A 72,089-nucleotide genomic window follows, 5' to 3' on the forward strand; every position below is an offset into this window, starting at 1 on the left:
AGTCTAGCCACTGTCAGAAATAGCAGAACAAAGTAACACTAGAGATAATCTGATGGCAAGAGGCAAGCGCAGGAGCCCAAGCAATAGAAACCAAGACTACGTGGCATCATTGGAGCCCAATTCTCCCACCAAACCAAACACTGAATATCCAAACACACCAGAAAAGCAAGACCTAGATTTAAAATCATATTTGATCATGATGCTGGAGGACTTCAAGAAAGACGTGAAGAACTCCCTTAGAGAAACACAGGAAAACATTAATAAACAAGTAGAAGCCTACAGAGAGGAATCGCAAGAATCCCTGAAAGAATTCAAGGAAAACATAAATAAACAAATAGAAGCCCATAGAGAGGAGTCACAAAGATCCCTGAAAGAATTCCAGGAAAACACAATCAAACAGTTGAAGGAATTAAAAATGGAAATAGAAGCAATCAAGAAAGAACACATGGAAACAACCCTGGATATAGAAAACCAAAAGAAGAGACAAGGAGCTGTAGATACAAGCTTCACCAACAGAATACAAGAGATGAAAGAGAGAATCTCAGGAGCAGAAGATTCCATAGAAATCATTGACTCAACTGTCAAAGATAATGTAAAGCAGAAAAAGCTACTGGTCCAAAACATACAGGAAATCCAGGACTCAATGAGAAGATCAAACCTAAGGATAATAGGTATAGAAGAGAGTGAAGACTCCCAGCTCAAAGGACTAGTAAATATCTTCAACAAATCATAGAAGGAAACTTCACTAACCTAAAAGAAGAGATACCCATAGCCATACAAGAAGCCTACAGAACTCCAAATAGAATGGACCAGAAAAGAAACACCTCCCGTCACATAATAGTCAAAACACAAAATGCACAAAATAAAGAAAGAATATTAAAAGCAGTAAGGGAAAAAGGTCAAGTAACATATAAAGGCAGACCTATCAGAATCACACCAGACTTTTCGCCAGAAACTATGAAAGCCAGAAGATCCTGGACAGATGTCATACAGACCCTAAGAGAACACAAATGCCAGCCCAGGTTACTCTATCCTGCAAAAATCTCAATTAACATAGATGGAGAAACCAAGATATTCCATGACAAAACCAAATTTATACAATATCTTTCTACAAATCCAGCACTACAAAGGATAATGGTAAAGCCCAACATAAGGAGGCAAGCTACACCCTAGAAAAAGCATGAAACTAATCATCTTGGCAACAAAACAAAGAGAAGAAAAGCACACAAACACAACCTCATATCCAAATATGAATATAACAGGAAGCAATAATCACTATTCCTTAATATCTTTCAATATCAATGGCCTCAACTCCCCAATAAAAAGACACAGATTAACAAACTGGATACGCAACGAGGACCCTGCATTCTGCTGCCTACAGGAAACACACCTCAGAGACAAAGACAGACACTACCTCAGAGTGAAAGGCTGGAAAACAACTTTCCAAGCAAATGGTCGGAAGAAGCAAGCTAGAGTGGCCATTCTGATATCAAATAAAATCAATTTTCAACTAAAAGTCATCAAAAATGATAAGGAAGGACACTTCATATTCATCAAAGGAAAAATCCACCAAGATGAACTCTCAATCCTCAATATCTATGCTCCAAATACAAGGGCACCTACATACGTAAAAGAAACCTTACTAAATCTCAAAACACACATTGCACCTCACACAATAATAGTAGGAGATTTCAACACCCCACTCTCATCAATGGAAGATCAAGGAAACAGAAACTAAACAGAGACGTACACAGACTAAGAGAAGTCATGAGCCAAATGGACTTAACAGATATTTATAGAACATTTTATCCTAAAGCAAAAGGATATACCTTCTTCTCAGCTCCTCATGCTCCTCAAAAAATGGGCCTCAACAGGTACAGAAAGATAGAAATAATCCCATACGTGCTATCGGACCACCACGGCCTAAAACTGGTCTTCAATAACAATAAGGGAGTAATGCCCACATATACGTGGAAATTGAACAATGCTCTACTCAATGATAACCTGGTCAAGGAAGAAATAAAGAAAGACATTAAAGACTTTTTAGAATTTAATGAAAATGAAGGTAAAACATACCCAAACTTATGGGACACAATGAAAGCTGTGCTAAGAGGAAAACTCATAGCGCCGAGTGCCTGCAGAAAGAAACAGCAAAGAACATATGTCAGCAGCACACCTAAAAGCTCTGGAACAAAAAGAAGCAAATACACCCAGGAGGAGTAGAAGTCAGGAAATAATCAAACTCAGAGCTGAAATCAACGAAGTAGAAACAAAAAGGACCATAGAAAGAATCAACAGAACCAAAAGTTGGTTCTTTGAGAACATCAAGAAGATAGATAAACCCTTAGCCAGACTAACGAGAGGACACAGAGAGTGCGTCCAAATTAACAAAATCAGAACTGAAAAGGGAGACATAACTACAGATTCAGAGGAAATTCAAAAAAAATCATCAGATCTTACTATAAGGGCCTATATTCAACAAAACTTGAAAATCTGCAGGAAATGGACAATTTCTAGACAGATACCAGTTACCGAAGTTAAATCAGGAACAGATAAACCAGTTAAAAAACCCCATAACTCCTAAGGCAATAGTAGCAGTCATTAAAGGTCTCCCAACCCAAAAGGGCCCAGGTCCAGACGGGTTTAGTGCACAATTCTATCAGACCTTCATAGAAGACCTCATACCAATATTATCCAAACTATTCCACAAAATTGAAACTGATGGAGCACTATCAAATTCTTTCTATGAAGCCACAATTACTCTTATACCTAAACCACACAAAGACCCAACAAAGAAAGAGAACTTCAGACCAATTTCCTTTATGAATATCGACGCAAAAATACTCAATAAAATTCTGGCAAACCGAATCCAAGAGCACATCAAAACAATCATCCACCATGATCAAGTAGGCTTCATCCCAGGCATGCAGGGATGGTTTAATATAAGGAAAACCATCAACGTGATCCATTATGTAAACAAACTGAAAAAACAAAACCACATGATCATTTCATTAGATGCTGAGAAAGCATTTGACAAAATTCAACACTCCTTCATGATAAGAGTCCTGGAAGGAATAGGAATTCAAGGCCCATACCTAAACATAGTAAAAGCCATATACAGCAAACCAGTTGCTAACATTAAACTAAATGGAGAGAAACTTGAAGCCACCCCACTAAAATCAGGGACTAGACAAGGCTGCCCACTCTCTCCCTACTTATTCAGTATAGTTCTTGAAGTTCTAGCCAGAGCAATCAGACAACAAAAGGAGGTCAAGGGGATAGAGATTGGAAAAGAAGAAGTCAAAATATCACTATTTGCAGATGATATGATAGTATATTTAAGTGATCCCAAAATTTCCACCAGAGAACTACTAAAGCTGATAAACAACTTCAGCAAAGTGGCTGGGTATAAAATTAACTCAAATAAATCAGTACCCTTCCTCTACACAAAAGAGAAACAAGCCGAGAAAGAAATTAGGGAAATGACACCCTTCATAATAGACCCTAATAATATAAAGTACCTCGGTGCGACTTTAACCAAGCATGTAAAAGATCTGTACAATAAGAACTTCAAGACTCTGAAGAAAGAAATTGTAGAGGACCTCAGAAGATGGAAAGATCTCCCATGCTCATGGATTGGCAGGATTAATATAGGAAAAATGGCCATTTTACCAAAAGCGATCTACAGATTCAATGCAATCCCCATCAAAATACCAATCCAATTCTTCAAAGAGTTAGACAGAACAATTTGCAAATTCATCTGGAATAACAAAAAACCCAGGATAGCTAAAACTATCCTCAACAATAAAAGGACTTCAGGGGGAATCACTATCCATGAATTCAAGTAGTATTACAGAGCAATAGTGATAAAAACTGCATGGTATTGGTACAGAGACAGACAGATAGACCAATGGGATAGAATTGAAGACCCAGAAATGAACCCACACACCTATGGTCACTTGATTTTTGACAAAGGAGCCAAAACCATCAAATGGAAAAAAGATAGCATTTTCAGCAAATGGTGCTGGTTCAACTGGAGGTCAACATGTAGAAGAATGCAGATCGATCCATGCTTATCACCCTGTACAAAGCTTAAGTCCAAGTGGATCAAGGTCCTCAACATCAAACCAGATACACTCAAACTAATAGAAGAAAAACTAGGGCAGCATCTCGAACACATGGGCACTGGAGAAAATTTCCTGAACAAAACACCAATGGCTTATGCTCTAAGATCAAGTATCGACAAATGGGATCTCCTAAAACTGCAAAGCTTCTGTATGGCAAAGGATACTGTGGTTAGGATAAAACGGCAACCAACAGATTGGGAAAAGATCTTTACCAATCGTACAACAGATAGAGGCCTTATATCCAAAATATACAAAGAACTCAAGAAGTTAGACCGCAGGGAAACAAATAACCCTATTAAAAAAATGAGGTTCAGAGCTAAACAAAGAATTCACAGCTGAGGAATGCTGAATGGCTGAGAAACACCTAAAGAAATGTTCAACAACTTTAGTCATAAGGGAAATGCAAACCAAAACAATCCTGAGATTTCACTTCTCACCAGTGAGAATGGCTAAGATCAAAAACTCAGGTGACAGCAGATGCTGGCGAGGATGTCGAGAAAGAGGAACACTCCTCCATTGTTGGTGGGATTGCAGACTGGTACAACCATTCTGGAAATTAGTCTGGAGGTTCCTCAGAAAATTGGACATTGAACTGCCTGAGAATCCAGCTATACCTCTCTTGGGTATATGCCCAAAAGATGCCCCCACATATAAAAAAGACTCGTGCTCCACTATGTTCATCGCAGCCTTATTTATAATAGCCAGAACCTGGAAAGAACCCAGATGCCCTTCAACCGAGGAATGGATACAGAAAATGTGGTACATCTACACAATGGAATATTACTCAGCTATCAAAACCAATGACTTCATGAAATTCGTAGGCAAATGGTTGGAACTGGAAAATATCATCCTGAGTGAGGTAACCCAATCACAGAAAAGCACACATGGTATGCACTCATTGATAAGTGGCTATTAGCCCAAATGCTTGAATTACCCTAGATGCATAGAACAAATGAAACTCAAGATGGATGATCAAAATGTGAATGCTTCACTCCTTCTTTAAAAGGGGAACAAGAATACCCTTGGCAGGGAATAGAGAGGAAAAGATTAAAACAGACACAGAAGGAACACCCATTCAGAGCCTGCCCCACATGTTGCCCATACATATACAGCCATCCAATTAGACAAGATGCATGAATCAAAGAAGTGCAGACCGACAGGTGCCGGATGTAGATCACTCCTGAGAGACACAGCCAGAATACACAAATACAGAGGCGAATGCCAGCAGCAAACCACTGAACTGAGAATAGGACCCCCGTTGAAGGAATCAGAGAAAGAACTGGAAGAGCTTGAAGGGGCTCGAGACCCCTTATGAACAACAATGCCAAGCAACTAGAGCTTCCAGGGACTACGCCACTACCTAAAGACTATACATGGACTGACCCTGGACTCTGACCTCATAGGTAGCAATGAATATCCTAGTAAGAGCACCAGTGGAAGGGGAAGCCCTGGGTCCTGCTAAGACTGAACCCCCAGTGAACTAGATTGTTGGGGGGAGGGTGGCAATGGGGGGAGGATGGGGAGGGGAACACCAATAAGAAAGGGGAGGGGTGTGGGGGATGTTTGCCCCGAAACCGGGAATGGGAATAACACTCAAAATGTATATAAGAAATTCTCAAGTTAATAAAAAAAAAGAAATGTTTTTCACAAAGGCAGTATACTTGTAGCAGGCCATGCCTCGGTAAATAAACAGATAAAATTGAGCTGAGATGTTCCCAATGCCCATTTGTCCTGTGTATCTTTCATTGTGTTCTTGCCAACATCTAGGGTGGGGTAATGGAATAGTCAATGAGAAGGTCACCAGCAGCCCAAGCACGAACTCTGGTGTTCAATCTAGACAATGACAGACAGGAACAACTAGAGTTGCATAACCTTGAGGAGAGGTGGGTTTAGTCTCAAAAGTCCTGCTGGAGTGTTCAGTGAAGCAGACACTGATTAGACCAGGACCATGGAACCTAGTGTCCTACTTCTCCTTGCTGTCCTCCTCAGCTTCTTGCTACTCCTGGTCAGGGGCCATGCAAAGATCCATGGTCGTCTTCCACCAGGACCCTGCCCTGTACCCCTTTTGGGAAATCTCTTGCAGATGGACAGAAGAGGCCTCCTCAAGTCTTTTATTCAGTTGAGACCTATATGGGGTCTTAGTGTGCGCTTCTCTGTGCTTTTATCTTTGGAGGTCACTCAGTGGAAAAGCAAGGGACTCCTTCCAGGCTGTAGGTTCATGTTGGAAGGTTGCTGGGGGGAGAGTGAGATGCTGACTGGTGCTATATGCTGACTCTTGTTCAAATCAATGTGTGAGTCTTGTTTTATTGGAATTTTTTGGGGCACTTTGCTTGGAGGTGTAGAGCTATTGAGGTGTAGATGTGTAAGCACGTATAATTTCACTTGTTGGAGTTTGTCCATTCTAGAAGAGAAAACACTATCAGAGGCATCAACATTAAGTTTGGTTTTGCCAGCAAAAGAGATTAGACTGAGGTTTTCCAGGACAAATGGAGGAGAAGCAGGGCAGGAGATGATGTTGGTAGGTAGGTAGGTGGGTATGGCTAATCTGTTATAAACTCTGTGTAATATCCTGGCACCATCTTTACCAGTCTTTACAAGTTGAACCACATGTTTAATTACCACTTGTTCATTAACAATCAATTAACATCCACTGCCCTAGTTCCCATTAAGATAATTTATATAGAGTCAACCATCCCATCTTGTTTTTTTGTAGTTACTTTATTTATTTTATTTATTTCTTCTCTTTATTTTCTCTTTTTTATTTGCTCAATTATTTACTTTACATCCCAATATCAACCCCCTTCTCCTGCCAGTATCCCTTCACACAAATTCTCTCCCACTCCTCCCTTCCCTTATCCTTTGAGAAGTGGGAACCCCCTCTAAGTATCGCCACCTACTGACACATTATGTTACTGTAAGAGTAGGCACATACTCTCCAACTGAGGCAAGACAATGCAGTCCAGTTAGGGTAACAAGATCTACATGCAGGCAACTAGGCAGGCAGGCAGGCAGGCAGGCAACAGATATAGGGAAAGCCCCCACTCCTTGTATTGGGAACCAAAATTCTCATTCGCTTCATATGTGCAAGGGGCCTAATTCCAGCCCATGTTTGCTCTTTGGTTAGTAATTCAGTCTCTGGGAGCCACAGAGGGTCCAGTTTCATTTAATGCATTGGTCTGCCTGTTGAATACATGTCCTCTTTGGGTCCCTCAGTCCTTCTCCCGATTCTTCAATAAGACTTCCAGAGCTCCATTTAATGTTTGGCTGTGGTTCTCTGTATCTCTTTCCATGGACTGTTGGGTAGAGCCGCTCAGAGGCAGGTTATGCTAGCTTTTTTTTTTGAAAGCATAACAGGGTATCACTAATAGTGGTGGTGATTGGTTTTTGCTCATGGGATGGGTCTCAATTTGGGGTAGTTGTTGGCCATTTCTTCCATCTCTGTTCTTGCATATTTTGTAGGCAGAACACATTTTTGGTCAGAGGTTTTGAGGGTAGGTTGCTTTTCTAATCTCTCTATTGGCTGTCCTTACTTGCTAATGAAAGTGGCCAATTCTAGGAGTTTCAGCTAGAGTGGACACCATAGAGCCTCTGCGGACACCCCTCATGCCAGGTTTCTGGCAAGTCCCAAAGTTTGCTCCCCACCACTGCCGATTTACCTTCTCTCTTCCTTGCTCTCACCACCATACTCCTCCCAATCTCCTCAATGACTCAGATCCATCCTTCCATCAAACTATAATATTTATTTTGTTTCCACTTCTGAGAAAGATCCAAGCATTCTTTCTTGGGCCCTCCTTGTTTTTTTTTTTTTTTTTTTTTTTTTTTTTTTTTTTTTTTTTTTTTTGGCTTCTTTGTATCTGTTGATTATAGCATGGTTATCCTGTGCTTTATTAACAATATACACTTATAAGTGAGTACATACCTTGCATATAATTTTTGGTCTGGATTACTTCACTGATATTGTTTAGTTCTATCCATTTGCCTGATAAATTCAAAATGTCCTTGACTTAATGTCAGAGCAATATTTTTGTAATGAACCACATTTTCCTTATCCATTCTTTAGTTGAGTGACAACTGGGTTGTTTCCAGTTTCTGGGTAATGCTGCTATGAATATCGTTGAGCAATTGTCCATTTTGGGTGGGGGACATCATTTGTGTAAATGTCCAAGAGTGGTTATAACTGTGTCTTAAAATAGGACTATTCCAATTTTTCTGAGAAACTGCCAATTTATTTCCGGAGTGGCTGTTGAAATTTGCACTCCAATCAGAAGTGGAGGAGTGTTCCCCTTGCTCTACAACCTATTTAGCATGTGACCTCTCTTGAATTTTTGACCTTAGCCATTCTGATGGGTGTAAGATTGAATCTCATGTTTGTTTTGAATTGCATTTCCCTGATGACAAAGAATTTTGAACATTTCTTTTGGGGCTTTACATCTATTCAAGATTCCTCTGTTGAGAATTCTCTGTTTAGCCTTGTACCCCACATTTCAAATAGGTTATTTTCTTTGTTGGTGCCTAACTTTCTGAGTTCTTCATATATTTTGGATTTTAGTCCTCTGTCAGATATGGGATTGGTTAAACTCTTTTCCCCATCTATAGACTGTTATTCTGTCCTTATGATGGTGTCCTTGGACTTACAAAAGTTGTTCAGTTTCATGAGATCCCATGTATTAATTTTTGACCTTAGTGCCTGAGCCATTGGTGTTCTGTACAGGAAGTTGTCTCCTGCACCAATGAGTTCAGGGCTATTCCCCATTTTCTGTTTTAGCAGATTTAGTGAATCTGGTTGAGTTGAGGACTTTGATCATTTTGACTTGAGTTTTGTGCATGCTGATAAATATGGATCTCTTTGCATTCTTCTACATACAGACATCCAGTTAGACCACCACCACTTGTTGAAGATACTCTTCCTTTTCCAATGTATGATTTTGTCTTCTTTGTCAAAAAAGAAGTGTCTGTAGGTATGAGGGTATATTTCTGGGTCTTAGATTTCATCTCATTGATCAACTTCTCTGTTTCAATAATAATACCATGCAGTTTATAATACTATTGCTCTGTGATACAGCTTGTAGTTATGCATAGTGATACCTACAGAAGTTCTTTTATGGTTCAGGATTGTTCTAAATATCTTGGATGTTTTGTTTTTCTATATGAAGTTGAGACTTCTTCCAGGTTCTATAAAGAATTGTGCTGGGATTTTGATGGGAAGTGCATTAAATAGGTAGATTACTTTTGGCAATAGAGTCATTTTCCCTATGTTAATCCTACAGACTTATGAACACGGGAGATCTGTTTAATCTTATGATATGTCTCTCAATTTCATTCTTCAGAGACTTGATGTTTTTGTCATACAGGTCTTTCTTTTGTTTTGTTAGAGTTACATCAGGGTATTTATAGTATTTGTGGCTACTGTGAGGGGTATTGTCTTCCTAACTTTTTCTCACCTGCTTATCACTTGTATAAAGGAAGGCTATTGATTTCTTGAGGTACTGAGTTACTTTTGTATCCAGTCAGCTGTATGAATTCTCTTTTAGGTTTTTGATGTGTGATACTTTGTCTTCTTTTTCAATTCAGGTCCTCTTGATTTCCTTTAGTTGTCTTATTGCCCTTTCTACAACTTTAAGTACTATATTGAAGAAATAGTGAGAAAGTGGACAGCCTTGTTGTTTCCTTGATTTAGTAGAATTGCTTTAAGTGTCTTCATTTAATTTGATGCTGGCTATTGGCTTGCTGTATATTGCTTTTATTGTGTTTAGTTATATACATTTTATCCATATGTTTCTAAGAATTTTAATGTAAATGAGCATTGAATTTTGTCAAAGGCATTTTTAGTATCTAAGGAGATGATCACTTAGTTTCTTTCATACTGTTTATATAGTGGATTATATTGATGAAATTTTGTATACTGAACCACTCCTGCATGCCTGGGATGAAGCCTACTTGATCAGAATAGATGATGTCTTTGTTGTGTTTTTGGATTTGATTTTCAAGCATTATATTGAGTATTTTTGCATCTATTTTCATAAGAGAAATTGGTCTGGACTTCTCATTGTTGAATCTTTGTGTGGTTTATGTATCAGGATGATTGTGGCCTCATAGAATGACCAATATTCCTTATATTGCCATTTTGTAGAATAGTTTGATGAGTATTGGCATTAGCTCTTCTTTGAAAGTCTGTGCAAAGTCCATCTGGTCTGGGACTTGTTTTGTTTTGTTTTGTTTTGTTTTGTTTTGTTTTGTTTTGTTGGGGGAATTTAATGGCTGCTTTTATTACCTTAGTGGTTTATAGGTGTGTTCAGATAATTTACCTGCTCTTGATTTGGCTTTGTTAATTTATGTCTGTTTAGAAACTCATTCATTTTATTCAGATTTTCCAATATTGTGCAGTACAATCTTTTGAAGTATGACCTAATGTTTTTTGAATTTCCTTAGTGCTGCTGTTATCTCTCCCTTTTCATTTCTGATTTTTAAAATTTTGGTGCTGTCTCTTTGCCTTTTAGTTTGTATAAAGTTTTTTTCTATCCTCTCTCAAAGATGTCATCATTTCTCAGAGAAGCAGTTCTTGGTTTCATTGATTCGTTGTATTGTTCTCTTTGTTTCTAATTGACTGATTTCAGCTTCTGAATGTGTTTGCTTCTTTTTTTCTAGAGCCTTCAGATGTACTTTAAATTCATTAGCTTGTGAACTCCCCACTTTCTTTCTGGGGTCACTTAGTGCTATAAACTTTCCTCCTATCACTGGTTTCATAGTGCCCTATAAGTTTGGGTATGTTGTGCCCTCATTTTCACTGAAAATAAGAGAGATTTACTTTCCTTATTTACTCCCTGACTCAGTGACCATTGAGTAGAGAGCTGTTTAGTTTCCATGTGTACACAAATAGTCAGTTTGTCCTGTTGTTTTTAAAGCCTATCTTTAATACTTGGAGATATGATAAGATATATGGGATTATTTCAATCTTTTAGTGTATGTTGAGGATTGATTTGTGACTGATTATATGGTCAATTTTGGAGGAAGTTCTGTGATATGCTGAGAAGAAGGCATGTTGTTTTCTGTTTGGGTGAAATGTGCCGATATCTGTTAGGTCCATTTGAATCATAAACTCTGTTTGTTTCATTATTCTCTGCTTATTTTCTGCCTCAATGACCTGTGCATTGGCGAGAGTGAGGTGTTAAAGTCTTCCACTATTCATGTGTGTGGTTTGATGTGTGATTTAAGTCTTAGTAATGTTTCTTTTACAAATGTGTGTGCCAATTTGGAGCATAGTTGTTCAGAACTGAGATCTCTTTTTTTCCTTTGATGTGTATGAAGTATCCTTCCTCATGTCTTTTGGTTACTTTCTATTGAAAGTTTATTTTTATTTGATATTAGAATGGCTACTCCAGCTTGTTTCTTGTGTCCATTTGCTAGAAATTTTTTTATTGCTGATATATATTTGTTTCTTGGAGCAGCAGGAGGACTGATGGGGTTAGATCAGGTAGTACTGTGCAGACCATGGTGGACTTTGATTTTATTTTTATAAACATTGGTATACAACAGAGCTTAGGGAAGGTTAGCTGTACTAAGTAATATAGGTTTCAATGAATGCTCTGACTAGGCTCGCAATGAAACTTTTCTTGACAGTGTTAGAACAGATGTAGGGCAAAGAAGAAAGGATCTTTGAGAGGAAAGTGCCTACCATTTTAAGGTAACCTTAACTATAACTTTTAAAACATGCTTATTTATGAGTATTATGTATGTATATGTGTATACATTTCTGTGTGAATGTGATTCAGATTGGGTGCCCACACATGTTCATGAGGCAGAGGCCAGAGGAGTGCATCATGTATCCTCTTCTATCATACTACTTTGTCCTCTGAAGCAGCGTCTTGCCCTGATTCTGGGTCTGGAAGTCAGCAAGTCCCAGAAATCTTCCATCTTAACCCTCCAATACTATAATCTGGGGTAACAGGCACATAAGAATCCCCTGGCTTGTTACCTAGGTACTGGGATCCAAACCCTGGTCATCATGGTTTTGCAGCAAGTACTCTTAACTGCTGATCCTCAACTCTAATGTTCAAAAATAATATGATCTATCTATCTATCTATCTATCTATCTATCTATCTATCTATCTATCATCTATCTATCATCTATCTATCATCATCTATCTCATATATCACCTATCATTTATCTATGTGTCAAATATATATCTATCACCTATCAACCATCTATCATCTTTTAATTATCTCTATATTTCTCTCTCTTTTTCTATCATTTATGTGTTTATACACCCATTCATATGTCACCTCTATATGTATGTATGTATGTATCTTCATATCCATAAAGTATTTCAATTCTTCTGCCTATCATCTGTGTATTTATCCATCCACTTATCTGTCATCTCTCCCTCCCTCCCCATTCTCTCATATATCATCAAAATTGTGTGTGTATGTTTGTGTGTGTATAAGTGCATAAATACATACCTGGTTTCTGTACAAGCCAAAAGAGAACCTCAAATCTCATGAAGCTGCCATTACAGGCAGTCACTAACTACGTAACATGGGAGGCAGACTAATTCAGGTTCCCTGCAATACCAGAAGTGCCCCAAGCCATTGAATCACTTCACCAGCCCCAATTATAAGTTTTGAGGGAAGACATTGTTGAAGTGGGTCATCATCACCCAAAAAATTACAGCTCAGTGAATCTTCAGAATGAACACAATCTTATCATCCATGTGTGGATCAGTTATCATCAAGACCAGTTCATGTCTTATACTCTTGTAGCTACTACCTTCCCACCATTTCAATAAGTGCAGCAACTAACTATCCTGTGTTTGAAAGTCACTGTGATGCAGCAGATCTAAACAAAGACTGCTTCTGTGTTAACATTTAGTCATCAAGCTTCTTTCATATCATTGATCCAAGCTGTGAATTATTAGTACTGTTGCATAAAATTTGATGGAGTGACCACATCTGAAACCATAAATACATTTAAACACAACACGTATAGAGTTTGTTTTGCTCTTTCATAGAATTAGTCCCTAAACAACACAGATGCTGATGAATTCTTTAGCATCTAATTTTTATTAGCTGCCTGGAAATCTAGACTGAACTAAAGGTTACAAGATGAGGGTGGGTTATTTGTAACATGCTCCATTCTATTCAAGGGCTTTCAGCACTGGAAGGTTTGGATATTCCTGGACCAATTCCCTGGAGACGCCCAGAGATGTTTGTCCTACTAGGTAGTTTCCAAATAGTCTGTACTGTAGACATGTTTGACCATCAAGACCACCACCAGAGGTCATCCATCCCCCTCCGCCCAAGTAACCAAGTGGATGGGTCAGGTTCATTTTGCCTACATGTTGTCAGTGGCATTGATCAGATTGAATGTGGGTTACATGAAGGATGGTTCTTGGATGAGATACCAGGATATATATATATATATATATATATATATATATATATATATATATATATATATATATATATATGTGTGTGTGTGTGTGTGTGTGTGTGTGTGTGTGTGTGTGTGTATGCATATTCATATCTATATCTATTTTGAGATAGGGCCTTAAGTACACCAGGCTGGTCTCTAATTGGACATGTAGCCAAGGATGATTACTGATTCTCTGGTTTCTACCTCCCCAGTGCCAGGATTATACTCCCATGTTGTCCTTGCTCCCGTGCTCTACAGTACTGATATACTGGTATACTGGTATAGGACATCATATAAATCAATACAGACTCAGAGGTTAAATAACCTTTCACCTCTTATACCCTCAGAAGGAGAAATGTAGCCAGGGGAGGAGGTTGCTATTTACTAATCTGTTATTAAGTGTTTAAATAGTTTAACAAATTTTTTCCTGGGTATAACAACCCTGTTACCATTATGCTTGGCAGCTTCAAGAAAAATATGGAGATGTGTTCACAGTGCACTTAGGACTGAGGCCAGTGGTCGTGTTATGTGGGACACAGACCATAAGAGAGGCTCTGGTGGACCATGCTGAGGCTTTCTCTGGCCGGGGGACAATTGCTGGGCTTGAGCCAGTTTTCCAGGACTATGGTGAGATAATGGACATGGTGGAGCGAAGCACATGACCCAGGAAATTGAACCTGACAGGTGAAACCTAAGCAGTGGGGGAGGACTTGGGATTCTTTAACTTCCCATGTACCTGCCTACACATGCTTTCTCTACCTTCTTAGGTATATTCTTTTCCAGTGGAGAACAGTGGAAGACCCTTCGACGATTCTCTATGGCCACCATGAGAGACTTTGGGATGAGAAAGAAGAGTGTGGAGGAGAGAATAAAGGAAGAATCCCAATGTTTGGTGGAGGAACTGAAGAAATACCAGGGTGAGTCTTAGAGAAAGGGCCCAATTCTGTTTGGCAGGCAAAAACTCTCCAAGAACTAGGGTCTTTGACTGAATCTGAAATGCAAATGCAGCAGGCAGCATGTCCTTATGGCCTCTGGAACACCAGAGCTTAGAAGTCTGAGAAGGGGTGGAGGAGACTGGCAGAGTGGAGTGGAGTGTTCAGAGCTTGTGAATTCACACAGGTAAACCTTGAATCTTTCTCTGTTATTTCTTGCCTCTTAGAATTATTTATCAACTCAGAGTCAGAATAGTAATGAGGGAGGAGATGCAAGATGGAGAATAACTACACACACTCTACCTCTGAGTCCCAGGATCCTCATCCCAGTTGGGATTAGTATAATTCCATTAGTGGATTTAGCATCCCTTACTGTGTATATGACTACTATCACATCTTCTGTACAGCACTGATAGAAGTTAAACAAAATGGTACATCATATGTGCCAAATGTGGTAGCAGATGTTTCCATTCTTTTGTAGTGAAAGGGGCAGCCTCACAGAGATGTGGCGATGCCAAATGTTCCCCAGGTCCTTGTCCTCATGTCTTCTATCCTGCCTCCTCATCCTCCAGGAGCCCCCCTGGATCCCACCTTCCTTTTCCAGTGCATCACATCCAACATCATCTGCTCCATTGTCTTTGGAGAGTGCTTTGACTACACAGATCACCAATTCCTGCACCTGCTGGATCTGATGTATCAGACGTTTTCACTCTTAAGCTCAATCTTCAGTCAGGTCAGTGCATGGGGAGAGAGGAGCATCCAGGGCAGAGTTAAGAAGCTGATTTGTGGGTGGAAGAGGGAGTGTCTTAGGGCTGGCAGAAAGGCAGAGACAAAATGGGGAGAAAGGAGGCTGAGACCTGAGGCAGGGCGGGTGTGATGGTCAGCAAGTTTGAGAGACCTGAATGTAGAAATACAGAGCCATACACTACATACAAAGTGACAAAGTGGATGATGTGAGTATAGCTAGACAGTGGAAGACTTGGTTTTCATGCAGGAGTCCCAGCTTTTTATATCCTGGGTGAAGTGGTACACAACATGGCCAATTACAGCACACGGAGGCAGAGAGATGGGAAATTCAGAGTGATCCTTGACTATCTATTAAGTTGGAGGTCAGTCTTGCTTACATGAGAAACCCTGTGCCCATAAACCAAAAACCCAGAAATTAAAACACACAAAGACAATTCAGCAAAGAAGATTGTGTGTGTGTTGTGTGTGTGTGTGTGTGTGTGTGTGTGTGTGAGAGAGAGAGAGAGAGAGAGAGAGAGAGAGAGAGAGAACAAAGGAAAGGAAAATGGAGATAGAGAAGGCATGAAAAAGATTAGAGATGGATTCAGAATTTCAAAAGCATGCATGCATATAGTGTACATATATGGAGAGAGAGAGAGAGAGAGAGAGAGAGAGAGAGAGAGAGAGAGAGAGAGAGAGAGAGAGAGAAGTGCTTTGTGTATTTTTTCATCAAATTTGGAGACCTAGTATAAGAGAGGATGGTTGCTTGGAGTTAGTACAGAACATACTCAGACTCCAAGCTCATGGCTCAAATAAGATTTATTCCCCTGGAGAAACAAGTAAGAAGAAAGGCTTCAAAGGCAGAAAAGCAACAGTAGCAGCAACAGAAAGGAGATGCTTCTGTAGGAGTGGGGTTTTAAGGGGAAAGAGGGAGTCTGTCTAGGGTGAATTCTTGTCTTGACTGCACATTAACCAAATAATGAATGTTAATGGTTTGACACTGATGTTCTGTCTCAGGGATGAGTCAGTGGCCAAATGGAATGGACCTAGTGAACAGTCTTTAGAAATACAATCTAATGGTTTAGCAAGGGGAGAAGGGTCAAAGGCAAAACTTGCTGACACCATGTTTGCCATGTTGGTCATGCTCGATCCTGTCAGAGCCCTTCATTCTCACCTCTTTATTTTCTTTCTTTTTAAATTTTATTCATTTATTTTTATTTATTCACTTTACATCTCATCCTCCCACACCCACAATACTTCTTCCCTACCTCTCTTCCCTTCTGCACTGAGTGGGTAGGCCCCTCTGGGTATCTCCCCACCTTGGCATTTCATATCTCTGTGAGGTTAGACTTAACCTCTCACACTGAGAACAGAAAAGATAGCCTAGCTAGAAGAACATCCCACATACAGGCAGCAGCTTTTAGGATAGACCCCATACAAGTTGTTGGAAACACACATGAAGACCAAGCTGCACATCTGCTATCTGCAAGCATGGAGGCCTAGGTCCAGTCCATGTATGTTCTTTGTTGGGTGGTTCAGACTCTGAGAACCCCAAGGATCCAGGTTAGTTGACTCTGGTGGTCTTCCTGTGGTGTTTTTATCCCCTTTGGTCCCCACAATCTTTACTTCTGTTTTTCCATAAGAATCCCCAAGCTCCATCCACTGTTTGGCTGTGGGTATCTGTATCTGTTTGAGTCAGGTGCTGGGTGGAGTTTCTCAGAAGACAACATGCTTCTGACTGCAAGCATAAGAGAGTATCATTAGTAGTGTTAGAGACTTGCCCATGGGATGGGTCTCAAATTGGGCTGGTTATTGTTTGACCATTCCCTAGGTCTCTGCTCCATCCCCCATGCTGGAAAGGGGAAGGGGTCCCACTCTGAGGAATAGACAGGTGTGTTCTTCTTTGGAGGAAGTGTGTTGCTGGGTGTTCTTTGAGGTTTCTGAAGTCCATGCAAGGCCCAATGTTCCTTCTTGTGCTTCCTACCTGCCTATGTATTAGGTTGTTAGCTCTCAGCCCCATGTCTGCCTGTGTGCTTGTGTGCATCCTACAATGACATTAATGAACTTACCTGAAACCATAGGCAAATGCCCAATCAAAGCTCTCTTTTGTAAGAGTTGCCTTGGTCATGGTGTCTTTCATAGCATTAGAACAGTGAATACAATAGAGCATGGTCCACTTCTTGGGACCTGATGACTTCAGGTGACCTCTTGAGCCATTCTTTCTTGTAGGTATTTGAACTCTTCCCTGGTGTCCTGAAGTACTTTCCTGGTGCCCACAGACAAATCTCCAGAAACCTCCATGAAATCCTGGACTTCATTGGCCAGAGTGTGGAGAAGCACAGGGCCACTTTGGACCCAAATGCTCCACGAGACTTTATATATACTTACCTTCTGCACATGGAGAAAGTTAGTCCTGCATGAATGAGAGAGGAGGTGTGTGAGACTGAAGGATGGGGATAGTGTCAGAGAAAAAGAGGGGAGGGAACAGAGGATGTGAGGAGAGGTAGAAACAGAGTGGAGGAGAAGCAGAACATCTGGAAAATAAAGAACAGAGAAAGGAAGGGCAGAGAACATAGGGAGGAGAAAATGGGTATGGCTGAGGAGGAAACACAGGGCAAAGGTCAAAGAGCAGAAAGACCATAAAAGAAGAAAGAACCTGGGAGACAGACATGATTAACCATGAAAGAGAAAAGTAGATAGGGAAGATGGAAGCCAAGGGACATCGTCTAGAACTTAGTACTGTCCAGAGGTCCATTTAGTATGAGATTTAAAAACAGAATGACAGTGCCCAGACATGAGTGCTTCTCATTGCAAAGTTCTGGTCACCCCTGACCCATCCTTCTCTCTCCTATCTGGAACCAGAAGTCAAACCAATATACAGAGTTCCATCACTGGAACCTACTGTCGTCTGTACTCTCTCTCTTCTTTGCTGGCACTGAGACTAGCAGCACCACACTCCGCTATGGCTTCCTGATCATGCTCAAGTACCCTCATATCACAGGTATGCCACATGTGAACAATTGGGGGATTTTCTAGTTCCCTTTTGCCTGCAGGAGTTTCTTTTGGGTGGTGGGTCAATGAAACATTGACGACTTATATCTGGAACTCTTCAAAACTAGGGTAGTGCTGTTCATTTTGTGTGGATGAACACTCAGCTGTCCAGTTTTCTATTATTTTCTCCTATCACTAAAAGTTTTAACTATATGTCCATGCATCTGTCCACCTATTTATCCATCCATCCATCCATCCATTCAACCATCCACCCTCCCACCCATGTATCTGTCCATCCACCTATCCATCCATCCATTCATCCATCCATCCATCCATCCATCCATCCATCCATCCATTCATCCATCCATCCATTAATGTATCATTCTTTCCCACCCTTTATTCCTTTCTTTCTGCTTTCCTTCAATGCTTTATTCATTGATTATCATCTTTCTATTCATTCACCTCTTCATCCATGTACTTATTTTATTCATTTACCCATCTATTTGTCCACCTATCAATGAACCTGTCATCTACCTGTTCCTTCAGTCATTCTTTCATACATTTAAGCATCTTTCTATCCAAAGACCTATTTACTCACTCATCCTTCTATCTTTCTCCTAAACATTTATTCACAAAATTTCATATGCATACATGCACACTTGTACACATGTACCTGTGTGTGCATGCATACACACACCACACACAGACACACATACAGACAGATGCACACACCTTGAATCCACCTCATCAACCATCCATTTATAAATCATCTGATTAATTATTTGTGTACTTACTGATCCTTTAATCATGAACGTGGGCATTTCATTTATTTATTCAATGAATCAACTTAGATGTTTGTCCTTTGATCAGCAAAGTAAAAAAACTATTGTCCATTGATTTGTTCATACACTCATCTCTCTTATTGACAGTTTTCATTTCCTAATCCTTTCACTAAATGGACTTTGAATTCCTCTTCTGTTTGTCTATCCATTCTTCCATTAATCCACTAATCAAATCATCTGTTGATTTACAACTTGAATACATAATCCCTAGTATGTTCCTTTCATTAACATGTGAATTTGTTCGCATATTGATTTATCCATTAATTTTCTTGTGTATTATTTTTATATTCAACTGTTGATTGATTAATTACTAAACTATCTACTTCTCTGTTTCATTTCTGAGGACATAGCTTCAAGTTCTTAATGTAAAGTTCGATGTAACATTGTAGTGTATGTGTGTATATGTGTGTGTGTGTGTGTGTGTGTGTGTGTGTGTGTAGTCAATTTATTGCTACAGTGAGAATGCCTGCTGCTTCTCTCCCACCCATTCTTTCCTCATTATGATTGCTCTAAAGTCTCCCTGAGTAGTATCCCTTTGCTGTCTATTTATCTTTCTTTAGTGAAACCCTGCTGAAATGAGTTTGAAGATCATGGATTTATAGTTTTAATCATGGGCACAGAGAGACAGGCACTTAAGAATGGGACATTGTACCCTCAAAAGCACTCAGTTATTCAGCAGCAGGGTCTCCATACTGCACCCTTTCCTGGGTTGTTGACTGATACAATACAATATCATTTCTACAAAGCCAGTAAAGCTGGTCCACCTTTCCCCCTTTCTTTTCTTTTTTCTTTAACTGGACCTTTATTAAATCACAGACCTTTTGGGGTTGGGGATTTAGCTCAGTGGTAGAGCGCTTGCCTAGCAAGCTCAAGGCCCTGGGTTCGGCCCCCAGCTCCAAAAGAAAAAAAAAAGAAAAAAATCACAGACCTTTTATTTCTTTTTTTCTCCAGCTTTATTAAATTGGGTATTTCTTGTTTACATTTCAACTGTTATTCCCTTTCCTGATTTCCAGTCCAACATTCCCCTACTCTTACCACTCCCCTTCTGTATGGGTGTTCCCCTACCCAACCTCTCCCAATTACCACCCTCCCCACAACAATCACGTTCACTGTGAGTTCACTCTTGGCAGGACCAAGGGCTTCCCCTTCCACTGGTTCTCTTAACAGGCTATTCATTGCTACCTATGCGGTTGGAGCCCAGGGTCAGCCCATGTATAGTCTTTGGGTAGTGGCTTAGTCCCTGGAAGCTCTGGTTGGTAGGCATTGTTGTTCATATGGGGTCTCAAGCCCCTTCAAGCTCTTTCAGTCCTTTCTCCGATTGCTTCAAAGGGGGTCCCATTCTCAGTTCGGTGGTTTGCTGCTGGCATTCGCCTATGATTTGCTGAATTCTGGGTGTGTCTCTCAGGAGAGATCTACATCCAGTTCCTGTCAGTGTGTACTTCTTTGCTTCATCCATCTTATCAAGTTTGGTGACTGTATATGTATGGGCCACATGTGGGTCAGGATCTGAGTGGGTATTCCTTCCGCCTCTGTTCTAAACTTTGCCTCCCTATTCCCTCCCAAGGGTAATCTTGTTCCCCTTTTAAAGAAGGAGTGAAATATTCACATTTTGGTCATCCTTCTTGAGTTTCATGTGTTCTGTGCATCTAGAGTAACTCAAGCATTTGGGCTAATAGCCACTAATCAATGAGTGCATACCATGTGTGTTTTCCTGTGATTGGATTCCCTCACTCAGGATGATATTTTCCAGTCCATCCATTTGCCTATGAATATCATAAAGTCATTGTTTTTCATAGCTGATTAGTATTCCATTGTGTAGATGTACCACATTTACTGTATCCATTCCTGTGTTAAAGGGCATCTGAGTTCTTTCCAGCTTCTGGCTATTATAAATAAGGCTGCTATGAACATAGTGGAGCATGTGTCTTTGTTATATGTTGGGGCATCTTTTGGGTTTATGCCCAAGAGTGTTATAGCTGGGTCCTCAGGTAGTTCAATTTCTAATTTACTGAAGAACCTCCAGACTGATTTCCAGAATGGTTGTACCAGTCTGCAATCCCAACGACAATGGAGGAATGTTCTTCTTTCTCTACATCCTCATCAGCATCTACTGTCACCTGAGATTTTGATCTTAGGCATTCTGACTGGTATGAGGTGCAATCTCAGGGATGTTTTGATTTGCATTTCCCTTATGACTAAAGACGTTGAACATTTCTTTAGGTGCTTCTCAGTCATTTGTCTTTCCTCAGCTGTGAATTCTTTGTTTAGCTCTGAACCCCATTTTTTAATAGGGTTATTTGTCTCCATGCAGTCTAACTTCGTGAGTTCTTTGTATATTTTGGATATAAGCCCTCTATCAGTTGTAGGATCAGTCAAGATCTTTTCCCAACCTGTTGGTTGCTGTTTTGTCCTAACAACATGGTCCTTTGCCCTACAGAAGCTTTGCAGTTTTAAGAGATCCCATTTGTCGATTCTTGATCTTAGAGCATAAGCCATTGGTGTTTTGTTCAGGAAATTTTCTCCAGTGCCCATGTGTTCGAGATTCTTCCCCACTTTTTCTTCTATTAGTTTGAGGGTATCTGGTTTGATGTGGAGGTCCTTGGTCTACTTGGGCTTAAGCTTTGTACAGGGTAATAAGAATGTATCAATCTGCATTCTTCTACATGCTGACCTCCAGTTGAACTAGCAACATTTGCTGAAAATGCTATCTTTTTTCCATTTTGGCTCCTTTGTCAAAAATCAAGTGAATATAAGTGTGTGGGTTCATTTCTGCGTATTCAATTCTATTCCACTGGTCTGTCTGCTTGTCTCTGTACCAATACCACACAGTTTTTTAAAATCACTATTGCTCTGTAATAATTCTTGAGTTCTGGGATAGTGGTTCCCCCGCAAGTACTTTTATTGTTGAGAACAGTTTTAGCTATTCTGGGTCTTTTATTATTCCAGATGAATTTGCAAATTGTTTTGTCTAACTCTATGAAGAACTGGGTTGGAATTTTGATTGGGATTGCATTGAATTGGTAGATAATTTTTGGTGAAATGGCAATTTTTACTATATTAATCCTGCCAATCCATGAGCATGGGAGATCTTTCCATCTTCTGAGATCTTCTTCAATTTCTTTCTTCAGAGGCTTGAAGTTCTTATCACACAGATCTTTCATTTGCCTGGTTAAAGTCACACCACGGTATTTTATGTCATTTTGGACTATTATGAAGGGTGGCATTTCCCTAATTTCTTTCTCGGCTTGTTTCTCTTTTGTGTAGAGGAAGGCTACTGATTTATTTGAGTTAATTTTATACCCAGACACTTTGTTGAAGTTGTTTATCAGCTTTAGTAGTACTCTGGTGGAACTTTTGGGATCACTTAAATATATAATCATATCATCTGCAAATAGCGATATTTTGAGTTCTTCCTTTCCAGTCTGTATCCCTTTGGTCTCCTTTTGTTATCTGATTGCTGTGGCTAGGACTTTGAGACTTTTATTGAATAAGTAGAGAGAGTGGGCAGCCTTGTCTAGTCCCTGATGTTAGTGGGATTGCTTTAAGTTTCTCTCCATTTATTTTAATCTTAGCTAATGGTTTGCTGTATATGGCTTTTACTATGTTTAGGTATGGGCCTTAAATTCCTATTCTTTCCCAGACTTTTATCATGATGGGGTGTTGAATTTTGTCAAATGCTTTCTCAGCATCAAATGACATGATCTTGTGGGTTTTATCTTTCAGTTTGTTTATATAGTGGTTTACGTTGATGGTTTCCCATATATTAAACCATCCCTGCATCCCTGGAATGAAGCCTACTTGATCATGATGGATGATTGTTTTGATGTCCTCTTGGATTTGGTTTGGAAGAATTTTATTGAGTACTTTTGCATCGATATTCATAAGGGAAATTGGTCTGAAGTTCTCTTTCTTTGTTGAGTCTTTGTGTGATTTATGTATAAGAGTAATTGTGACTTCATAGAAGGAATTCATTATCGCTCCCTTTGTTTCAATATTGTGGAATAATTTGGATAGTATTGGTATGAGGTCTTCTATGAAGGTCTGATAGAATTCTGCACTGAACCCATCTGAACCTGGGCTCTATTTGGTTGGGAGACTTTCAGTGACTGCTTCTATTTCGTTAGGAGTTATGGGGTTCTTTAAATTGTTTATTTATTCCTGATTTAACTTTGGTACCTGGTATCTATATAGGAAATTGTCAATTTTCCCCAGATTTTCAAGTTTTGTTAAATACAGGCTTTTGTAGTAAGATCCAATGATTTTTTGAATTTTCTCTGACTCTGTTGCTATGTCTCCCTATTCATTTCTGATCTTTTTAATTTGCACACACTTTCTGTGTCCTCTGGTTAGTCTGGCTAAGGGTTTATCTATCTTGTTGATTTTCTCAAAGAACGAACTTTTGGTTCCGTTGATTCTTTGTATAGTCCTTTTTGAATCTACTTGGTTGATTTCAGCTCTGAGTTTGACTATTTCCTGCCTTCTACTCCTCCTGGATGTATTTGTTTCTTTTTGTTCAGGAGCTTTTATGTGTGCTGTCAAGTTGCTGATATATTATCTCTCCTGTTTCTTTCTGCAGGCACTCAGAGCTATGAGATTTCCTCTTAGCATAGCTTTCATTGTGTCCCATAAGTTTGGGTATGTTGTACCTTCATTTTCATTAAATTCTAAGAAGTCTTTAATTTCTTTTTTTATTTCTAGTTTTTCATTGAATAGAGCATTGTTCAACTTCCATGTAGATGTTGGCATTCTTTCCTTATTGTTATTGAATACCAGCTTTAGCCCGTGATGGTCTGAAAAGATGCATGGGATTATTTCTATCCTTTGTATCTGTTGAGACCTGTTTTAAGACTGATTATATGGTCAATTTTGGTGAAAGTACCATGTGGTGGTGAAAATAAGGGATATCCTTTTGTTTTAGGATAGAATGTTCTATAAATATCTGTTAAATCCATTTGGCTCATAAGTTCTCTTAGTCTGTCTATATCTCTGTTTAGTTTCCGTTTCCATGATCTATCCATTGATGATAGTGTGGTGTTGAAATCTCTTACTATTATTGTGTGAATGTCAATGTTTGCTTTGAGCTTTAGTAAGGTTTCTTTTATGTACGTAGGTGCCCTTGTATTTGGAGCATACATATTTAGGATTTAGAGTTCATCTTGGTGGATTTTTCCTGTGATGAATATGAAGTGTCCTTCCTTATCTTTTTGATGACTTTTAGTTATATTAGAATGGCTACTCCAGCTTGCTTCTTCCGACCCTTTGCTTGGAAAGTTGTTTTCCTGCCTTTCACCCTGAGGTAGTGTCTGTCTTTGTCTCTGAGGTGTGTTTCCTGTAGGCAGCAGGATGTAGGGTTCTCATTGCGTATCCAATTTGTTAATCTATGTCTTTTTATTGGAGAGTTGAGACCATTGATGTTGAGAGATATTAAGGAATAGTGATTATTGCTTCCTGTTATATTCATATTTGGATGTGAGATTATGTTTATGCTTGTCTTTGTTTTGTTGCAAAATGATTAGTTTCTTGCTTTTTCTAGGGTGTAGCTTGCCTCCTTGTGTTGGTTTTTTTTACCATTTATTATCCTTTGTATGGCTGGATGTGTAGAAAGATATTGTGTAAATTTGGTTTTGTCATGGAATATTTTGGTTTCTCCATCTATGGTAATAGAGTGTTTTGCTGGATACAGTAACCTGTACTGGCATTCGTGTTCTCTTAGGGTCTGTATGATTTCTGTCCAGGATCTTCTGGCTTTCATAGTCTCTGGTGAGAAGACTGGTTTAATTCTGATAGGTCTGTCTTTATATGTTACTTGACCTTTTTCCCTTACTGCTTTTAATATTCTTTCTTTATTTTGTGCATTTGGTGTTTCGACTATTATGTGACAGAAGGAGTTTCTTTTCTGGTCCAATCTATTTGGAGTTCTGTAGGCTTCTTGTATGTTTATGGGCTTCTCTTTCTTTAGGTTAGTGAAGTTTTCTTCTATGATGTTGAAGATATTTACTGGTCCTTTGATTTGGGAGTCTTCACTCTCTTCAATACCTATTATCCTTAGGTTTGATCTTTTCATTGTGTCCTGAATTTCCTGTATGTTTTGGGCCAGTAGCTTTTTCTGTTTTACATTATCTTTGACAGTTGTGTTGATGAGTTCTATGGAATCTTCTGTTCCTGATATTCTCCCTTCTATCTCTTGCATTCTGTTGGTGATGCTTGTATATGGCTCCTTTCTCTTCCTTTGGTTTTCTATATCCAGGGTTGTCTCCCTTTGTGCTTTTCTTATTGCTTCTATTTCCATTTTTAATTCCTTCACCTGTTTGTGTTTTCTTGGAATTCTTTCAGGGACTTTTGTGATTCCTCTCTATAGGCTTCTGCTTGTTTATTTGTGTTGTCCTGCATTTCTCTAAGGGAGTTCTTTATGTCATTCTTGAAGTCCTCCATCATCATGGTCAAATGTGATTTTAAATCTGGATCTTGCTTTTCTGGTGTGTTTGGATATTCAGTGTTTGCTTTGGTGGTAGGAATCGCCTCTGATGATGCCATGTAGTCTTGCTTTCTGCTGCTTGGTTTCCTGAGCTTGCCTCTCGCCATCAGGTTTTCACTGGTGTTACCTTGTTCTGCTATTTCTGACAGTGGTTAGACTGTCCTCTAGGCCTGTGTGTTAGGAGTGCTGTAGACCTGTTTTCCTGTTCTCTTTCAGCCAGATATGGGAACAGAGTGTTTTGCTTTCAGGCGTGTAGTTGTTCCTGTCTACTGGTCTTCAGGTGTTCCTGTGGGCATTGTGTTGTGAGTCCACCAGGCCGGTCACTTGGAGCAGAAAAGTTGGTTTGACCTCTGGTCTTGGGCCTGAATTCACTTCTCAGGGCCGGGTTTCAGCTCTCCATGAGGGCAGCAACCAAAAGGGCCTGCCCTGCCTTCTGTCATGACCCTGTGCACATGGAGCCCAGATAGTGCTAGACCATTTCCTCTAGAGTCAGAAATGTAGTCATAGAGTAGTCTCCTCTGGCTTCCCATGCATGTCTGCCCCTCTTAAGTTCTAGCTCTCCCTCCCACGGGATTTGGGTGCAGGGAGCTGTTTGGCCTGATCCCTTAAGATCCAGGCATTGTCTGGACCACAGAGTTGAGTGCCCCTATCTTCCTGTTCCTGGAGGTCCTATATAGTTTCCTCTTGGGCCAGGGACATGGGCAAGGGTGGGCAGTACTGGCGGTGTCTCCTGCCCTGCAATCTCAGGTGTGCCTACCTGTCTGGGCACTGAGCTCTCTCCTACAGTGTTTGGGAGCAGGGAGCTATGGGCCAGGCTCAGTGAGGTTCGTGCCTTTCCCCTTTTCTATTTAGAGAAAGTCCAAAAAGAGATTGATTGTGTGATTGGCTCACACCGGCTACCTACCCTGGATGACCGCAGCAAAATGCCATACACCGAGGCAGTTATCCATGAGATTCAGAGATTTTCAGATCTTGCCCCTATTGGAACACCACACAGAGTCATCAAAGACACCATTTTCCGAGGGTACCTGCTCCCTAAGGTGAGACCAGCTGTGATTCTTCATTGCTACTCTATGAGCTACTCCACTCTCCTAATCACCAACCTCATCCTGTCTGTGGTTTCCCAGCATTTTGTGTTTCTTGGGATTGACTCTTTTGCATAGGGGAGTCAGGGTATATTAACATCTTTGTATCATGTAACTTCTTGCAGAACACTGAGGTGTTCCCCATCCTGAGTTCAGTTCTCCATGATCCACAGTACTTTGAACAACCAGACATCTTCAATCTTCAGCACTTTCTGGATGCCAATGGGGCACTGAAGATAATTGAAGCTTTTCTGCCCTTCTCCACAGGTAAGACAGACCTGTGAGTCCTTTCCCAGACACTAGAGGTTAGGCCCACCCTCAGATTTCTAACTGCCTTTACTGACCCATCCATTCACCCTGGCTATGTCCCTTGAGGGGATTGTTGAACTAATGGGGCATCCTAGCCAGGAGGACTTTTTGGAAGTATCTAATAGTCTCTAAACCTGAGTAACTTCATTTCATTAAGAAACAGCAGTAACAACCACTAATATTAGCTGAGTAGGGTCTTGAGGCTAGGGAGGCATTTGTCTGTGAACACTGGGTAGACAGAACATGTATTGATATACTTGTCCCTGTTTACATACTCTGGCCTATTACATTGTAAAAGAAATAAAAATTGTGAGCATTGATTTGAGCAAAAGAATCATTCATAATGGTCATTAACTTGAACCAGAGGAAGTTCGGAGTTATAGTACCCATCAGTGTTGGCAGACAGTGACTATAGAAAAAAAAGGGAGCTCTGTATGTTTACACAGCCTGATTGGTACCAACTCCACCTTTGACTTACTTGGCCTTGCAGTAGTAGTTGGTTTCCTGGCATTGGTTAACTTCTAAGAGTCACTGTGACTTGTTCTTCTTTAGAAGAATAGAATCTCATGTCAGTGTGAAGTTCAGCTGCCTATTGTGATTGGTTATTTTGTAACATATAGAAGCTCCCTTCAGCCAAATTCCATAAGTGTAATGGCCTCTATAGGATTTAAACATGGAAAGTTTGGGTTCAGGTGTGTTATCTTTGAAGACAGAAATGTTCTATAACCAATTCTTAAGCTGATAGTCCTCTCTCTACCCTCTGCCCCATGCACCCTTTTATTCTAAAGATGAGCCAGGGCTCTGTGTCTGTTAACTAAGTTCTCTTCCAAACATACCACACATTCTGCCCCTCCCTGTTGCATTCTAGAAGGTGCTCTCCTGCTGCTGAGACTCTCTTACCTCATCTCTCACTAAGGGATTTTAGGCAAGTGTTTTCTTGCTGAACTGTGACTTAGCAGAAATGTAGGAGATAGTACATTATTTTTCACGCTATTTTGTGATATCAGAGTTGTCTATTTAAATCAGTTTTATTAAAATCTTGAGATTTAAACTCTTTAACTTTTATAATTTGCAGTTATCAACCTCAAAGTATTCATTTATGATTTCCTCCAATCTTTATGGAATGCCTTTTAAAACCTCTAACTTTTATTTACCAATTTTAAAATGTCTTCTTAAGCCATAAAACATTTTCTAGATCCTTTATTACATAAATTTAATTGTGAGACTATAACTAACTCTCTAGTCTTCAACCCCATCAAAGACTTATGAAGGAATAAATATTATGTTAGTATGTAGGATGTGCAGGCAAGCTGTTTCTAAAACTATAGACATGGCAGACAGCTCGCTGCCTGCTAACTTCTATAAGGCTACATAGTAATCTATATAAAGTTGGAGCATCTATCTTCAGGGTTCTGGTTTAGTATATCTGACAGGCATATTTGTGAAGCAGGAGTTGTATAAGACTTGCTTTCCCTATCTTAGCAGAATACAGCAGTCAACTGTCCTGTGTTTCAGTTTGTCTACTTTGGATGACATTTTATCTGTAGTATAAGGTTGAGGCATTCTTTGCTCAGTGGCAACTTGCCACCTTTGAGGGCATCTCCAGTGAAGGTCCTTCAATGCTTATCATGTTCTTCCAAGATAAATGGGGTGCTGCCAGGAGCTGACATGTCTCAAATTCAAAAAAAGCCTTAAGTTAATGAAACGTCTTTAAATGCCATAGTGTCTGAGTCTGAGGTTTTTGAAGACCATTAATCTATTCATAGCATGTATGAACAAACATTGCCTGTTTCCAGCTACCTATTATCTGTTCAACCTAGGATGTGTATTTCTGTGATAATCAGACTAGTGCCTGACATGACCAACAGTTTGATGTCTGACTATTAACTTGTACTTTTTAACCATACAAAGATTTGCAATAGAAGCTACTAAAAGAACGGCGACTAAATTTTGCATTTTCAAATGAGCCACTAGGTATAACACTTCTATAACTTTTGAAACCCACATATATCATATTGTAACAAAATTAACCTTAAATTTTGAGTCAATATACAAAGCTTCAGACCAATGAAAACATCAAACCTGTATCAATGCACAGTTTTTGTACTGATGCAATAGAAATAACCTTATTTAAGAATAACAATAACTCTAAGTTGGAGAGTAGATTTCCTATTTTATCCTTTACTCTATTATTTTATATATGTCTATATTCCTCCTTTTTTCTTTTCAACCCCTTCCCTTTATCTAAGAAAGGATAGAGAAAAGTAAAGGCAAGATAGAAATCCCTGAGTCTATGCTCCCCATTTTGTTTCCTTTTGTCCAAGACCATAACTTTGTAACCATCCCCTTAAATAACAGCATAACTATAATTCATAAAATGACCAAAATAATCTACACAAATTTAACAGATTGGGATGATGATCTTTTTATATTTGTGTCCTCTTTTTTGAGTTAGAATTCCTTTTTGGGGACCCAAGAAAGTTGGGAAAATGATTACGTCAAAATAAAGCTAGTATTTGTTTTCTAGTATCTGTTTGTTGTGCTGTGAAATTTAAGGATTAAATGAAGTAATGACAGGATCAGTATGGATTTTGAATCAAATTTATGTAAGACTGGGTGAATAGAGATAATCTGGGGTTAGCAGCTTTCTTTGGAGCTGTTTTGGAAGCAAGTCTTTGAGGAAACAGAATTGAGGCAGTTTGAGATAGATTCGGGTGTCTTAGCATCCCGCAAGGTAGATCCTGTTAGGGCTTCTTTTTTGGTATCTGGGTGTCCCATTTTATAACATAAAATTTTACAAGCACTATATAGCTTTATAAAAACACTTGTATAGAATGTGCAAGGTGCACAGATCATTTAAGGATTTTTTTTCTGCTTTTTGTCTGAGCAGGTGAAAGACACAGGCCTTTCTTTCTGAGCTAGCTTGATTATACATCTAAACTTCAATATAAGTCTCCACTCATGCTATCTGAAGGGATGGTATGCAAGTCATGAGAATTTTGTAGCCAACAAGATTTATTGGCCATGCATACCGGAAGTTTTGCCTATAGACATTTTTATGTTCTAGTCAATTTTAGAATTGTTCCCAAATAGATAGACCATTCACACCACACCTGTCTGTTAGGTTCTTCTGATTTTCTCCTTCATGTCTATAGCCAGGTCTTCAGGTGGTCTTCCACAGTCAAATATAATTTTTATCTGTTTGGATAGAATCCAAAGCCTTTTTTACTTTTCTGTCGAAACAAACACAAAGCCTCCCTTCCAACATATCATTTGTCCAGCAGTTTGAAGTCACCAAAAGTATAGACTTATCCAATATACCATTCCTGTTTTTATCTAGATCTGCTCCATTTTAACCTTTCACAAAATGGATTTATGATATTATCATTACCGTTGGACATATAACCATTTTCATTGTGATAAATCAATGCAAAATTGTACGGACTCCAGATTCTTTGTATAGCCAAGACTGACTTGGTTTTCTCTGTAGATCAGGCTGGTCTTGTACTCACAGGAACCTACTGCCCTGTTTTTATTTTCAAATATTGAGATTAAAGGCATGAGTTTATTTATTTAGTATCTATCTATGTAAACATTATCTTGAAAACATTAATATCAATTTTTTATCTTTTTCCCATTTCTAGAGATTACTATCTATGTGTATTTATTTAGCTTTCTTTTTCCCTTTAGATTTAATATCCTTCTCTGTATTCAAGTTTATTTAAACTCCTTTCTATCTCAGTGTCCAAGCATATCCTCAAGAAATTGTATTTTCTCAAAAGTTTCAGCCTGGGTTATGTATCATGTGCTAGACTGAGCCATTATCAGTTCTCCTGTGGAAGCCCCATGACTAAGGAGTGTGGTTGTTCAGAGCAGTGTGACACCGCATTTCATGTTATCTTTCATGAGCTGTCATTAGTTTTCCTGTGGGAGCCCCTCATTTCACATAAAGTTTTTGACTGCTCAAAGTAGTGTGATATCTTATATTATGTTATCTCTCTATGATTTTTGGCTGGGGGAAGCAGGGCAGCCTATTCCATAAGCAGCAAATTTCACCTAACTTACTGCCTTGCAGGGGCATCCAGTGGCTCTGTGGTCTGAGCAGCCAGAGCTACACTTCTGTAGCAGAGCACAGAAGTGTTTCTCAAGAACTCAGACTGGTGTTAAAATCTGACATCTTAGCTCATGGGTTCTGTTACCTACCTGGTGTGAAATCAGCTATTGGGGTCAGGGTGCAGTTGTATTTTAGCTCATTCTCTGACCCATTGGAATCATGTGTGCCAAACTAGCATGCCTTTGGGTCTCAGAATCATGTGTTGGAGCTCCACATTGGGTACCAAAATGTTGCTAATGCAAATATTTGGGGTTTCTACCTTACCCTTGAAAATTTAGCTCCCACATAAAAGACAAAAATCCCCTTTGTATTGATAATAAGCCTTAAAGCAGTAGACCTGGGCAAAAATCAACCCTCTATGTTATTTTGTCTACTTCTCTGTCAGTAATCCCAGGATATCACTTGCCATATTCCTTCTAGGCCACTCCTACTCCATCTGGTTGACCCTCATGACCATGCACTCACCATCCACTTATCCCATGGTACCTTCATCTTTCCTCCTCTCTCTCTCTCTTCTCATAGTCTCTACCTCAGATGCAAAGCACAGGAACCAAAGCTCTGCCTACCTCTCTTCTGCCCTGCAACAAGCTATAGGCATATTTATTCAATCAGTAGTTTTAAATTATGGAGCAATATTTACATAGTATCACTTGGTGTGACAATGAGGATCTGCTCTTCAGAAGCAACCAGACAGTGGGGTACAATATTTAGCATTTGAATACTTAGCAGTACCAGACCAAAAGAGTACATCATGGCTTATCTTCTTTGCCCACAGGAAAGCGAATTTGTCTTGGTGAAAGCATTGCCCGCAATGAATTGTTCCTTTTCTTCACTACCATCCTCCAGAACTTCTCCGTGTCCAGCCCTGTGGCTCCTAAAGACATTGATCTCACTCCCAAAGAGAGTGGTATTGGAAGAATACCCCAAGTGTACCAGATCTGCTTCTTGGCCCACTGACTGAGCTGGGGCACCCAGGTGTCCCCACTTCTGTTGAGAATGGCCCCATGTTTGTGCCTCTGAAGACCTGCTGGAAACCAGGTCCAAGGTCACTGCTCACATTCTTCCTCCTATTGTGGCTTCTCCAAATCTCCAAGGCATGTTCTCCCCTGTGAATGTATTGGAGAAATCAATCACTGGATTTCTTGACATTTGAACAAGACCTCTGGAGGCCACATCTCATGCTGAGTCATTTACCTCTTCCTCCCAACAGCTCCAGTCCCTGCTTATTAGCTTTGCATGTGCCATGACATGTGCTAATAAACTCTGTATATGGTCTTAATTCTCTGTCTATAGATGTGCTTAATATGTATGGTTCAGGTAAAATGGAATCAAACTAGTGTGTGATCTTTGGTGTCTTGTGTCTTTTACTTCACATAATATTATCTAGATTCCTATACTCTACAAGCCACAGTCACACACCATGGGGTTTTCTCCTGCTCTATCTTAGCATCCTGTCCCTGCATCTTCTGTCTAGGCAGAGGCCTCCTCAGACCAGGACTCCTGAACTGTGTGTTTCTGAACACTGACTTGAGTTTCCCGTATGTTTTCCTTTAAATCTTCGTGGAATCGTAATTACCATTAGTAAAGGTTCTCTAAAGAAACAGGACTGACAGAATCAATCAGTCTACCAATCAACTAATCTATCTATCTATCTATCTATCTATCTATCTATCTATCTATCTATCTATCTACCTACCTATCTATCTACCTATCTATCTATTTATCAGGAATGTATGTATCATCCATATATAATCCATCTATCTCTCATCAATGTATCATTTGTCATCTATCTATCATCTATCATCTATTTATCATATGTTTCTGTCTCTCTCTCTCCCTCCCTCCCCCCTCTGTGTCTGTGTGTGTGTGCGTGTGTGTGTGTGTGTGTGTGTGTGTGTGTGTGTGTGTGTGTATGTGTATCAATCATCATCTATCCATGTGACTTATTAAACGGAATTGCAGGATATGGCTGGGTACTGAAATAATGAATGCTCCATATTTGTTGTTGTCCATCCATGGGACTGTTAGTCTCTTCTGTCCCATGAAGTGCTACATTTCTCGAAGGTTCCTGTAGATGAGCTGGTGTTTCCATCTCTGTTGTAATCCACAAGAAGTTGGATTTGATAACAGCAACAGCAACATGTTAGATGAGGGTAGGCAGGCAGAAAGCCCAATTTCCTACTTTTTTATTGGATATTTTATGTATTTACATTTCATATGTCATTCACTTTCTCGGTTTTTTCCTCTTCTATTCCCCTTTCCCCTGCTTCTATGAGGATGTTCCCCCTCTTACCCATCCATTCACACCTCATTGCCCTGGCATTCCCCTACACTGGGTTATCAAGTCTTCACAGGACCAAGGGCTTCTCCTATTGATGCCAGGCAATGCCATCCTCTGATAATATGTGGCCAAACCCATAGGTCCCTCTATGTGTACTCTTTGGTTGGTGGTTTAGTCCATGGGGGATTTGGGGGTCTGGTTGGTTGATATTGTTGTTCCTCCTATGGGGTTGCAAACCCCTTCATCTTCTTCAGTCCTTTAACTCCTCTGTTGGGGTCCCATGCTCAGTATGATGGTTAACTGAAAGCATCCTCATCTATATCAGTAAGGCTCTGGCAGAGCCTCTCAGAAGACATCCATATCAGATTCTTGTCTGTAAAGCCCACCTCGTCCAGCAAGGAAGGACGAAATACTGTTGGATTCTTCTCAACAGCCTTTATTGCAGGAACACCTCAATCTTGATACGGGGGACCCCGAGGAACAAAGGCACCAGCCTTATATACAAGACAGGCTGTGGCTGTAAAATTGTCCTCTGGGGATTGGTGGAGCATGAAATACCTTATTAGCATGAATATCACCCTGGCCTTGTAGATGCCAGAGGAATGCCAAGGACACGCGCTTTGTGGTGTAATGGTTGTATACCACAAACGATCACTAGATGTCAGCGCCATCTTTATCTATATGTGCCGCTCCCTACACTTGTCAGTAAGTACTTCTTGGCATCATCAGTAGTGACTGGGTTTGTTGGCTGCATATGGGATGGATCCCCAGATGGGGTAGTCTCTTGGTAGTCTTTCCTTAGTCTCTACTTTTTGTTCCTGTATTTCCTTTAGAAAGGAGCAATTCTGAGTTAAAATTTTAGGAAGGGTGGGTGGCCCTATCCCCCAACCAGTGGCCTTGCCTAACCTCTGGATATGGTCTCTACAAGTTCTCCCTTCCATTTGTTGGGCATTTCAACTAATCTCATCTTGAGCTAATCACCCAAAATGTCCTGGGAGCCTCTTCCTTTCCTGGCATCTGAGACTTGCTGGTGGTGACCCCCCCCAGTGGCCCATCCCCCAATTGTTACACACCTCTGTTCAAATTCCTGACCCTCTGTATATCATCCCCATCTCTCTCATACCCCCCTTTTCCACTCTCCCTCCTCTCTTCCTCCCAAGTCCCTCCCACCTTCTACCTCCTGGGAGTATTTTGTTCCCTCTTCTAAGGACTGAAACATCTACATTTTGGCCTTCCTTCTTGACCTTCATATGATCTGTGAATTGTTTCTTGCGTATTCTGAGCTTCTGGGCTAATACCCACTTACAGTGAGTGCGTATCATGTGTGATCTTTTGTGACTGGGTTACCTCACTCGGGATGATAATTTCTAGTTTCATCCATTTACCTAAGAATTTCCTGAGGCCACTGTTTTTAATAGCTGAGTAGTACTTTATTGTGTAAATGTACACATTTTCTGTATCCATTTCTCTGTTGAAGAATTTCTGGGTTCTTTCTAGTTTCTGGCTATTATAAAAAAAGGCTGCAATGAACACAGTAGAGCATGTGTCTTTGTTATATGTTGGAGCATCTTTTGGGTATATACCCAGGAGTGATATAGCTGGGTCCTCAGGTAGTACTATGTCCAATTTTCTGAGGAGCTACCAGACTGATTTCCAGAATGGTTGCACCAGCTTGCAATCCCACCAACAATTGAAGAGTGTTCCTCTGCCAGCAGAAGATGTGACACAGGTTTAGATTAGGAAGGGTCGTCCTGCTTCAAATAATCTGGTCAAGAGACTGTATCTCAAGAGTGCCCAGCAGCTTGAGTTATAGTTGAAGCCAGATGCAGTCTAGGTAACACCCAAGAGCAGCCACCACAATGCCCAGACCCCTGAACTCTCTCATTTTTTCATGTGAATTCTTGACAGGTATCTATGTATCTTTCTAGAAGGGCATTATGCTGCAAACCCCATTATATCTAGGTTGGCAAGGTTTGTGAAGGGCCAACCTGTTGCCTTTTCCATCTCTGCTGTGAGAAACTGGGACTGCAACTGACTGATTCCAAGTGCTTAAGGTAGTGGAAGACATGGAACAAATAAACAACTCAGGTGCCTGCTGCAAGTGGCTTGCTTTGTGGTGCCAACAGTGGCAGAGCTGGCTCCTTCCTCTCCCATGAGCCTGGCATAAATGACATCTGGATAGGAAAGACCTGCCAAAAACAGGCAGAATCCTGCCAGCTTGGAATGACACAACGCAGCTCATTCAAAACTTAAAATTTTGTCCTTCTTTGTCTTAATTTTGTTTAAATGCATGTTCTTGCCTTAAGTAAGGTTTGTACTTTTAACTCAAAATTGTTAATTCTTTTCAATATGTTTAAGAATTCTTTCAAGGTTCAGAAAATCATCATAGATCTATCTCCCATAGGTCAAACTGACTACGTTAATAGTTGCATTATTTAATCCTCAGTTAACATAATAATATTATATACTTAAGTCAGTTTATTTTTTATAAAGTCTTACTGCCTATCCCAGATATATTTCCTTTCTCAGTTTCCTCAAGTAGATAAGATAAATGATCCCCATCCCCTTACCTCTACTTTCCTTAAATGCAATACAGGTAATTTCCCAATTGAAGGACACAAGTCTGAAATCAAGACTCCTCTAACACCTACCGTCTTGCCTTCCTCCTACGTTCATAGCAATGGACAAGTAATGTGCTGCTTACAGGCTTACCATGTACATTGGTCCCTCTCTTCTTTTGGTATAAAAAATAGATATAACCCTATGCAGACACCCTCCAGCCAGGATTCTGAACCCCTGTAGCAATCATTTCACAATGATCTGTACCAGGAAAGGAAGACACCATAGCTGTTGGAGGCCAAAGGGAGACCCAACAGTCATCTCTCTTGGTCCTGGTGGGCAACAACTTCCTTTTTTGCAGACACACCAGCTGGTGGAAACTTTTTGAGATAATCAGATGATGACATTTGCAGATGACAGCCATAGTTCCCTTCAGCAACAGATAAACTTTCTTGTTAGGGCCTAATAACTGCTTAACTTGGGAGGATGTGCAGAGCTGACCAATGTTTATACCTCCTGTATAGTGTGGGACACATAGACCATGCCACCAGACAAAAGAACTGGTATGGTTGATCCAGCCTAAACCCTGGGGAATCTCAGAATTGAGAACAGTAGATGTGGGACCAGCTCCTTGCCAAACTCTACATAATCTGGACCATGTAACCATAACACTCCTCTGAGAGAACCATAAAAATCTATATCTTGGAGTTCTCCATGTTAATGAGGTATCTAGAGAGGCTCTGAGGATTTAGCAAATGAGCTTCCCTTCCTGGAAACACATTACTGCAAAAGGTATTTAATCTCTGGTTCACCCTGAGTAAGATATATGAATTCTTATCTGCCATCAAATAAATCTGTTTGGATAAGCAAGGGTCATCTCCTTCATCAAGGATCTACATGGGGGAGGAGCAGGCAAACTGAATTCCACCCCTATCCTGGGCTCAGCTAATCCTTTCTTGCCTGTCAAACAGGGAAGCACAGACCTGTGGACTCCTCTTTCTAAGTCCTCACAGTCCCCAAGAGGCTCAGAACTACAGCATCCATCCCAATGAGTCCGTCTGAATTCTCTCCTTTCTCTGATTTCCAGTGTCACCTGTCCATTTCTATTCTCATGGATTGATGTATTTTGAAAATGTAATGTAAATACAATCATTTGACTATTTCATTTGTTTGGTTTTTCACTGAATACACTAGTCTCAAGGGTCAATTACATGGCAGCACACAGCACCACTTCACTTCTTATTAATAATAGAATGAAAATACAGTGTCCCCAATATATTTACCAGTAGATGTCTGTCAAGGAATGGCCTTGACATTTATGTAAAACAAGGTGAGATGCAGTGTTGGACAATTCACAAATGAAGACTGAAGGCAACTAAATCTCTGTTGCAATTCTGAGATCAGAGCTAATGGCTTCTGGCAATTGTGTTCTCCTGGTAGTATCACGGAATTAGGAAAAGGACCTTAACTACTAAAGCTCTTTACTCTTTAACTCAGGGACCCCTGGTGGCTGGCAAGAGGCTGGGGGGTCATTAACTCTTTGTGAGTCAAAAAGAAAGGAAAAGGAAGAAGGGGGAAGAAAATACCACACACCCTCACACACACATTTGATGGATGAAGTAAAAGAGCTTCAGTTTTCTTTATTTTTTTCCTTTAGGGTTTTTAAACCTTCTTAGACAAAAATTATCTCATATCCAAAAAGCATTTATCAGGCAGAATCATTACAATATGGTAACTGATTATATAGTTTTCTTTTTTTTTTTTTTTGGTTCTATTTTTCGGAGCTGGGGACCGAACCCAGGGCCTTGTGCTTGCTAGGCAAGCGCTCTACCACTGAGCTAAATCCCCAACCCCATAGTTTTCTTAACACTTTGAATTCAATAAATTCACAGTCATGCAGAGCAATAGTTCATGTCATAGGTCCATGAGGTTACAGCAGAACTGTTTACATGTCTTTCCATTAAGAGTCATGTCTGGGGGTTGGGGATTTAGCTCAGTGGTAGAGCGCTTGCCTAGCAAGCACAAGGCCCTGGGTTCGGTCCCCAGCTCCGAAAAAAAAGAAAAAAAGAAAAAAAAAAGAGTCATGTCTGACCAAACATCCCTTATCTATATTTTATCTCCACAAGTTGATTATAAGTGTAAAGAAATAGATTTTCTGTGATAATTTAGCAATTTTTTTGTCAAAAGACAAATTATCTGTCTTGTGCCTTATTATTTTGAAGCCTTGCATAAAATAATCAATCATTTATTTTCTGTTCTTTCACAAACAGTAATGCCCATTTGCAGTTTATGACCTTTTATTACTGAGATTAGTGGCTTCATTCCTAACCTAGAAGGACTGTAAATTCATTCCAAGCAATATATAATGTATCTCTGGGATTAATTTCTCTATTTGTTTCTACTTCAACTATATGCCACGAGTCCTACCATACTTCACCTCACCTTAATCTTTCTTCAAGGAGATTAAATCTCAGACCTCAAACATGCTAGTAAAGCACCCTAACACTAAGACACATCCCGGAACCTTCATCTGTGAGTGATGGAAGTCAGGAAACTACCACTGTGGTATATCACCAGCTTCTTAAATAGTTTTGATTTAGAGATAGGGTCTTGCTAAGCTACCCAGCCAAGGATTTATGCTGAATCCCAAACCCTTGAATGCTGAGATGAGAAACACAGGCTTCCATGCCCATCTTGGGAGCTCACTTTCTTAGCAGGACTTCACATCTCTTTACTAGGAGAGATGGTATGAGGGAGAAGAGGCAGCATCCTTCTTGAGATATTCAAGCCAGTGCCTGTCTTACTGAGGACATGACCTCAACATTGAGGTTATATTCTGGTTACCAAGGAGAAAGGGAAGAAAGACATGGTATTTTCTGACTCAAATCCTGTATTTTCTTGATCTTAACATAGTTCCACCCTGGACTTAACCGATACCAGGTCCTAGCTCCTGCCAAGCTTGGTGAACTGGCTTTGAACTTCAGCTATTGTTCCAGTCCAGGATTCTTGGTGGGAGCCATAAAATGCATTTCATGCAGTAATATACATAGTATTCACACTTTGTGGAAGTCTGTCGCCTTCCCCTACTGGTATACAGAGGAAGTATAGAGTTTAAGTATAAATTTTAAGAAAATCAACTCAGGTCACACAGTGGATTAGAACTATATTGTTCAATGTGATAGATGCTTTACAAACATGCAATTAAGCACATAAAATGTAGCATACATGTTGGCATAATCTGTAATCCCAGTACTAGGATCCTGGAAATAACAGCTTCTAAAATGCTCACCATAATTATCAAGTATCTAGTATTTTGCATAAGTAGAAAATAGACAAAGATAAAATTTCACAGAATGTACAGGAGGAACAGGCACAGTCAGAAAGAGAGATAGCATGAGGATAAGTCAGAGAGCTACATGTGCCCTGAGACAGCCAGGAGGAAGCAACCGTCAATCACAATGATCAGAAGACCTAAAGGCTCCAATTGCTCCTATGTCAGGCTGAAGCCTCTCCTTCCACTTGGATGCTGAGCCTTACCATGCATGCATCTCTTGTCTGCCCTCACTTCTACTTTTTCTCCTGTCTTGGGTAGGGTTTCCATTACTGTGAAGAGACACCTTGACCAAGGTAACTCTTTTTTTTTTTAGGCTGCCATTTCATTTTATTTTTAAATAGAACTCCTCATTTATCATTTTTTTATCCACAACTTTATTGAGGTCTATTTTACATGCCCCAAGATTAATCTAATCAGAAATTATCAAACTGCTTACACCATGGTGCAGCCAAAGCCAGTGCTAGGATTGAACTGTCTCTCTCATTCCTAAGTTGACAGAATTTGAGGCGTAATTAAATTGGATGAGTCTGTATGATTAGATGAGTGTCCCTGCATGTAGAAACACCTGATAGTCTAAGGCTGGCCCAGTCTCTGACTTTCTGGGCCAGAGGTTGGTCAGCCGTCCGTCTCAGTCACTCCTGCGTCTGAGTTCCTGCCCTTTGAGCACACAACGAGAAGTTGTCCTCAGCAAGCTAGAGAAAGAATTCACCAGGACCCATCCATGTTTGTGCCCTAATCTTGGACTTCTTTTGGGGAGATAAATTTCTGCTGTGGCAGCCTGAGCATACCAATGAAAGTACATTCTAACTTTAGAAAGCTTCAATCATCCAGTGAAAGACTACATATCCATTTACCATCTCCCTAATCTCGCCCCAGCTCTCAATGACCATCAGTCACCTCTTTTGTTTATCAGTTTTCCTTTCTTAGATATTATAAAGAAATGGAATTATAGGTGACCTGGTTAATATTATGCAAACTTGACACAACCTAGAGTCATCAGAGGAGAGAGACTTTATTGAGAAAATGCATCCGTAAGATGGGCTGTTGGTAAGACTGTAAGGCATTTCCTTAATTAGTGATTGGTGTGGGAGGGCTCAGCCCATTGTGGGTGGTGCCATCCCTAGTCTGGTGGTTCTGAGTTCTTTTTTTTTATTAACTTGAGAATTTCTTATATACATTTCGAGTGTTATTCCCTTTCCCGGTTTCCGGGCAAACATCCCCCTCTCCCCTCCCCTTCCTTATTGCTGTTCCCCTCCCCATCCTCCCCCCATTGCCGCCCTCCCCCCAACAATCTAGTTCACTGGGGGTTCAGTCTTAGCAGGACCCAGGGCTTCCCCTTCCACTGGTGCTCTTACTAGGATAGTCATTGCTACCTATGAGGTCAGAGTCCAGGGTCAGTCCATGTATAGACTTTAGGTAGTGGCTTAGTCCCTAGAAGCTCTGGTTGCTTGGCATTGTTGTACATATGGGGTCTCGAGCCCCTTCAAGCTCTTCCAGTTCTATCTCTGATTCCTTCAACGGGGATCCTATTCTCAGTTCAGTGGTTTGCTGCTGGCATTCGCCTATGTATTTGCTGTATTCTGGCTGTGTCTCTCAGGAGCGATCTACATCCGGCTCCACTTCTTTGCCTGCACTTCTTTGATTCATCCATCTTGTCTAATTGGATGGCTGTATATGTACGGGACACATGTGGGGCAGGCTCTGAATGGGTGTTCCTTCTGTGTCTGTTTTAATCTTTGCCTCTCTATTCCCTGCCAAGGGTATTCTTGTTCCCCTTTTAAAGAAGGAGTGAAGCATTCACATTTTGATCATCCGTCTTGAAATTCATGTGTTCTAGGCATCTAGGGTAATTCAAGCATTTGGGCTAATAGCCACTTATCAATGAGAGCATACCATGTGTGTTTTTCTGTGATTGGGTTACCTCCCTCAGGATGATATTTTCCAGTTCCAACCATTTGCCTACGAATTTCATAAAGTCATTGTTTTTGATAGCTGAGTAATATTCCATTGTGTAGATGTACCACATTTTCTGTATCCATCCCTCGGTTGAAGGGCATCTGGGTTCTTTCCAGCTTCTGGCTATTATAAATAAGGCTGCGATGAACATAGTGGAGCATGTGACTTTTTTATATATTGGGGCATCTTTTGGGTATATGCCCAAGAGAGGTATAGCTGGATCCTCAGGCAGTTCAATGTCCAATTTTCTGAGGAACCTCCAGACTAATTTCCAGAATGGTTGTACCAGTCTGCAATCCCACCAACAATGGAGGAGTGTTCCTCTTTCTCCACATCCACGCCAGCATCTGCTGTCACCTGAGTTTTTGATCTTAGCCATTCTCACTGGTTTGAGGTGAAATCTCAGGCTTGTTTTGATTTCCATTTCCCTTATGACTAAAGATGTTGAACATTTCTTTAGGTGTTTCTCAGCCATTCGGCATTCCTCAGCTGTGAATTGTTTGTTTAGCTCTGAACCCCATTTTTAATAGGGTTATTTGTCTCCCTGCTGTCTAACTTCTTGAGTTCTTTGTATATTTTGGATATAAGGCCTCTATCTGTTGTACGATTGGTAAAGATTTTTCCCCAATCTGTTGGTTGCCATTTTTGTCCTAACCACAGTGTCCTTTGCCTTACAGAAGCTTTGCAGTTTTATGAGATCCCATTTGTCGATTCTTGATCTTAGAGCATAAGCCATTGGTATTTTGTTCAGGAAATTTTTTCCAGTGCCCATGTGTTCCAGATGCTTCCCTAGTTTTTCTTCTATTAGTTTGAGTGTATCTGGTTTGATGTGGAGGTCCTTGATCCACTTGGACTTAAGCTTTGTACAGGGTGATAAGCATGGATAGATCTGCATTCTTCTACATGTTGACCTCCAGTTGAACCAGCACCATTTGCTGAAAATGCTATCTTTTTTCCATTGGATGGTTTTGGCTCCTTTGTCAAAAATCAAGTGCCCATAGGTGTGTGGGTTCATTTCTGGGTCTTCAATTCTATCCCATTGGTCTATCTGTCTGTCTCTGTACCAATACCATGCGGTTTTTATCACTATTGCTCTGTAATACTGCTTGAGTTCAGGGATAGTGATTCCCCCTGAAGTCCTTTTATTGTTGAGGATAGCTTTAGCTATCCTGGGTTTTTTATTATTCCAGATGAATTTGCAAATTGTTCTGTCTAAATCTTTGAAGAATTGGATTGGTATTTTGATGGGGATTGCATTGAATCTGTAGATCGCTTTTGGTAAAATGGCCATTTTTACTATATTAATCCTGCCAATCCATGAGCATGGGAGATCTTTCCATCTTCTGAGGTCTTCTTCAATTTCTTTCTTCAGAGTCTTGAAGTTCTTATTGTACATATCTTTTACTTGCTTGGTTAAAGTCACACCGAGGTACTTTATATTATTTGGGTCTATTATGAAGGGTGTAATTTCCCTAATTTCTTTCTCGGCTTGTTTCTCTTTTGTGTAGGGGAAGGCTACTGATTTATTTGAGTTAATTTTATACCCAGCCACTTTGCTAAAGTTGTTTATCAGCTTTAGTAGTTCTCTGGTGGAACTTTTGGGATCACTTAAATATACTATCATATCATCTGCAAATAGTGATATTTTGACTTCTTCTTTTCCGATCTGTATCCCCTTGATCTCCTTTTGTTGTCTGATTGCTCTGGCTAGAACTTCAAGAACTATATTGAATAAGTAGGGAATGAGTGGGCAGCCTTGTCTAGTCCCTGATTTTAGTGGGATTGCTTCAGGTTTCTCTCCATTTAGTTTAATGTTAGCAACTGGTTTGCTGTATATGGCTTTTACTATGTTTAGGTATGGGCCTTGAATTCCTATTCTTTCCAGGACTTTTATCATGAAGGGGTGTTGAATTTTGTCAAATGCTTTCTCAGCATCTAATGAAATGATCATGTGGTTTTGTTATTTCAGTTTGTTTATATAATGGATCACGTTGATGGTTTTCCATATATTAAACCATCCCTGCATGCCTGGGATGAAGCCTACTTGATCATGGTGGATGATTGTTTTGATGTGCTCTTTGATTCGGTTTGCCAGAATTTTATTGAGTATTTTTGCGTCGATATTCATAAGGGAAATTGGTCTGAAGTTCTCTTTCTTTGTTGTGTCTTTGTGTGGTTTAGGTATAAGAGTAATTGTGGATTCATAGAAGGAATTGGGTAGTGCTACATCTGTTTCAATTTTGTGGAATACCTTGGATAATATTGGTATGATGCATTCTATTAAGGTCTGCTAGAATTCTGCACTAAACCCGTCTGGACCTGGGCTCTTTTTGGTTGGGAGACCTTTAATGACTGCTTCTATTTCCTTAGGAGTTATGGGGTTGTTTAACTGGTTTATCTGTTCCTGATTTAACTTCGGTACCTGGTATTTGTCTAGGAAATTGTCCATTTCCTGTAGATTTTCAAGTTTTGTTGAATATAGGCTTTTATACTAAGATCTGATGATTTTTTGAATTTCCTCTGAATCTGTAGTTATGTCTCCCTTTTCATTTCTGATTTTGTTAATTTGGACGCACTCTCTGTGTCCTCTCGTTAGTCTGGCTAAGGGTTTATCTATCTTGTTGATTTTCTCAAAGAACCAACTTTTGGTTCTGTTGATTCTTTCTATGGTCCTTTTTGTTTCTACTTGGTTGATTTCACCTCTGAGTTTGATTATTTCCTGCCTTCTGCTCCTCCTGGTTGTATTTGCTCCTTTTTGTTCTAGAGCTTTTAGGTGTGCTGTCAAGCTGCTGACATATGCTCTTTCCTGTTTCTTTCTGCAGGCACTCAGCGCTATGAGTTTTCCTCTTAGCACAGCTTTCATTGTGTCCCATAAGTTTGAGTATGTTGTATCTTCATTTTCATTAAATTCTAAAAAGTTTTTAATTTCTTTCTTTATTTCTTCCTTGACCAGGTTATCATTGAGTAGAGCATTGTTCAATTTCCACGTATATGTGGGCATTCTTCCCTTATTGTTATTGAAGCCCAGTTTTAGGCCGTGGTGGTCCGATAGCACGCATGGGATTATTTCTATCTTTCTGTACCTGTTGAGGCCCGTTTTTTGACCAATTATATGGTCAATTTTGGAGAAAGTACCATGAGGAGCTGAGAAGAAGGTATATCCTTTTGCTTTAGGATAGAATGTTTTATAAATATCTGTTAAGTCCATTTGACTCATGACTTCTCTTAGTCTGTCTACATTTCTGTTTAATTTCTGTTTCCATGATCTGTCCATTGATGAGAGTGGGGTGTTGAAATCTCCTACTATTATTGTGTGAGGTGCAATGTGTGTTTTGAGCTTTAGTAAGGTTTCTTTTACGTATGTAGGTGCCCTTGTATTTGGGGCATAGATATTTAGGATTGAGAGTTCATCTTGGTGGATTTTTCCTTTGATGAATATGAAGTGTCCTTCCTTATCTTTTTTGATGAATTTTAGTTGACAATTGATTTTATTTGATATTAGAATGACTACTCCAGCTTGCTTCTTCTGACCATTTGCTTGGAATATTGTTTTCCAGCCTTTCACTCTGAGGTAGTGTCTGTCTTTGTCTCTGAGGTGTGTTTCCTGTAGGCAGTAGAATGCAGGTTCCTCGTTGCGTATCCAGTTTGTTAATCTATGTCTTTTTATTGAGGAGTTGAGGCCATTGATGTTGAGAGATATTAGGGAATACTGATTATTGCTTCCTGTTATATTCATATTTGGATATGAGGTTATGTTTGTGTGCCTTTCTTCTCTTTGTTTTGTTGCCAAGACTATTAGTTTCTTGCTTCTTCTAGGGTATAGCTTGACTCCTTATGTTGGGCTTTTCCATTTATTATCCTTTGTAGTGCTGGATTTGTAGAAAGATATTGTGTAAACTTGGTTTTGTCATGGCATATCTTGGTTTCTCCATTTATGTTAATTGAGAGTTTTGCAGGATACAGTAACCTGGGTTGGCATTTGTGTTCTCTCAGGGTCTGTATGACATCTGTCCAGGATCTTCTGGCTTTCATAGTTTCTGGGGAAAAGTCTGGTGTGATTCTGATAGGTCTGCCTTTATATGTTACTTGACCTTTTTCCCTTACTGCTTTTAATATTCTTTCTTTATTTTGTGTGTTTGGTGTTTTGACTATTATGTGATGGGAGGTGATTCTTTTCTGGTCCAATCTATTTGGAGTTCTGTAGGCTTCTTTTATGCCTATGGGTATCTCTTTTTTTAGGTTAGGGATGTTTTCTTCTATGATTTTGTTTAAGATATTTACTGGTCATTTGAGCTGGGAGTCTTCTCTCTCTTCTATACCTATTATCCTTAGGTTTGATCTTCTCATTGAGTCCTGGATTTCCTGTATGTTTTGGACCAGTAGTTTTTTCCTCTTTACATTATCTTTGACAGTTGAGTCAATGATTTCCATGGAATCTTCTGCTCCTGAGATTCTCTCTTCGATCTCTTGTATTCTGTTGGTGAAGCTCATATCTACAGCTCCTTGTCTCTTCTTTTGGTGTTCTATATCCAGGGTTGTTCCATGTGTTCTTTCTTGATTGCTTCTATTTCCATTTTTAATTCCTTCAACTGTTTGATTGTGTTTTCCTGGAATTCTTTCAGGGATTTTTGTGACTCCTTTCTATGGGCTTCTACTTGTTTATTTATGTTTTCCTGGAATTCTTTCAGGGATTTTTGTGATTCCTCTCTGTAGGCTTCTACTTGTTTATTAATGTTTTCCTGTGTTTCTCTAAGGGAGTTCTTCCCGTCTTTCTTGAAGTCTTCCAGCATCATGATCAAATATGATTTTGAAACTAGATCTTGCTTTTCTGGTGTGTTTGGATATTCTGTGTTTGCTTTGGTGGGAGAATTGGGCTCCGATAATGCCATGTAGTCTTGGTTTCTGGTGCTTGGGTTCCTGCGCTTGCCTCTTGCCATCAGATTATCTCTGGTGTTACTTTGTTCTGCTATTTCTGACAGTGGCTAGACTGTCCTATAAGCCTGTGTGTCAGGAGTGCTGTAGATCTGTTTTCCTGTTTTCTTTCAGCCAGTTATGGGGACAGAGTGTTCTGCTTTCGGGCATGTAGTTTTTCCTATCTACAGGTCTTCAGCTGTTCCTGTGGGCCTGTGTCTTGAGTTCACCAGGCAGGTCGCTTGCAGCAGAAAAGTTGGTCTTACCTGTGCTCCCGAGGCTCAAGTTTGCTCGTGGGGTGCTGCCTAAGAGCTCTCCGCGGCGACAGCAACCATGAAGATCTGTGCTACCCTTTCCAGGAGCTTCCGTGCACCAGGGTTCCAGATGGCGTTTGGTGTTTTCCTCTGGCATCAGAGATGTGTGCAGGGTGCAGTCTCTTCTGGTTTCCCAGGCATGTCTGCCTCTCTGAAGGTTTAGCTCTCCTTCCCATGGGACTTGGGTGCAGAGAACTGTTTATCTGGTCGGTCCCTTCAGGTTTTGGCGGTGTCTCAGACGCAGAGGACCTGCTGCTACTGGGCCCTCCTCTACAGGAACCCAGAGACCGTATACAGTTTCCTCTTAGGCCAGGGATGTGAGCACGGATGGGCAGTGTTGGTGGTCTCTTCCGCTCTGCAGTCTCAGGAGTGCCCACCTGACCAGGCTGTGAGATGTCTCTCCCATGGGGTTTGGGAGCAGAGAGCTGCTGCGGGCAGGGATCTGCTGGTTTGGGACTCCCCCCAACCCCCGCTAAATACTGGAAGTGCCCGGTCCTAGAGGAATTTTGCCTCTGTGTGTCCTGAGTTCACCAGGCAGGTCGCTTGCAGCAGAAAAGTTGGTCTTACCTGTGGTACCGTGGCTCAAGTTTGCTCGTGGGGTGCTACTTACGAGCTCTCTGCGGCGGCAGCAACCAGGGAGATCTCGACCAAGGTAACTCTTATAAAGAAAACATTTAATCGTGGCTGGCTTACAGTTTCAGAGGTTTAATCTATCATAATCATGATGGAAAAGCATGGCAGCATGCAGGCAGACATGCATGCAGGTGTTGGAGAAGTTTCTGAGATGTCTACAAATTGACCCTAAATTAATAGGAGACCAGCTCCCATGTTGGACAGGACTTATGCGTATCTCACCTCAAAGTCCTGCCTCAACAGTGAAACAATTGTAACAAGACCACTCCTCAAATAAAGCCCTCCTAATTTTGTTACTCTTTATAGTCCAAGCATTCAAACAAATGAATATATGGAGAACATACCTGTACAAATTACCACAGCTTTCATCTGTGCCTGTCACAGCCTAGAGGCAAAATGGGGACTCTGGAGAAATCACATCTTCACTGGGATTGGGGTTTGTACAAACCCAGAGATTCACATACTGTAACATGCAATTATGATCCTGTTCTAGAAGTTTCACATGAAAGTAAAAACAGATGCAATAGTTCCATACTTCAGGAATATACCTGTGACCCACACATACACCTTTAATGTAAAATTTCATGGGGTAAAGACAGGAGGTTCTCAGAATTTAAGGATAGCCTGAGTGAATAACATTACAGTCATGACTACACATTTATATGGCATAGCATGGACAATACCCACTACATATTTCCTACATTTCTACCCACTGTTGAGCAGATTTCTTGCAGAATCAATATAAAGATATACTTTTGAGTAATCATGCTGTTCATACAAATTGATGAACATAATTCCCAAATATGATTTTATAGAACTTCAAGTAATTGTGAGCACCCCTGTAGAATAAAAAAGTTACAAGAAGAGTTCTTGAATGTTCATATGTCACAAGCACATTGCTTTAGGAAAAGAAAGTAGGCATGGAACAGAGGCCTCTAATCTCACTAACTAAGGTCATAAACTAAAAGTAGACAATTTGTTAGGGTGTAAGAACAGAAAACTCTTGACCATCTAAATCTATATAAGACTTCAAAGTAATAAGACACAAGACAGAAGATCTATTTCTAGCTAAAAATCTTAAAAACCTATGACATAAAAACTATTGCTTTAAACTTATAATGATCTTATAGAGCTAAAAAGAAAAAAGGAACGTTTAGTTATGTGTGAGTCTTAATGAAAAGACATGTAAACAATTGTTCTGTAACACCTTAAAACTTATAAACCGGGGTTGGGGATTTAGCTCAGCGGTAGAGCACTTGCCTAGCAAGCGCAAGGCCCTGGGTTTGGCCCCCAGCTCCGAAAAAAAGAAAAAAGAAAAAAAAACTTATAAACCTATGACAAACACTACTACTTTGAATTTACTATAAGTTTATGGAATGTATAATGTTTATAAAGCTATGTAATCGATTATCCTGCTGTAACTCTCTCTTTTGTAACATTCTATCTGTGAAATAAATATTTTCTTACATAGAAAACTTTTGTCTGATATGGTATAAACTCTGAGAGCAAAAATAAAATTGAGTGAGATCCCTATTCTTTTATCCACTGAATATGTGTGATTCTGTGTGATTGTGAGTGTGCATGGATGTGTGTGTGTGTGTGTGCGTGTGTGTGTGTGTAATTTTTTATTTTTCTATTTCATTTTTTTCAGCAGCCCCTCAAGAGTTAAAGGAGTTCATAGTTTCTAGATGGTCACCAAGAAGTCCTGGGCCCAAGTTTCTTTTTCTAATTTCCTGCTGTTATTAACAGGAGTCAATTGTCAGAAGCCATCAGCTCCGGACACAAAACACTAAGAATTAGTTGCCAGAAGCTCTGGCCCTAGAAGAGCAAAAGAGAGCCGTATCTACCAGCTTTTGATTTGTCAAGGAATCTTCCTCTGACCTCAATTCACCCCTCATGTCAAAGCTGGACTTTGACAAACATCTATCCATGGGATTTGTTAGACTGGCTTACATGCTATGACTGGGTAGTGAAACAATGTCTGTCTCATAATGGAAATTCTGAGAATTTGGTAGTTATTCAAGAGTCTGTAATTCTCATCTATACCACACAGTGTTACAATCTTGAAAGATGCCTGGAGAGCTGCTGGGGTTTCTTCAAACAGAAGGTGTTTGATTTAATAGCAGCCATTCCTACAGGTTAGACAAACTTGCCAGGAAAATGAGGGCAGGCAGGTCAAAAACCCAATTTCCTACTTTTATGTGCCTTGCCAGCAGAAAGTATGATGCGGGTTTAGGGAGGGTCTTCCTGCTTCAAATAATCTGATCAAGAAACTGCATTACCAGAGACTGCTAGGGCAGCTTGTGTTTTAGTTGATGACAGATGCAATCTAGGTAATATCCAAGAGCACCCCAGACACTTGATCTCTCTGATATTTTTACATGTGACCTCTTGATAGGTACCTATGGATCTTCCCAGAAGGGCATCATGTTACAAAATTCATCACATCCATGCCAGATTTCTGAAGGGTTGCCTTGTCCACCTCTTTGTTTTGAGAAGTACGAACTACAATTGGCTGATGCCAGGCACTTAAAGTAGTGGAAGAGAAAGAATAAATAACTCAGTAAAAGATAAAGCCAGCCTAGAAAGCTATGTCTTTCAGCCACTGGCTAACAGCAAATAGCTCTCAACACAACTATAAGAAACAAAATTTTCAACAGCTTTACAAAGCTCAGAACCCAGAAGACATATAAAAACCAGAAAAGTTCATCTCCCTGTATAATCCCAACATTTGGGAGGCAGATATCCCAACACAGGACTTTGGGGAAAAGATAACTTAGATTGTGAATCCAGTGAGACTCTGTCACAGTGAAGTTGAACACCATCAAAAAAGACACCTAGCATTAATGCTAACATTAGCTCTGCATGTAAAGGTAAATGTGCATGTGCACTTCCACACAAGTTGTGCCCACATACATGCAAGCACAGATACATCATGCATGGGCACAACACACAATATGTATATGTGTGTATATATAAATATGCATATGCATGTACATATTCATATATATATATGTATATATATGTATATATATATATGCATATATATATATATATAAAACACATCTTCACTAAGATTCTGGATTGTCAATCATCAATGAAACACTGAGAAGGATGGCCGATGGACTCTATGGGGACATTTCATCTGGTGTTTGTATTCTAATTATCAGAGAGATGTGTTTATGGAAAGGTTGACAGATGGAAATTAACACAACATAGGGAGATTATTCCACTGCCCTTGTAATTTACTCAGTGTTACAAATAAAACTACTACCCCAGACCTTTTTCAGGCTATCTCACCATGTGATCTTGGATAAATCACTTTCTCCAGGAGATGGTAATCTATTGGTGTATTAAAGAGGTTTGATTGGACAAGAGTTTTCCAAGTCTAGTTTCAAGATTGCAGGATAATCCAGGAAGGAACTTTGCATTTGTTGAAACCTCTGGTCCTTTTCCTTTATGGAGTTTATGCGAAGGGAGGAGACAGTGAAGCTTGAGGAGTGTTGGTATGCAACCTTTCCTGGCATCTCTTGTATTCTTAGTAGTGAATTTGCTCAGTTCTTAAATGTTGCTGTACAAGCAAGAATAATGGTCAATAAATTGCTTCAAAAATAACACATGTAGGACCATCTTCAAGACATATTTGAATACATTAAATGGTTAATAGTTGCACCTTTGTGCTGAAAACAACAATATCTCAAGTCAGTAGGTCATTATTTGGGTACAGGTGAGTGTACACAAACACACACACACACACACACACACACGGGGAGAGAGAGGGAGGGAGGGAGAGAGAGAGAGAGAGAGAGAGAGAGAGAGCATTTTGGGCTATAAAAGTCATTACAAGTTCAATAAAAATCTGTTCTGTCAGGAACCTTCCTTCCTTTATGGGTATTTAATATCTATCCCATGGTCACCTACAACAGGGCCAAAAGTTGGCTCTGAGGCCATGAGAGCAAGATAGGAGTTGTGCTTGTCCATCACTGGCTTCAGCATTCAGGAGAGTAGGTCTTGAACCTCAGCAGGGCAGCACAGTAGAGCTGGCACTATATGTTGGGGTTTTAGGAATATGAACCCTGTCTCTTTTATCCTTGGCAGTGGCACAGATAAGGGAGAGATGCCCTGTTCCACTCCCTTATCCCTCTCTATCTATGGCAGGTGGGAAAGGAGGCTTAAAATTCCTAAGAGTGAAAGAACTGGACACATACATCACCAGCTGGACACTCCAGAGAGAAGACACTGTATCTTACCTGAGTAGCAGTGTTGAGCTTGCCCTGGTTGTAGGGGTTGCTGGTGAGTCAGCCCTGAGGGTGTTAGGGGGAGGGAGCCATCAGGCTGGAAAATTCAGATACCTTTCTGTCACAGATTCATGGCTTTGAACCGGCCCACCCCAACATTTACTCCACTAATGAAATGCTGGAGTGCATGAAGGAGCAGGCCCTACAAATCCAAAACTACCGGATCTACATGATGCATGTCGACAACAGGATATCTAAAAGGAATCCCAGTGAAGTACCAGTATTGATAGAGTTGCAGAAGCTAGAGATCTCTGCTGGGACCAATGAGTAATTAACATTTTTAAGCAAGGAAGTGTGGACAAAAGAGTATACTGTGGACCCAGATCCCGTGGGGAGAGAGCTGGATTCACAGAAGTGTGGATAATCCTGAGAACACAGTCTCTGCTCCAAACTTTGCCTCCATATCCCCTCCTATGAATATTTTTGTTCCCCTTTTAAGGAGTGAAGCATCTGCACTTTGGTCTTACTTCTTCTTGAGCTTCACATAGTCTGCAGATTGTCAGTGAGTGCATACCATATGGGTTTTTCTGTAATTGGGTTACTTCACTCAGGATGGTAGTTTCTAGTACAATTCATTTGCCTATGAATTTCATGAAGTCATTGTTTTTGATAGCTGAGTAATACTCCATTATGTAGATGCACCACATTTTTTGTGTCCATTCCTCTTTTGAAGGTCGTTTGGGTTCTTTCCAGCTTCTGGCTATTATAAATAAGGCTGCTATGAAAATAGTGGAGCATGTGTCCTTGTTATATGTTGGAGCATCCTTTTGGGTATATGCATAGGAGAGGTATAGCTGGGTCCAGTTTTGTTGAGTATTGGGTTTTGTAGTAGGATCTGATGATTTTTAAAAATTTCCTCCATTTTTGTTATACTCCTTTTTCATTTCTGAGTTTATTAATTGGATACTGTCTCTGTGTCCTTCAGTTAGTTTGGCTAAGAGTTCCTCTATATTTTTTTTATTTTCCCACAGAACCAGTTTTTGTTTTTGGGTTTTGTTGATTCTTTGTATCTCTTCCTTTGTTTCCAGTTGATTGATTTGTGCCATCAATTTGATTATCTCTTGACATTTTTTCCTCTTTGGTGTGTTTGCTTCTTTTCATTCTATAACTTTTGAGTGTGCTGTTAATTTGCTGGTGTAGCACCTTCCAATTTTTTATAAGGGCTCTTAGTGTTATAAATTTTCCTCTTAGCAGTGCTTTCATTGTGTCCCATAAGTTTGGTTATGTGTTTCTTCATTTTCCTTGATTCTACAAAGTCTTTCTCTATTTCTCCCATGACCAAGTTAATCACTGAATAGAGAACTGTACAGTTTCCACAAGTATGTGATCTTTGTGTTGTTTTCATTGTTATTGAAGTAGTGATCTGATAGGATGCATGGAATTATTTCAATCTTCTTTTATTTATTGAGGATTATTTTGAGACTCATTATATGGCCTATTTTGTAGAATGTACCATGGAGTGCTGAAAAGAATGTACTCTTTTATTTTAGGCTGAAATGTTCTGTATATATCTGTTAAATACATTTGTTTCATAATTTTTGTTATTTCACTTTGTCTTTGTTTAGTTTCTGTTTTAATGACTTGTCCATTGGTGAGAGTGAGGTGTTGAAGTTTCCCAATATTATTGTGCGAGGTTCCATGTGTGTTTGGAGACTTAATAAAGTTCCTTTCATGATGGTCAGTACCATTGCATTTGGGGAATAGATGTTCAGAATTGAGGTTTCATCTTTGTGGATTTTTCCTTTGATGAGTATGAAGTGTGTTCTCCATTTCTTTTGATAACTTTTGGTTGAAATCTATTAGATATTAGAATGGCTACTGCAGATTGTTTCTTAGGACTGTTTGCTTGGAAAACGTTTTTCCAGACCTTTACTCTGAGGTAGTGACTCTCTTTGTCACTGATGTGTGTTTTTTGTATGCAGCCAATTGCTAGAACTTGTTTATGTATTCAGCCTGTTAGCCTATGTCCTTTTATTGCAGAAATTAGCCCATTGATGGTGAGAGATAGTAAAGATCAGTGACTGTTGGTTCCTGTTATTTTTGTTGTTGGAAGTGATATAAGGTGTGTGTGTGTGTGTGTGTGTGTGTGTGTGTGTAATTCTCTTCTTTTGGGTTTGTTGTGAGACAATTAATTTCCTGTCTTTTCTTTGGTGTTGATACCCTCCCTGTGTTGGTGTTTTCCTTCTAAAATCCTCTCTAGAGCTGGATTGCTAGATTTATATTGCTTAAATTTGTATGTGTCATAAAATATCTTGGTTTCTCTGTCTATGATGATTGAGGGTTTTTCTGGGTAGAGTAGCCTGGACTGGCATTTTTATTCTTTTAGGGTCTGCATGACAACTGTCCAGGATCTTCTGGCTTTTAGAATCTCTTTTGAGACGTATGATGTTATTCTGATAGGTCTGACTTTGTATGTTACTTGGCCTTTTCCCTTTACTGCTTTTAAAATTCTATGTTGTTCTATAGTGTTTTGATTATTATATGACAGGAGAATTATCTTTTCTGGTCCAGTGTTTTTCTGTGTTCCGTGGCTTCTTGTATGTTTATGCCATCTCTTTCTTTAGTTTGGAGAACTTTTCTTGAAGAACTTTGTTGAAGATGTTTTCTGGTCCTTAGAACTGGGAATCTTCATTCTCTTCTAAACCTATTACTCTTAGGTTTTGTTTTTTCTTTGTGTCCTGGATTTCCTGGATATTTTGAGCTAGGAGTTTTTTATGCTTTGTATTTTCTTTGACAATTGTGTCGATATCTTCTAAGACATCTTATATACCTGAGATTCTCTCTTTTTCTCTTGTATTCTTTTGGTGATGCTTGTATCTGTAGTTCCTGATCTCTTTCTTATGCTTTCTTCCATTTCTAGGGTTGACTCCATTTGTGATTCCTTTATTGCTTATACTTCCATTTTTAGAATTTGGATCACTTTGTTCAATTTCTTCACCTGTTTGATTGTGTTTTCCTGTATTATCTTAATGAGATGTATTATTACATCTTAAAGTCTGTATTATCTTAATGAGATGGGATTTTAGGTCAGCATTATGCTTTTCAGGTTTGTTTGGGGTATTCAGTGCTTTCTGTGGTGGAAGAACTGGGTTCTGATGGTGCAAAATACATTGGCTTCTATTGCTTATGTTCTTGCACTTGCCTCTTGCCTCTGATTATCTCTGTTGTTAACAGGCCTGGATGTCTGTCTCTCTCTCTGTAGATTGCCTGCTGTTCCCCAACTGCAACAAGTTTCCTGGGAAACCTGCAGACTGTGGGGTGGTGAGAGGGGCAGGCATAACAATCTGCCCAGGGAGAGGTACAGATCAGAAGGGCTTATCTAGTTTTCAAAAGTCTGTTTTTGTAGCAGTAAATTTTAATTGTCTTGTGAAAGAGAATTTTCACTGTCTGGTATTGGGGGTCTACAAGAGCCTCCCCTCCACCCTGGGAATTTTTTCATAAGGGCTTACACTATTTGTCTGTCTTTGATTTACATTCACTGATCCAATGTCAGCCTTTGTGACATCTTTTACATATTCCAGGAGGCACAGGTTCTCTTTTGGAATTAATTTAGTTAACTTTGCAAATCTTTTTGAAATTACCTTGCACACCACAATTAAGACATTTGAACATTTGGATTGTCTCAAAGCCCTTAGTATGGCCTCTCCTATTAGGGTCATATTAGGTGAATGGAACTAATATCAACTCTATTTTTAATCCATTCTTCTATTAATGCTGTCCTTGCCCTTAATTGTCTGTTTTCTTCTTTGCATTCATCATTGGCATTGTCTAAATCTAAAGATTCAATCAGTGCCTTTCTTGCTAATGGAGCTGATATACTTCTCTCTATAGTTGAAGTCAATTTTTGTAAAAAGAAAAAGGCCAGCGAATGTTCTTTTTAAGATTCTCCAAAGCCTGAAAAATTGGTTTACATCTTTTTCCTGTTTCCTTCAACCTGTACCCCAGGAATCTAAGGGTGCCACACAACACAATGTCAAGGTTTGGCCTATACATCTACTTAAAGAAAATGACCTTCACCAAACAGCTGATCCTTAGAAATATTTATACCTCTGACTCTATTTTCTTGTGCTATATTGTCAGCCTCTTCTTTCTACCATGAAATCTATTGTAAATGTGGCCCATATTTATTATTGTTCTGGCCATATCTTTTCAGCCTTGGGGGATTGTTCCATTTGTGACAGCCCAAGATGTCAGGATTTGTTTTACAAACTATGAATGCAAAATTAGTGACACTTTCTTTAAATTTTCTCAGTTCCAACATATCTATAGGTTGCCATCCAAATTCCTGATAATTCTGTGGATAATTATTGGCTGCTGGTCTTTGTTGAAACTAGTTGGATAAGCTAAATTTGTTTTTTAAACAACATTGGACTGGCTTTCTTTATTTTTATCTTCGGTCTCTATTTGAGAATTTTACCTAATTAATATTTTACATCCCTCACTTAAGTTCTACCTTCTTTTTTCATACCTCTCTAGTGCTTGTATGTCCGCCATCCTAGCATTTTGCTCAACCTGAATTACAGCCTCTCTTCCACAGCTTTGCCCCCACACCTCATTTTTAAATATTTATTCTTCATTCTCTTCTATAAGCTCTTGTATCTTTTGTTCTAACTTATGCTTCCAAATTTTATTGTTATCTTTATGTTGCAATTATGATATTTTAGCATTTCTTTTATTTTAATTGATCAATATTAGTAAACTCTCCTGGTTACGTCTCTAATTTTCAATTTTTTCTCTGTTGTCCAGTCTGATCTGTAATATTCTGTACCTTTTATTATAGTTCCTTCTCCAAGACCAATCTCCCAAGATAATTTTTCATTCTGTTGTTTGTCATGACCTATAAAATCCTGTACCTTTTGTTCTACTATTTCCTCTAGGCCTTGTTGCCAAGTCTCAAAATTTTCTCCATATTTTTCATTCTGCTCTATAAGTTCTCATACATTTTGTTCTAATCTTGCTTCAATAATTTTATATTTTCCTTATGTTGTAATTCTGATATTATAGCATGTGCTTTATTTTGATTTATTAATTTAAGGAAAATTTCTTCCAAACTTTATTTTCAATTTTTATTTTTTTCTGTGCTGTTCAGTCTGATATATAAAAGTTTGTGCATTTTGTTCTAATGTTTTCTCTAGGCCATGTTGCCAAGTCTTAAATTTCTCTCTGTTGTTTCTCTAAAGTCTTTGTCTTGAGAAGACGTAAAAGGTCAATCCAATTATTAAAGTAAAAATCATAATTACTAATGTAACTATTGTCATATATTCTAGTCTCCTTTGTTTCTATCTTGGAAGCATATCAGAGAGTATCAGAGAAGCTCAAAGACATTTGTGTTATTGTGTCTTCCATTTTAAAGGCCTTATTTCTTTAAAATTGTCAATTGCAATGTATTTATACCTAATTATGATGTTCTATATTTAGCCCTTGTTTATAGCACAAAAGTATGGTTTTACAACAATTTTACACGATTGGGAAGTCTGTTCTTTGACTGAGTTTGGTTTCTGCTTCTGTCTTATTGGCAGTGCCACCTTATTCTTTCAGTTCACAGGGAAGACGAGAAAGGTCCCATGTATTTTGGAATACCTTACCAGATTCCATTTCCTCACCCAGTCTGGGAAGTTTTTAAAAGGCTTGGCTCCTCAGTTTGACTGAAAGGAATCCCTTTGCTCAAGTCTAGTAAGTCGGTTCTGCCCCTTCCCCACTTAGGTAGACTTTTGGCCTGAGAGAGTAGCTTAATCAGCTTCCTAAGGTTTTTATGCCCTGGAAGTGGCCTAAAATGCTACAGAGTTTCTAAGTGTTCTGCTTTACATTTACAACAGGGGTTTCCTCTACTATACTATGATTTACATTCACAACAGAAGTTTCCTCTGCTATACTGTGATTGACTCCTCTCACTGTGGCTGTAAGCTGATGCTTGAAATTTCTAGTCCTTGAGGTTCACTTGACTCTTGTCCTAGAATCTGTATCTTCTCTTGGATGCCCAGGCTCAACATCTTCACCAGGTGCCTGACCCATGCCAAAAGTAAGTCTCAGCAGTTTCTTTGGGGGAAAATGCCAGAGAAATTTCCCTTGCTAAATTGTTTTGGTTTCAGGTAGTGTTAGTTGGGACATTTCCACCTGAACATTTTTTTTATATTTATTTATTTAATGTATATTACAGATGGTTGTGAGTCACCATGTGGTTGCTGGGATTTGAACTCAGGACCTCTGGAAGGGCAGTCAGTGCTCTTAACTACTGAGACATCTCTCCAGCCCGAACATTTTGTTTTAAGACCTTAATATGAATTTTAAGAGTATGGATAACACACCTTTCAGTTAGGCACCATTAATAAATGATTTATTCTTAATATTAAATGTAAACAGTGGGGCACCTGAACCTCGCTAATATCGACCCACAGCTCCCTGCTATCAAAAGCCATGGGAGAGAGAGCAGATCACCCAGAAGTGTGGGCAATCCTGAGACTGCAGGCAGGAGAGATTGCCTATCTGCCCACCTTAGCCCACATCCCTGGCCCAAGAGGAAACTGTATAGTGCCTCTGGGCACAAGAAGATAGGAGCAGACAATTTCCTAGTCAGATGCCAGGTACCAAAGTTAAATCAGTAAACAGATAAAGCATTTAAACAACCCCATAACTCCTAAAGAAATAGAAGCAGTCATTAAAGGTCTCCCAACCAAAAAGAGCCCAGGTCCAGTTGGGTTCAGTGCAGAATTCTATCAGACCTTCATAGAAGACCTCATACCAATATTATCCAAACTATTCCACAAAATTGAAACAGATGGAGCGCTACTAAAGTTCTTCTATGAAGCCACAATTACTCTTATACTGAAACCACACAAAGACCTAACAAAGAAAGAGAACTTCAGACCAATTTCCCTTATGAATATCGACGCAAAAATACTCAATAAAATTCTGGCAAACTGAATCCAAGACCATATCAAAACAATCATCCATCATGATCAAGTAGGTTTTATCCCAGGTATGCAGGGATAGTTTAATACATGGGAAGCCACCAACGTAATCCACTATATAAACAAAATGATAGATTAAAAAACACATGATCATTTCATTAGATGCCAAGAAATCATTTGACAAAATCCAACACACCTTCATGATAAAAGTCCTGGAAAGAACAGGAAGGAATTCAAGGCCCATATCTAAACATAGTAAAAGCCATATGCAGCAAACCAGTAGCTAACATTAAACAAAATGGAAAGAAAGTTGAAACAATCCCACTAAAATCAGGGTCTAGACAAAACTGCCCACTCTCTCCCTACTTATTCAATATAGTTCTCGAAGTCCTCACCAGAGCAATTAGACAACAAAAGGAGATCAAAGGGATACAGATTGGAAAGGAAAAAGTCAAAATATCACTATTTTTCGCTGATATAATAGTATATTTAAATGATCCCAAAAGTCCCATGAGAGAACTACTAAACCTGATAAACACCTTCAGCAAAGTGGCTGGGTATAAAATTAACTCAAATAAATCAGTAGCCTTCCTCTACACAAAAGAGAAACAAGCCAAGAAAGAAATTAGGGAAATGACACCCTTCATAATAGACCCAAATAATATAACCTTCACCTTGGTGTGACTTTAACCAAGCAAGTGAAAGATGTGTATGATAAGAACATCAAGACTCTGAAGAAATAAGCTGAAGAAGATCTCAGAAGATGGAAAGATCTCCCATGATCATGGAGTGGCAGGATTAATATAGTAAAAATGGCCATTTTACCAAAAGTGATCTACAGATTCAAGCAATCCCCATCAAAATACCAATCCATTTTTTCAGAAAGTTAGACAGAACAATTTGCAAATTCATCTGGAATAACAAAAAACCCAGGAGAGCTAAAACTATCCTCAACAATAAAAGGACTTCCAGGGGAATCACTATCCCTGAATTCAAGCAGCATTACAGAGCAATAGTGATAAAACTGTATGGTATTGGTACAGAGACAGGCAGACAGACCAGTGGAATAGAATTGAAGACCCAGAAATGAACCACACAGTTACGGTGTTTTGACAAAGGAGCCAAAACCATACAATGGAAAAAAAGATAGCACTTTTAGCAAATGGTGCTGGTTCAATTGGAGGTCAGCATGTAAAAGAAGGCAGATCGATCTATTCTTATCACCCTGTACAAAGCTTAAGTCCAAGTAGATCAAGGACCTCCACATCAACCAGACACACTCAAACTAATAGAAGAAAAAGTGGGGAAGAATCTCGAACACATGGGCACTGGAGAAAATTTCCTTAACAAAACACCAATGGCTTATGCTCTAAGATCAAGAATTGACAAATGGGATCCCATAAAACTACAAAGCTTCTGTAAGGGAAAGGACACTATTATTAGGACAAAACAACAACTCAGAGATTGGGAAAAGATCTTTACCAATCCTACAACTGATAGAGGGCTTATTTCCAAAATATACAATGAACTCATGAAGTTAGACTGCACAGAGACAAAGAACCCTATTAAAATGGGGTTCAGAGCTAAACAAAGAATTCACAGCTGAGGAATATCGAATGGCTGAGAATGACTTAAAGAAATGTTCAACATCTTTAGTCAGAAGGAAAATGCAAATCAATAAAACCCTGAAAATCCACCTCATACCAGTCAGAACGACTAAAATTGAAAACTCTGGCGACAGCAGATGCTGGCGAGGATGTAGAGAAAGAGGAACACTCCTGCATTGTTGTTGGGATTGCAGACCGGTACAACTATTCTGGAAATCAGTCTGGGGTTTCCCCAGAAAATTGGACCTTACACTACCTAATGACCCCGCTATTCCTTTCTTGGGCATATACCCAAAAGATGCTCCAACATATAAACAAGATATGCTCCACTAATAGCTAGAAGGTATTACAATGCCAACCAACGAGAGCTTCCAGGGAATATGCCATTACCAAAAGTTTATACATGGACCGACCCTGGACTCCAAATTCATAGCTAGCAATGAATAGCCTAGTAAGGGCACCAGTGCAAGGGGAAGCCCTTGGTACTGCCAAGTCTTGACCCCCAGTGAACAGGACTGTCAGGGGGAGGGCGGCAATGGGGGAGGATCGGGAGGGGAACACCCATATAGAAGGGGAAGGGGAGGGGTTAGGGCGATGCTGGCCTGGATACTGGGAAAGGGAATAGCATTTGAAATATAAATAAGAAATACCCACTTTAATAAAGGTGGAAAAATTGACAATGCCCTATGTACCAAATAAATTTCTCCGTTTTATGATGTAACAACAACAACAACAAAAAAAAAAAAACCCAAACTCTAAAAACTAGAGAAAACCAGTAAAAAAAATGTAAACAGTTAATCTAGCAGCTGAATTTATTTAACTTATGTTACTCCTCAGTAACTTCACAGGGAAATTAAGATTTGTTTAAAGCAATAGCTCATTAGCTGAGCAGTTAAATGATACACCATAAACTTCTATGCTAATCTGGCTACCTCCCAGCACTATCCCATCTTACTTGGATATTATTATTGATCTAGCTCTTCAGATTCCTTCTTCATGGCTCAAATTCTCTTCATCCTCTTAGGTCATCTCCCTCTTTTTCTCTCCTTCCTCTTGATAGTGTACATCCCATTTGTAGGAGGAGTTGCAGTGGTCACCTCTGCATAAACATTGGGGCAGTACAGCTGTGGAGGCAATTCCTGCATGAGGATCTAATTGAAGACTTTCCAAGAGCCTGAAGATTGCTGATGCAGTCAATGACAGCCAATCGGGAACTGCTACTTGGAAGAGATGCTTACTTGGGACCAGTGGGATGCTCATGGAGTGTATAAAGGGCACCACTATGGAGTATTAAATGAGCTTATGGTGGTGTTCTCACTTGCTCCTGGAGTCTGAACAGTTTATTCAGAGCCACCTGATCACAAATCCCCAAGGGCTGGTAGGTCAGACTGCAGGCAGTCCAGGGCACAAAGCAGCATTTAGCACCCAATGTGGCCTATGGAGTACTTTCTTGTCTTGGCTTTGTGGCTACTTGCTAACATTTGTGTGTGTGTGTGTGTGTGTGTGTGTGTGTGTGTGTGTGTGTGTGTGTGTGTGTTGCAGGGGTGGGGGGCGGTTTACTTGTTGCAAAGACTGTGCTCATGGTTTGACCTGAGCTGCTTTTCTCAAGACTCTGCTCTCATGCCCCCTTTGCTTACTTGTTTGGTGCATTATTTTATGTTGTGGGTCCCATGAACACATGGACCTCTTTTCTTTCTTTTTTGTCTTCTTTTGTCTGTTAGTCCTGGTGACCTTCCCAATTTCATGTTCAGTGTTGTTTTAAGCGTGAAGTGTGTACATTTTTACTTTCTTCTTTGTTTGGCTTTATTTGTCAGCTTGCCCTAACATCTGACACACATTCACTTTCATTTTGAGTTAGAGGGTGAGCTCACTGTCCTATTTAATTTTTCTTTATCTTTGCTGTCTCTATGAATTACTCACTGTCACTTTTGGTTTGATTTGGTTTGGATTGGTCCTGGTCCTCACATAGGGGCTCGTCTCCCAGGAATAAGATCAGCTCCTGAATGCCTTTTTCCTCCTGAGGAACAATGCAGGTATATGGCAAATATGGCCTTGAAGTAACACCTGAGAGGGTCCTCTGCTTACTTTGGGACTTTTGACACCTCATCTGTCCTATCTGTCTGTTCATTGTTTCATTTGTGCTTATTGTTATGGCTTCCTTCTCCAACCCCACAGGGGACCCGAGATTAGGACACTGAAAACCATTCTGCTGACATGAGGTCATAAGGATAAATCTCATGATATGAACAAACTTTGGGAGAAGGCTTCTATTTTGGCCCCCTGGATATCTCTGGGACCCTGACCTCTGGGTGCTTGCTCTCTTCCTTCCCTGCAAGCACGAGGTATAGTATGGGATTTCCCCTCCCTTATTCATTGTTCTTATCTTCCTTGTAGTCATTTCAAGTGTTAAGGATTCTTCCCCAGAGGAAGTGGTGGCTGCCCATAACAATGTGAAGATCATTCTAATATACACTTATTACCATATCTCAGGGCAAATGGGATGATCTCAGTGATGAGGACAGGGGCTCCTCTGCTCCAGGACCCCTGACCCCTTAATCTGTCCAGCTCCAAGCCATCATCTACTTCTGCCATCCCAGGTCCTTTGCTCACATGTCCTTCTGCTCCTGCCCTATTAGCAGTACCCCCAGCTTACCCTTGGCATGATCTAGGGGAACTTTGCTTTTCAGCTTTCACTTCTGTGATGCCTGGACCTCATGCTGGATTTTCTCTCCCCCGCAGTCCTCATCCTCCTCAGGTATATCCTGAGACTTTTCCTGTCAAACATGGCCTTGGTACAGAGACTAGGCTCTGGATTCCCACTCCTCTGGCACACTTGGCACTAATCACAAAATCCATCAATGATTTTGTCCTATATTCTCCTTATTTTGAACAAGTATTGAAGCAATGGGCCATACACCTGGAGACCTATTATGATGGGTATAATTTCCTTAAGGTGGTGCTTGACCCACCCTTGCTTCTTAATTGGAGGTCTGCATACCATGACTTGTCTGAGAACTAGTCTAGAATTAACCTGGAATACATCCTTAACATTACTCTTGACATGCTTACTGGTCACAGGGCATATATTAACAATATCACTCAGACTAGTAACAGATTTCATGCTTACTATGATCAAGAGGCTGATCTTACTTTTAAGACCCTTAAGGTCTGTACACCTAGAGACCCCTCTGCTTATATTCTTAACCTTGTCCAGCAGTTTGGGGAGTCCTTCATGGACTTCCTTTCCTATTTGACTGAGGCAGTGGTAAGACAGGTTGATACTGACGGTACCAGAGACATGCTTATCAAGCTTTAATGCCCCCATTGACAATGCTGATACAGTTATAAGGAATGATGATATCCATAAATGTGTTGTCACAACTCATGATTTGGACTCTGGTGTGTGCCCCATTGCAGCCCTGACTGCCTTCATCCATTCCTTGATCTTGGAGCATGTACAGGGGACGGGTCCTCCTGAAGGGCCCCATTATCACACTGTTGGGACCGTGGCAAGCCTGTTCACCTTAGATGGGACAGACCTTCATCTTGGTCAAAGACCAAATGTCCCCATTGTAACAAAGGTTTCCATTGGGCTAGGGATTGCCATTCTTGAAAACAGGGAAAAAATTAACTCCAAAATGGGTATCCCCCATCCCTGTTAGTAAGAGAGATCCCTAACTGGCCAGGAGTCTTTTGGACCTTGCCATGTTTTCTCACTCCCAGATGATGACCTTAAGTTTAGAAGATGTACCCATCAAAGGGTTGGTGGACACAGGGCAGATGTCACCATAATAACAAAGAAGGAATCATTGAGGTTCCCTATTGGAGATTCTGGCCTGGTCCCTCTATTATCAGAGTTAGAGGCTAATACGCCACCAAAATGACCACTTGAACTGTCTGTTGGCAGTACTTGGAAAGCAGTCAGGGATCTTTTACACCTGCTGTGGCTGATGTTTCCCGCAACTTCTAATGAAGAGATATTCTAAAAAACATGAGACACACTCAAACTAATAGAAGAAAAACTAGGGAAGCATCTGGAACACATGGGCACTGGAAAAAATTTCCTAAACAAAACACCAATGGCTTACGCTCTAAGATCAAGAATCGACAAATGGGATCTCATAAAACTGCAAAGCTTCTGTAAGGCAAAGGACACTGTGGTTAGGACAAAACGGCAACCAACAGATTGGGAAAAGATCTTTACCAATCCTACAACAGATAGAGGCCTTATATCCAAAATATACAAAGAACTCAAGAAGTTAGACCGCAGGGAAACAAATAACCCTATTAAAAAATGGGGTTCAGAGCTAAACAAAGAATTCACAGCTGAGGAATGCCGAATGGCTGAGAAACACCTAAAGAAATGTTCAACATCTTTAGTCATAAGGGAAATGCAAATCAAAACAACCCTGAGATTTCACCTCACACCAGTGAGAATGGCTAAGATCAAAAACTCAGGGGACAACAGATGCTGGCGAGGATGTGGAGGAAGAGGAACACTCCTCCATTGTTGGTGGGATTGCAAACTGGTACAACCATTCTGGAAATCAGTCTGGAGAATCCTCAGAAAATTGGACATTGAACTGCCTGAGGATCCAGCTATACCTCTCTTGGGCATATACCCAAAAGATGCCCCAACATATAAAAAAGACACGTGCTCCACTATGTTCATGGCAGCTTTATTTATAATAGCCAGAAGCTGGAAAGAACCCAGATGCCCTTCAACAGAGGAATGGATACAGAAAATGTGGTACATCTACACAATGGAATATTACACAGCTATCAAAAACAACGACTTTATGAAATTCGTAGGCAAATGGTTGGAACTGGAAAACATCATCCTGAGTGAGCTAACCCAATCACAGAAAGACATACATGGTATGCACTCATTGATAAGTGGCTATTAGCCCAAATGCTTGCATTACCCTAGATGCCTAGAACAAATGAAACTCAAGACAGATGATCAAAATGTGAATGCTTCACTCCTTCTTTAAAAGGGGAACAAGAATACCCTTGGCAGGGAAGAGAGAGGCAAAGATTAAAACAGAGACTGAAGGAACACCCATTCAGAGTCTGCCCCACATGTGGCCCATACATATATAGCCACCCAATTAGACAAGATGGATGAAGCAAAAAAGTGCAGACTGACAGGAGCCGGATGTAGATCGCTCCTGAGAGACACAGCCAGAATATAGCAAATACAGAGGCAAATGCCAGCAGCAAACCACTGAACTGAGAATAGAACCCCCGTTGAAGGAATCAGAGAAAGAACTGGAAGAGCTTGAAGGGGCTCGAGACTCCATATGCACAATAATGCCAAGCAACCAGAGCTTCCAGGGACTTAGCCCCTACCCAAAGACTATACATGGACTGACCCTGGACTCTGACCTCATAGGTAGCAATGCATATCCTAGTAAGAGCACCAGTGGAAGGGGAAGCCCTGGGTCCTGCTAAGACTGAACCCCCAGTGAACTAGACTGGTGGGGGGAGGTCGGCAATGGGGGGAGGGTTGGGAGGGGAACACCCATAAGGAACGGGAGGGGGGAGGGGGATGTTTGCCCGGATACCGGGAAAGGGAATAACACTCGAAATGTATATAAGAAATACTCAAGTTAATAAAAAAAAAAGAAAGAAAACATGAGTGCTGTCCTTACTGTGGATGATCAGACCTTTATTGATGATGTTCTACAGCATGACCAAATGGGCCTCACTGGTCCTGAAGTTGAGGATCACCCCCAATCCTAACAGCCACTTCCCCACCCAGCACCATTTGGCATAAAGGTACCTAACATTGTACTATTGACCTGGCTGTCTGAAGCCGATGTATAGGGGGACCAGTGGCCCATTTTGGAACCAAAGCTTTTTGCTTTCAAGGAACTGGTCTTGGAACAATTATATTTGGGTCATTAGGAACCCATAACCAGCAGACATAATATTCCTACTTTTGTAATTAAAAAGAAATCAAGGACATCTAGGCTTTTACCAACACCGGAGAGCCATTAATGAACATGAAGAAAAATGGGACCTCTCAAGCAGGACTGCCTCATCCTCGTGCTGTCCTGCCCAAGTACCATATGAAGATCCTAGATATTAAGGGTTGCTTTTTCCAGATCTCTCTGGCTACCCAGGATAGATGCCATTTTGCCTTTACAGTATGGAAGCTTAATATGAATAAACAAGCCAGAAATTTGTCTGTGGACAGTCCTACCTCAGAGTAGGAAGAATAATCTCATCATTAGTCAGCTATATGTGGCTGGAGCCATACATGGAGTCTACAGGAATGTCCTTGTAGTCAATTACATGGATGATATTATGCTTGCACACCCTAGCCTGCCTAATTTTTTTATCGTGTAAAGCCAAGAGAGGAAGAGAGGGAGAGAGAGAGGGAGAAAGAGAGAGAGAGAGAGAGAGAGAGAGAGAGAGAGAGAGAGAGAGAGAGAGAGAGAGAGTAGCCTGCCTAATCTTAAAAGTGTTCCTCTCCATTGTTACTTAACTAAGAAAAACTCAGCTTGACGATTGCTCCTGAAAATATTCAGAGTTCTTCCACATGCCTTCCTTGACTTTTTTGTTTCTGAGATCATTAAGCTCCCAGCCTTCTCCATCGTGACAGAAGTATCCTACTCCTCTGTGAAGTTACAACAATTGTGTGCAACTGTTAACTGGCTCAAACCTTTCCTGTCTATTCCGGACCAGGAGATGAGGCACCTCCTTTCTATCTTGAAGGGGACTAGCAGCCCTTCAACTATGGTTAAACTAAAATATAAGGCTAGCAACCTATTATGAAAGTCTTGGCACCCCTTTATCAACTCTGGAAAGGCACAGTCCAAGGAAATCCCTCCTGGCCATAATTCTGGTGCCTTGAGAGGGTCTTAGGAATGTTATGGCAGAATGGGTCCCTCAAGTGATTGCACTCTAATCTACTTCATGTTTCCTCAAAGTTTGAAATTGCGTTCTGCCTTGCCCTTCAGGTTAGAGTTTTAGCAAGGGGAACTTATAACAGGGAACAAGAAAAAAATAATTCTATCATTCTTTCTATGATATTCTCAATAATTAAGGGAAGATTCCATCAGCTTTTAAGAAATGGTAGTGGGTCTTACTGGTTCACTGGATAATCACTTGCCACCAGACAAGCATCTGACTGCTCTCCCTCAGTTTCCAATTACAGCTAAACTACATAACATAACTAGCTTTCACCCAATTCCCAAGGCAACTATGGCCTTTTCTGATGTTAATACAGGCAGAAAAGGGGTTTTTATCCAAGGGGAGGGGGTAGGACACAACTCACATTCTCCCCTATCCTGGTTCAGTGCAACTAGGTGAATTATTTAGACTCCTGAAAATTTCTGAGTGTTGCCAACAGGATCCCGTCAATATTGTCCCAGTCAATATTCAGTACATGCTATCTGTACTGTGTTTCTCCTATATTAAAAAGAAAACAGCCCTGTACATGTATGCATGTGATCCACTCAAAAGGCTCTTAAGAATAGTGCACATCCCAGGTTTATCTCACACATAAGATCATAGTCTAAATTGCCTGGCATATTAGCAGAAGGAAATGAGAGAACTAAGGTCTTGATTATGGCTGTAGACATGGAATTGCAAGAACAAACAAGAATGTTACAACAGCAATTTAACCTTTGCTCTCACAATTTACACTAGCTCCTGCCTGAATTGCCTGTGTTGCAATATAAACATCTGGAAAGCTTTTGTGTAATGTGTGCACCTCTTGAGCAATTGGTGCCCCTTGGCAGATCAGGAGTTAACCATAGAGGACTACCCCCCACTGCAATCTGCAAATGGATGCTACCCATTACCTAACCTTTGATAATCTCAGTTATATACATGTTGGGGTAGGTACTTGCTCAGCCTTCATATCTGAGGTGGCCATGGCAGGATAAAAGGCCTCTCATGCTGTTAAGGCCATGTAATTAGAATGCTGGTAATAGGAATGCCTTGGGAACTCAAGACTGACATTGGATTTGCTCATTTCAGCAGCTCAACACCTTCTTACCTTCATGGAGGATTAGTACTTCAATGGTATACTCCCCCAGAACTCAGAAGCGATCCAAAACTAGCATTGCTGGTTCATGTCAGCTTTCTCTCATTTGATGATAAAGGGTTGAGCCCTGCTTACAGACATTGGGCATTTTGCTGAGGAACACTCCCTTCCATTGGTCAGATGGAGAGACCCAATACATTCTCAAAGGTAACCACTGTGGAGAGCTTTTGGGGCTGCTTGGTAGGAATTTGACATTGGGCCAGGACAAGGAAGTAGGCCTACTCCAGGCAGGAATATGACTTTGGGCCAGGACAGGGAAATTAGCTCAGACAGAAATCTGATTTTAGGCTAGAACAAAGAAGCAGGCTTCAGACAAGAGTATCTCTTTGGATTAGGACAGGGAAGTAGGCTCAGATATCTTGGTCATCTTGATAAGCTCTTAGAAACAATGATCAAGGGACTTTGTTTATTGTTTTGGTTGTTCCTTGACCTTTTTTTATTGTCTTGCTTGTTCCCTTAACCTAGAACTGACCTTATTACCTGCATGTAATTAACGTGGTATAAAAGCAAATTGGGAAAAATTAAACCCATCTCAGTCTCAAAACTGGCAGATGCCATACTACAATTTTGTCTAATTGTCTTTTTTCTTTTTAATCCTTCCTCTTGCACTGAAGAACCTGTTGACTGACTGAGCTGGCTTGGTCAAACCACCCATTCCACTGCTGACAAGGGGGTGAGGTTATGCTTATGATGTCCCCCAGAATGCAACCACACCAATATGGATGCCCTCAAGAGATATTTGCCTGGCCATGAGGCTATGAAGGAGTCAGGAGAGGACCAGAAGATGTAATGAACATACTGTGGTTACTAATTTTTCTTCATCTTGGGATGGCAGATGAGTTCTGGGATTTGGTACACTCGCCCATCCCTATTCTTTTCCTTGTGCTATTTTTTTATCTTTATTAACTTGGGTATTCCTTATTTACATTTTGATTGTCATTCTCTTTCCCAGTTTCCAGGCCAACATACCCCTAACCCCTGACCCCTTCTCTATGGGTGTTCCCCATGCTCCCCCAGTTACTGCCCTCCCCCCAACAATCATGATCACTGGGGGTTCAGTCTTGGCAGGACCAAGGGCCTCCCCGTCCAATGGTGCTCTTACTAGGCTAGCTACCTATGAGGTTGGAGCCCAGGGTCAGTCCATGTATAGTTTTAGGGTAGTGGCTTAGTCCCTGGAAGCTCTGGTTGGTTGGCATTGTTTTTCATATGGGGTCTCAAGCCCCTTCAAGGTCTTTCAGTCCTTTCTAAGATTCCTTCGATGAGGATCCCGTTCTCACTTCAGTGGTTTAATCATGGCATTCGCCTATGGATTTGCTATATTCTGGCTGTGTCTCTGAGGACAGATCAACATCTGGTTTATATCGGCCTGCACTTCTTTGCTTCATCCATATTATCTAGTTTGGTGGCTGCATATGTATGGGCCACAAGTGAAGCATTTGCAATTTGGTCATCCTTCTTGAGATTCATGTGTTCTGTGCATCTAGGGTAATTCCAGCATTTGGGCTAATAGCCGCTTATCAATGAGTGCATACCATGTGTGTTTTTCTGTGATTGGGTTACCTCACTCAGGATGATATTTTCCAGTTCCATCCATTTGCCTATGAACTTCATAAAATCATTGTTTTTGATAGCTGACTAGGATTGCATTGTGTAGATGTATGTACCATATTTTCTGTATCCATTCCTCTGTTGAAGGGCATCTGGATTCTTTAGAATTCTTTAGATTTTGGTTATTATAAATAAGGCTGCTATGAACATAGTGGAGCATGTGTCTTTGTTATATGTTGGGGCATCTTTTGGGTATATGCTCAAGAGAGGTATAGCTGGGTCCTCAGGTAGCTCAATGTCCAATTTTCTGAGGAACCTCCAGACTGATTTCCAGAATGTTTGTACCAGTCTGCAATCCCACCAACAATGGAGGAGTGTTCCTCTTTCTCCACATCCTCACCAGCATCTGCTGTCCCCTGAGTTTTTGATCATAGCAATTCTCACTGGTGTGAGGTGGAATCTCAGGGTTGTTTTGATTTGTATTTCCCTTATGACTAAAGATGTTGAACATTTCTTTTGGTGTTTCTCAGTCATTTGGCATTTCTCAGCTGTGAATTCTTTGTTTAGCTCTGAACCCCATTTTTTAATGGGTTTATTTGTCTCCCTGCAGTGTAACTTCTGAGTTCTTTGTATACTTTGGATATTAGCACTCTATCCGTTGTAGCATTGGTAAAGATCATTTTCCAATCTGTTGGTTGCTGTTTTGTCCTAACAACAGGGTCGTTTGCCTTACAGAAGCTTTGCAGTTTTATGAGATCCCATTTGTTAATTCTTGATCTTATAGCATAGGCCATTGATGTTTCTTCAGGAAATTTTCTCCAGTGCCCATGTGTTCAAGATGCTTCCCCACTTTTTCTTCTATTTAGTTCGAATGTATCTGGGTTGATGTGGAGGTCCTTGATCCACTTGAACTTAAGCTTTGTACAGGGTGATAAGCATCGATCGATTTGCATTCTTCTACATGCTGACCTCCAGTTGAACCAGCACCATTTGCTGAAAATGCTATCTTTTTTCCATTGGATGGATTTGTCTCCTTTGTCAAAAATCAAGTGAACATAGGTGTGTGGGTTCATTTCGGGGTCTTTAATTCTATTCTACTGGTCTGTCTGTCTCTGTACCAATACCTTGCGGTTTTTATCACTATTGCTCTGTAATACTGCTTGAGTTCAGGAATAGTGATTCCCCCTGAAGTCCTTTTATTGTTGAGGATCGTTTTAGCTATCCTGGGTTTTTTGCTATTCCAGATGAATTTGCAAATTGTTCTGTCTAACTCTTTGAAGTTTTGGATTGGTGTTTTGATGGGGATTGCATTGAATCTGTAGATCGCTTTTGGTAAAATGTCCATTTTTACTATATTAATCCTGCCAATCCATGAGCATGGGAGATCTTTCCATCTTCTGAGGTCTTCTTCAATTTCTTTCTTCAGAGTCTTGAAGTTCTTATTGTACAGACCTTTTACTTGCTTGATTAAAGTCACACCGAGGAACTTTATATTGTTTGGGTCTATTATGAAGGGTGTCATTTCCCTAATTTCTTTCTCGGCTTGTTTCTCTTTTGTGTAGAGGAAGGCTACTGATTTATTTCAGTTAATTTTATACCAAGCCACTTTGCTGAAGTTGTTTACCAGATTTAGTAGTTCTCTGGTGGAACTTTTGGGATCACTTAAATATATTATCATATCATCTGCAAATAGTGATATTTTGACTTCTTCTTTTCCAATCTGCATCCCATTGATCTCCTTTTGTTGTCTGATTGCTCTGGTTAGACCAAGTTCAATTCTCCACCCACAGTTCTCAGGAGGAGCAGAAACATTCTTGAAAGACCACAGAATGTACTGACCCTCTGGTCCCAGAGAGAGTTCTAATGCATGTCATATGCTTGCTAGCCAATAGATTCAAAGGTCAATATGTTTAGCTAATAAATTTGAAGTGTAACCTTGTTGACATAACCTGTACCCTAAAAAGTATAAAAACTGCTTGTTATAGCCATTCAGAGTCACCTTCTTTCACTCACCACGAGGGGCTGATTGAGGGTTGACCCTGAAGTGACAGAAAAATAAGCCTCCTGTGTTTTCATCAAACTCTGTTCTTGTCTCTCACTTGGAGGATCTCCTGGTAGTTAAGACTTACTTAGAGCCTTACGTTTGGTGCACTGACCGGAAAGTCAGACCACCCCCCTCCCCCAATGAGGTTTCAAGGAACAGTGGTCCAGGAGCAACTCAAGCTTGATGTCAGGTACTGAGGCTGTCTGTCTTGCTTTTGGTTTGTTCACAAGCATCTGTAAAGCTTAGAAAAACTCTGGTCTTATCTGGTGCAGTTAAATTTCAGCTGGAAGATGTGCCTTAATGTCATGACTGCAGGGAGCCTGGAGGACGCTTTAGGCTCCTCTCCCCTGAAGGGAGTCAGGAACACTCTTCTTCCTTTTGGAACCTGTAAGACTCAATACCATCATAAGCTGGCAGGTTACCTGTTATACTCAATACCAGTGTAAGTTAGCCAAGTCACCTGATTACCTGGTTTCTGTGCCCATGGCAGGGGCAAGCTGTCTGGCATTGACTGTCTTTCTCTTTGTTTTTGGACTTCAGTATCAGCAGGAGCCAATTGATTCTTTTTGCTCTGCACCCATGGCTGGGGTGAACTGTCAGTGTGTTGATTGTCTTTCTCTGTATTCT

General features: G+C 40.2%; 1 protein-coding gene across 1 annotated transcript; it reads left to right on the plus strand.

Moving 5' to 3' along the window:
* The first annotated feature begins 6,075 nt into the window (after positions 1-6,075).
* On the plus strand, positions 6,076-31,967 carry LOC103691092 (cytochrome P450 2B9-like). Its single transcript, XM_087610037.1, has 9 exons — positions 6,076-6,262; positions 14,008-14,163; positions 14,304-14,453; positions 15,041-15,201; positions 17,424-17,600; positions 18,057-18,195; positions 26,355-26,542; positions 26,713-26,854; positions 31,786-31,967. Exons 1-9 carry the CDS (start codon positions 6,076-6,078, stop codon positions 31,965-31,967), a joined length of 1,482 nt encoding a protein of 493 aa, XP_087466163.1.
* Positions 31,968-72,089: the final 40,122 nt, after the last annotated feature.

Source organism: Rattus norvegicus, chromosome 1, assembly GCF_021556685.1.
Source record: "Rattus norvegicus strain SHRSP/BbbUtx chromosome 1, alternate assembly SHRSP_T2T, whole genome shotgun sequence".
NCBI lineage: Eukaryota > Metazoa > Chordata > Mammalia > Rodentia > Muridae > Rattus > Rattus norvegicus.

What these genes read in the sequence shown, in the direction of transcription:
- LOC103691092 (XM_087610037.1), top strand. Translation starts at nt 6,076, where the DNA reads ATGGAACCTAGTGTCCTACTTCTCCTTGCTGTCCTCCTCAGCTTCTTG. An exon ending in GCCAGTTTTCCAGGACTATG is followed by an intron (nt 14,164 to 14,303) that starts GTGAGATAATGG and finishes CTACCTTCTTAG; the next exon opens with GTATATTCTTTTCCAGTGGA. An exon ending in ACCTTCTGCACATGGAGAAA is followed by an intron (nt 17,601 to 18,056) that starts GTTAGTCCTGCA and finishes ATCTGGAACCAG; the next exon opens with AAGTCAAACCAATATACAGA.